Source organism: Vombatus ursinus, unplaced genomic scaffold (assembly GCF_900497805.2).
Source record: "Vombatus ursinus unplaced genomic scaffold, bare-nosed wombat genome assembly UNPS02014903.1, whole genome shotgun sequence".
Lineage (NCBI taxonomy): Eukaryota > Metazoa > Chordata > Mammalia > Diprotodontia > Vombatidae > Vombatus > Vombatus ursinus.
Genome location: NW_020954681.1, coordinates 3,357,971 through 3,430,059, shown reverse-complemented (window position 1 = coordinate 3,430,059; position 72,089 = coordinate 3,357,971).

The following is a 72,089-nucleotide window of genomic DNA, read 5'->3' as shown; positions in this document are numbered from 1 at the left end:
GTCAGAAAAAGGAGTATGTCTGAACCAGGGACTCTAAGTTGGAAAGGATTTCAAGAGTCATGTAGTCTAAATTATATTGGAACCCCAGTCTTCTTTATGACATTGCTACCTTGTGATCATCCATATCTGAATTTCGTACGTTTAGTGATCTTCAGGAAACCCATTCATTCTATTTGTGAATCACATTCAAGCATTAGGAGGTTTATTGTCTAATTTTCCCTGACATCAGGTGTAAGTGTGCCTCTCGGAAATGACTGCCCTTTGCCCTTTGCCCTTATTTCTACCCTCTGATGTTAAGTAGAACAAATCTGGTTTCTCTCCCACAACATAGACTTGTAAGTACTCAAAGATGGCTCTTACGTCCTCCTTAAGTCTTCTCATTCCCAAGGTAAATATTCCTACTTCCTTTATTTGCTCTTCATATGGCATGACTTGGGTCTTTCCCCTGACTCCAGTAATACCGAGCATTATTATGGATATGGGGTAGGGATGGCTTAGTATCTCCAAAGGACCTTGATGCTTGTACTTTCAATGTCCCAGTTCCTCACTGGGCCCTGCCTTCAGCTAGTCTTGAGTTTTGCCGCTGGTCTCCGTGCTCTAGTGTAGGCCAAAAGCGTCGAACATGTGGCTGTGGGCCTAGTGAGGCCTGAACAAGCTTAAAACGTAATTGGGAAATATTTAACAAAATAAAGATGAATACAAGAAAACAGGGATAATGTTAATGTACGGTTTTCTAAGTCAAAATGCACTCACAGAGATCCTTACCTATGGTTTAGTAACTCCCGTTTCTATTTGAGTTTGACGCCACTGGTGTAGGCAACATGGAAGTGACTTCAGAAGGTTTGGGATGTGACCTTACTACTCTATAGCCCCAGAAGTAGGCATAGGAAGCAAGGTGGAACTCACTATCTCCTCCTGGACTAATGGAGAGCTAGGGAATCTGGGATGCCACAAATGCATTCCCTATATTCTTGTCCTGTATGAAATGAGGGCCCTATCCTTCATGGCTCAGTATACCTTTTATCTCTTTCCTGAAGCATCCTCTGATACGTGCCATCAGAAATAATCCATATCTTCTCCTGGAGTGGTGCTTTGTGTTCAGCAGTTTGATCTTTTAGTTATTTGTTTCTGTATCCTATCAACCATCATCACCACTAACCCTCTCCCCCAGTTATTATTTTTTTTTTATTTTTTTGCGGGTCTCTTACAGGGTACTGCTTACTAAATGGAGCTGATCCAGTTCCCCAGTACATTAAAGATCCCTTTTATATAACGAACTCTTTCATTTCCATCATCCCTCAATTTCTTTATTTGTTTGTCTTTTGTTCTTTGCACCTAAGACTTTAGAAATGACCATCACAATTGCAATGCCAATTTCTGAAAAATTGCCCTTGTGTATCAGAGCGAATAATTCTCCATTTGGCTATTTTCACTCCATTTTTGAAAAGATATCTAGACTAAAACAGCTCACTGCTTTTAGAACAGATAGGTACAGCCTTCATGCCTGTAAGGCAGAGGATGAGATTCTAGAGAGCAACATCAGTAACAGAAATTCTTTCATTTGATCTCATCGTAAACTGGATTCTAGCCCGAAAGTAGAATTTGGGACCTATGTTATCTATGTGGACTGACTGTCACTGAATATTTGCTCATCTCTCATTTTTTTCATAAACTATATACATCTGGTCTGTTTAGATACATGAAGAATGTAGCCCAAGATGACTTGTCTTATGAAGTAGAAAGTTTTCCTAAAGTTACTTGGCAAATTTCAAATTCAAACTGCTGTGTGAACTTGCCCAGGTACCTGCATCTTTTTTTGAGCCCAGCATTTGGAGGTCAGGATGGCATGAACCTGCAAAGGAAAATCAGTTCCCATGGGGAGGGAAAATGGATATGTTATATCTTGTAACCCAGAAAACGGATGCGTTGTATTTCTGACAGTTTGGAAAAGTCAACTTCCTGGCACCATGTCAGGGGTTTGTGGTGATGAACAATAATTTTCCGAAACATTTGGGCAGGTCACTCTCATTGCAAGCAGATGTTTCCTGGAAAAACAAAACACAACAATTTTGGATCACATTTGCTCAGTCCCTCCTGTGTTTTTGCCAATACTTCTACCAGCTGGACTGTGGGGGATGTTTGCAAAAATGTTTGCATTTCCCTTCTGCCCCCCACAAACCTTTGTTTCCTCACTGTAACGCCTGGAACAAATGTTCCTGTTTGAGCAATGCTTGCCAATATCAACTGTGAAGACTTGTCCTTTCCTTGTGGTTGGTGGGCCTTATCTCATGCCTGTATATTAAAGTAAGTGTAATAAAGGAAAGTTGATGAAAATTTCTCTGGTGCATGAGACAGGTCAGGAAGTAATGACCCCAGGTAGAAAGAGTGACCAGCCACATCCAATAATATTTGAGATTTTCTCCTCATTTGCTCTTTGTGCCTTATACATCCTTTTATTTGCTATTACCTCAAAGCTACTCTAAAGACTGGTCTGTTCTGTATTCCTTCTACCATTTCTACTGGTCCTTAGATCACCTAGCCTTCTTTCCTATTAGCTTAACTGGAAATAGACATTGAGTTTCTTTTATCAATAACTTATGGGACACAAGTGAGGGTTTTCAGGTCCAGCTAACCAAGGAGTGTTGGCAGCCTTGAGAGCTCTGTAATGCTTAATTTGTCAAGTCTCTACTTTGCCTGAGTTGATACAAATTGGCAAAAATCAAGAAAATGCTGTGATACTAGGAATTTATTTAAAACTCATAACTTTTGAGATATATCTTGAGTTTGTTTCCTGATCCTATCCACTTACCTACACATTCTGCATTTATAGTACTGTCCAAAGGAATTTTATTTTCCGAATGATTGCCACGAAATGCAGCAGAATTCTGCATATCCAACCCCTATAATATATTATGTTCAACATATTGTGTTTACTAAGGTAAAGAAATACATATTTTAAAAATAAATGGTAACAGGGTTGACACAAAGGTTTTCAATAATCTTCGGTTAACCATGAAATTAGATTAATGGGAATTTTTCATTCTCTTAGCACTCTGATCTTGTCACCTTGTTTGCCTCAGTTTCCTCATCTGTAGAATGAGCTGGAGAAGGAAATGGCAAACCACTCCAGTATCTTTGCCAAGAAAACCCCGAAATGGGGTCACAAAGAGTCAGATATGACTGAAACAACTGAATAACAACAATTAGACTTTTACAGTATGACCTGCGGACCTGCCAGTTACTATCTTATACTTCTATTTTTTATCAAGTCAAGATTACTTCACAGTCAAATTTCCACAAATAAAAGCTAACACCAAGCTGCCCATACTGAGTTGAAGTTCACAGTCCTGAATGCACTACATCCAGGTGGGGAGAAAGAATGCAACTGAGATGATTTCTGAGATATCATCAAGCATTGTTGAAGAGAGATGGGGAATGGAAAAGATGTCCTAGAACTGATGATGAGAAAATATCCTGATTCCCAAAAGACAAAGAGAGCAAGGCCTAAGATTTCGGGTCAATGAGCTTAACTTTGATTTGTAGCTACAAATCTAGACTGTGTTATTAAAGGAATGATTTGTTAAGATCCAGAAAGGGAAGCAGTGATAACAAAGAGCCAGCATAGGTTCATGTTAAACTACCCTTATTTTCTTTTTTAACAGGGTTATTAGACTGGCAGGGTCTGCTATGGACATTTTCAGCAAAGCATTTGAAAGTTTCTCATGCTTATTGTCATAGACAAGATGGAGATGTGTGACTAGATGATAGTACAATTAGGTAAAGTCCATACAGGTTGATTGACTGACAAAGACCACTTGTTAGTAGGCCAATTCAACTGGGAGAGAGCTCTCTATTTTTTTAAAAAATTTTATTATTGTTATTTTTATACAATTGGGGTTAAGTGACTTGACCAGGGTCACATAGCTAGTACGTGTTTGGTCTGAGGCCGGATTTGAACTCAGGTCCTCCTGATTCTGGAGCTGGTGCTCTGTCCACTGTGCCACCTAGCTGCCCCTTGACAGAGAGAGAGAGCTCTCTAGCGGGGATTAATAGAATGTTTCTCCTGAGCCCCACACTGTTCAAGATTTTTCTCATTGCCTTGGATACAGACATATACAATAAACCTTAGATATGCAGATAAGTTAAAGCCTGATAGCTAACACAGTGGATGATAGAGTCAAGAGCCATCTCAACAGGCTACAACAATAGCTTAAATGTAAAACACAGAAAGAAATAGGGATTTTGTCATTTACCTGGGTTAAAAAAGTTCTGTCACACAAGTACACAATGGGAAATGTGTGACTAGACAGATTATGGGATAAATCTCTAGCACTTTTAATGGACTGGAAGCTCAAAATGAATCACCAGTGTGACGTGGCTGCCAAAGATGCCAATGTGGTCCTGGGGTGCTTTATAATCCCCTTCTTTCTAGGCATTTCCTAAGCATTCTAGGTCAGATCCTCACCACCTTTTACCCAGACAGTATAGAAGCCTCCAAAGTAGACTTACTGCTTCAAGTCTCTCCCTATTCCAATCCAACCTTCAAAAACTACCATGATGGTTTGTCTTAAAACGTAGTTTCTCCCAATGCCTCTCAGCCAATAAACTCCCATGGCTCCCTTTTACTTCCAGAATAGAGTGAATAGAGCACTGGGCCTGAAGTCAGAAAGACTCATCTTCCTGAGTTCAAATCCAATCTCAGACACTTACTAGCTGTGTGACCCTGGGCAAGTCACTTCACTCTGTTTGCCTCACTTTACTCATCTGTAAAATGAACTAGAGAAGGAAATGAGAAACCACTCCAGTATCTCTGCCAAGAAAACCCCAAATGGGGTCACATGAAAAGTTGGACACAACTGAAATGACTGAATAACAATGGCATGAAATTAAAAGTTGTTTGTTTAGATTTGAAAAGTTTTCACAATCTGGCCTCTTCCTACCTTTTTTTAAGTCTTCCCTATGATCCAGCCATATGGACCTACTTGTTTTGACTCACACGTTTCTCTGTGTCAGGCTGTCCCCCAAATCTGTTATGTTCTCTTTCCTCACTTCCACTGCTTGGAATTCTGGGTTTCCTTTTAGACTCAGCTCAAGGGCTAGGTCATGTCTGAAATCTTATCCTAATCCCCCCAGCTCTTACTGCATATCCTCTGAGATTACTTTGTATCTGCTTTGTAGGTTTTTTTTTTCTCTATCTCTATATGTAAATGTTGTCTTTCCTATTGAATTGTGAGTTCCTTTAGGGCAGGAGTAGTTGCAGTTTTGTCTCTGTATTCCCAGTGCCTGGCACATATCATATGAATGCTAACAGGCATTTGACTTCTCCCGACTGAGATCAGCCATTACAATTAATCAAGCCTTTTGGTGTTATTTTCACTTATGTTAATATAGTCATTGTGTATGTTGTTTTCCTGGTTCACATTACTCAAGTCAGTGTCTAATCATTCAAGTCTTCCAATTGTTCTCTAAATTCCTCTTATTTGATATTTCTTAGGGCACAATATTCCATTACATTCGTATACCAAAATTTCTATAGCCATCATTCCCCAATTGATGGACACCACCTCATTTTCAGGTTTTTACTTTTAGTTGTTTGTTTTTGCTTTCCAAAAGTGCTGTCCTAAATTTAGGGGTATATATGGAGTCTTTCTATCCTTGATTTCCTTGGGATAATGACTAGGCATGGGATCTCTGAATCAAAGGGCATATACAATTTAGTGATTTTTCTTATATAACCTCATATTGTTTTGTCAGAGCAGTTGGACCAATTCATAGCTCCTCATTAGGTTACCTGTTCGCCCATATCCCCTTAAGTTTTGGCTATTCCATCTTTTCTTATCTTTGCCACTTTGAAAGGTGTGAATTGAAACCTCAGAGCTGTTTTAATTGGTATTTCTTTTATATGGTGGTTCATAATTTGCAGTTCTCCTTTTGAAACTTATTCATACCTGTTGACAGCTCATCTGTTGGGAAATGACTCTTACTCATGTACATTTGTGTTCATTCCCCTATATACCTTGGATATTAAACTCTTACAGATATTTGGTGCCTCCTATACCTCCCAACCACTCTCACTTCCCCAAACTTGGCCATTTTCTTTCTTATTCTGGCTGTGTTGTTTTCTTTGTGGAGAGCTTTTGACCTTTGATATCCTTGAAACAGTCTTTTTTTCTGTAACTTTTTATAGTATGTCTTCCATCCCTTGGGTGCCCAGGTGTGCACCCACAAAGTACTATACTTTGATGCCTCATTGGGATGTGGAAGTGATCTTGTGCTTTGCAAGGTTACACTAGTAGAGCCTATATTCTGAACAGGTTCTCCCATGCTGGAAAGGCTTCACATATGGATACAGCAACAGGCTAAGTCTGATTTCTGAGGACAGCCTAGCAAAGGACAGAGAGGCTTATCCCCAAAATCTGTCCACTTGAATGAATCATTTGACCACATAAAATGAACTATACATAAACCAACCGACAAACCAGACCAACAAAAAATAACCCAAATAACAACAAAACCCAAATGTCCTTCAGTTCTTTGTGCCCTCTGACCCCATCTGAAGTTATAGTAGCATGTGGTTGAAGAAAGGGATGAAAGTGCTAAGAATCATATACTTTTAAGAGTGTTGATGAATTTTAACTTGACTATTGGTCCTCCAAATGTGAAATGCTTTCCCCGTAACCATAGCTAGGCTACTAGAGGAACTTGGTCATACCAATCATAAGATTCTTCCTAGGGATGAAACCAGAAAAAGAAATGTAGTTGTAGCTAAATGGAAGGGCGGCTCACAGGTTTGAGCGCTCAAACAAAGGAATTGGCGGGATTTTTTTTTATCGTATATTCAAAGGATAGTCATCTCGTTTTTTAGTACTTATGATGAGTCATTGCAAAAAGATTGCCATGAAGATGATTGCAGCTTGTGTACCAACATTGATTGCAAAGGATGAAAAGATATAGAGTGCTACAAAGAACTTGGTAAGGCACTCCAAGTTTAGATCAACATAGACTTTGATGCTGTGTAACTTCAATGGTTGACTATGGTGAGAAATGGATGGTAAAACATGAATCAGGAATGTGAAATGAGAGAGGCCAAAGATGGTAAACTACAATGAACCTCTCTGCCTTGGTGTTGTGAATGCATTCTTTGAAAAAAGAATTGGAAAGCACTAGATATGGCTAGCACCAACTAAAGTAAAAATTGGAATTGATTCTATTTTAATAAGCAGAAAACAAATAGAGATTCATATGAATCACTCCCAAATTAGTTGTAAATGTAGAGTCCCACCACCACCTTTTTAGAACAAAGATCAAAATTAGTACAAAGCCATAGGCATGCACAGCATACTCTGGCCATGCAACCAGGGAATTTTATTATTTGTAAAGGCAAAATGTTATAGGATATTCAATAAAAATGATGTAATTTTAGTCATCAAAGTAAAACTTAACTCTTTTAAGAAAAATAGCTAAACTTCAATTAAAACAAAATAAAAGGGGCAGCTAAGTGGTGCACCAGATACTGCACTGGCCCTGGAGTCAGGAGGGCCTGAGTTCAAATCTGGTCTGAGACCAGATGCTTAACACTTACTAGTTGTGTGACCCTGGGCAAGTCATTTAACTCCAATTACCTTGCCAAAAGAATTAAAAATAAACACAGTATTATTTTTTAAGACCGTGTATCAGCACCACCAGTCCACTTGTCTCTCTACAAAGCTACAACAAAGGATAAAAGAAGGAAAAAAAAATATACTGTGTAGTATAAACAACTCAAACAAAACTATTCAAATCTTATTGATAATGAAAGAGTTAATAGATGGACGTCAGGATATCAACAACAATTACAGTAATTTCATACGGAAGTTTAAGTGATATTAATAAGTTTCCATAACAAATAGACCAAAAGAGCCTCAGCCATCAGACATTTTACCTTGTTGCCAAGGAGGGAGAGATGGAAGACAGGGCCACGGCAGTTCAGAATACGAGCATTTTTTGTAAAATCCTATAGAAAAGAATGAAGGAAAGTGTTATGTAGTGCCACTTCATAACAGAAAGGAAAACAGTAGAGGATAAAGTAAGTTTAAAGACGGTTTATGAAGACAGCCAACTAAGCAAAATCTCTATGGAGGCTTTTGAGGATGGAAATAGATGGAGGACAAGAAACAGGAGAAAAATGAAAAATATCTGCAAATATTTTAATAATAACTTCTCTTCACCTTGAAGGACTGTACCACCATGACCTTTGAACTTTAATAGTCTCCTTTGTAGACCTCTTATCTATATATGCTATCTAATTAAGTAAAACAATTTCTTCTCCCAATTTTATCTGCAAGATGGATAATTAACGGATGACTAAAAATGAACTCATTTAGTTATCATGGATATTGTCTGATGAGATCACCAAGTGTCCTATGAATGTTCTTTCTTGTTCTCTTTGGGTATGCAGGGCCAAGTTCATCATAAACTCATCACCAGGTTGACTGCAGGGTGATAAATGTTTCAGCTTCAGCAACTGGTGAAGATGGACTATGAAGACAAAGAAAGTGGAAAAAATACCTGCACTTTTGAAATCATGGCCCTTGGAGAATTGCAATAAATTCATGTGAAAGTGTTCTCCTTTGACCTTCTACCTTTTAATTTATTTTTACATTTTGTTTGAACCAAAAAGATACTTCCTAGCCAGTACACAAAGAACTCCTTCTACAAAGTACACACCACCAAAAGTGTTTCCAGTAGAAAAAGAATAATAGAAAATGAGAACAGAAATAATACAAAAGAAGGATGCATTCTTCAATTCTGACTTTATCCTGCTAGCAATGACCATTGTGTTTGACCATTGATTTTCAATGTTGACTTTTTTTTTTACATTGAGGGTCAGCAAACTTTTTCTGTAAAGGACCAGATAGTAATTGCTTAGGTTTTGCAGGCCAAGAGACAAAATTGAGAAAATTATGTAGGTACTTATATAACAAAAGAGAAAACAAATTTCCTCTTTTTACTGACAAAACTAAAGATATAATAATAATATAAATAATTGGAAATTTTTGCAATACTTGCATACTACTGACAAAAATTAAATTCCTTTTTTTCTGGGGATAATATTTTGCTTAATTGAGGTTTAAAGTTAGGGTTCCATATCATGAAAATCTATTGCAAATGTCCACCTGTTAATGTTCATTTGTAATGAGATTTTATGTATTTCATCTTGGAAGATGTCTTTTCACACGTATAGATACAGCCAAATACTGATATCGATCTATGAGAGTATGATTTTAATTGACTCCAAAGGCTAATAGTCTTAAACAAATTTGTTTTCTCTGGATACATTTTTTAGGTTGCTGAACTCAAACATGATTTAATTAACTCACTATTGGTAAATGACTTCCCTTGCATGGCTGATAAATGAGTCATTTGGAAACTTACCTGGGTTGTGGACTCATTTTCATTTTTAAATTTTTTGTCAAAAAAATTCTACTCTAATGAGATATTTCATTTAAAATTTTCTATTCTTCTGGCTGATGCTTTCCTGTGACTTGGATATATTGTGATGAGTACATAATCTGGAAATGTTGGCTATTATAGTCATTTAAACCATCTATACTTTTACCACTTAATAAACACAATGCTGTGCCATCTAATTCAATAACAAAATAATCCATGCTTCACCGTGCCTTAAAAATGTGACAATTGAAGTCTACTTTTCTTTTCTTGTTGCGACATGATGGGTATACACTAGTAATAAAAAGAATGTTGTGGTACAACGATCCATGTGGTACTTGAAAGGCTGTTGAGTTATAACTGCTTCACTCTAATTTGTAGTACACTGAGTAGCAGTGCAGTGCTGAGAGCTTGGCCACATACAACTGTTGCCATCTACTCAGCTCTGCTGTTGTAATATGAAACTCACCATAGACGATATATAAACGAACGAGACTGACTGTGTTCCAATAAAACTTTATTTATGGACATAGAAATTTGAATTTCATGTAATTTTTATGTGTCACAAAATATTCTTCTTTTGATTTTTTTTCAACCATGTAAAAATGTAAAAACTATTCTCAGCTTGCAGACCATGCAGATACAGGCAGTAGCTTGTTGACTGCTGGTTTACCTTGTTGTACTCCTTTTGCATATTTTTTTGGCTCCATTTCCTTACCTTGCTTCTCTGAATTCTTCATATTTGTCATTTCTTATGGCATAGTAATATTGCATTGCGATCATATACTGCAATTTGTTCATTCATTCCCCAATGGTTGAACACACATTTAGCTTCCAGATTTGTGTTATTATAAATCATGCTGCTATGAATATTTTTGTATGTATGGTTCTTTTTTGCTGTCAATAATATCTTGGGATATAGCCCAGTGGTGGGATCTCTGGGTCAAAGCGCATGCCCATTTTATCACCTTTTCTTGCATTGCTCCAAATACTTTTCTATAGTGATAGAATTAAGTCACAGCTCTACTAGCAATGAAATTGGTATGACTCTCTTCCCATAGCCCCTCCAGTAATGAGTTTTCCCCTTTTTATCATCTTTGCTGACTTGATGAATGTGAGAAGTAAGAAACGATTATATTTCCATGTAAGGAAATCAAGAGGAAAGTAGCTTTGGGTGAGGAGCTTCGAGAACCAGCTAAAATCGGGTTAAACTGGTAGTGTGGTTGGGGAGGCTGTAGGTAGGACAAAGGTTAAGCTTTACTTAAGAGTGTGCGTGCTTAATAGGCTCCACGTCCAGGCGGGGTTACGATGCCATTTTCTGAACATGCCATGTATGAAGAAGGGGGAGAACATGCCAAGGGAAACACGTGGTGGGCATTTTGGGAAGTCTGTGACCTATAAAAGTCAGCTCGGAGGGACTTGCGACTGGGAATAGGGACATAAGATTTGCTCTCCCTTCTGTAATGTATGTGTATGCTCTTCTCCAGTTCCATACCCACTTCCTGCGGGAAGCATATTAAAGGTTTCAACTGCTGCACTCATCCTGAGTCTGTCTAATTTACTGTGTCTATTTGGGCACCAGAGGTTATTTCCAACAAGGAACTTAGGGTGATCCTTCAAAAATGTTTTAATTTGTAATTCTCTAATTTTTTTTCCTTCTTTCCTTCCTCCCTCATTTCCTTCCTTCTTTTCCCCTCCCTCCCTCTTCTCTCCCTCCTTCCTTCTTTCCTCTCTTCCTCTGTCTCTCTCATGAATCCTCACCATATATTCTATACTCCGACTATACCAACCTCTTTGCAGTTCTTCACACACACAGTGCTGTATCTTTCACTTCTGGGTCATTTCTCTGACTGTCTCCCATACCTGGAAAGTTCTTTTCCATCCTCTACCTCTAGAATTCTTGGTTTTCTTTAAGATGCAGCTTAAATCTCACCTTTTACACATGACCTTTGATAGTCCTTGTCTGTCCTCCCCCCAACAAAGCTGCTAGTGACTTCCTGTCCAAGATTAACTTCCATCTACCCTATGTGTATCGTGTATATACATATTTACATATATATACATATATATATATACACATATATATATACATATATACATATATATATATAGTGTCCCCCCCTTAAAATGTAAGTGAGCACTTGATAAATGTTTGTTGATTGAGTAATGTCAAGAAAGGTAAAATACGGTGCTCCCTTCTTTCTGCTATGACAAGGAAGAGTTCAGTCCTGATTTTTATTGTTCTTGTTGCTTTTCTGTTCTGTATGCTGGACCCTACTTGGACTCACATTACTTCCCTATTTCTCCCTGCTTTAGCTGACCTAGGGGCACTCAACCCCTTTCCTGCTTCAACCTGTAGGACTTGCCAGATTCATTCTTCTCATCTGGAAGCCTAGACATAGCCCATCCTGGCCAGACCTGTCTTGTGGTTTTCCCTTTGGCAGAATGACATATCTTCTCAATCCTTGGCCTCAATGACCACCTTGATTTGTCCCCTGCTATCTCTCTGTTCTCTGATTCTTTGATCTGGATTCATAGCCCTGCCTCTGCTTTGATTCCAACTGGGATATTCTGCTGTGAATCCTGGGTTTTCATTCATACGTCATCATTGCCCACAGACCTGGGGCAATGGTGAGGTAGGAGGTATTGACAACGATTTGCATCCCAGTGTTTATATTTTTGGTCCCAATCCAGGAGGCCTTTACCTCCCTGGTAGCTTTAGAGCTCCAAAGGCCTTGGAGCTAGAGGGAACCTTTGGAGCCATCCCCTCCTGCTCCCTCATTTTATAGATTGGAAAGCAGAGGCCCAGCAAATTGAAACGACTTTGGGCAGTGCCCAACAGAGCCTTGATTCAAATTCAGGTCTTTTGACTCCACAGCCAGAATTCTTTCTATTGTATCAGGCTGGCTAAGCTCAGGACTCTTCCAAAGACTTTAAGTTGCAGCCCATACTTTCCCAAGAACTTGATGAGGAGATTAATGAGCTATTGTTTGTAAAGCATGCCCAGCGCTTTGTTTGTAGAATACTTTTAAAGAAAGGTACCAATGTAAATTCATCCTGACATTTTAATCATTTCTCAGTAAATTATGTTTTTATTGATTTGCTGCTATATCTAATTAGCCCTGTTTTCCTGACATAGGTCCTGCTTCATACTGAAAAAGTACTTACGGGAAAAAGTACTAATGTGGCTTTTTTCCATAGTTAAACACTGCAACCTTGCAGCAGACAGCAATTAAGGCCCAATATGTAATTATCTGTGGGGTAGCAAAGAACAGGGGGCACAATGGTATTACCAGACAGCTCTGTGATACCCACTTTTAGCATTCCACATTCTGCTGGGCTGTGAGCTTGTGACCTGTGGTGCTATGAGGAAAACCCTGTGGCTGAGTCCCCTGTTGTCAGTTTAGGTGCTGTATGACCTTGGACAAGTCCTTTGAATCTCTTTCAGCCTCAGTTTTCTTGTTAAGTGTGACTATGGGGGGGCGATTATTTGGATGGAGGAGGATGGCATTACTGATATTCCCTTGAATTAATGGGGAGATCAAATGATATTGTATATAAAGCACTTGAATGTGTTAGCCAGTATTTCTATACAAAATGATGCTCTATATTTTACACATGTGACTTCGTAGACCTCTTCAAAGGCAGTTTTCTCTTTTGGCCAAACGCCATCGTATTAAAATTCATAATTATTCAATACTTGTGTATTTCAAGGATCTGTGATTTTGAAGACTCAGGCATTCCCTTCACCATTGCAGATTACAACCTTCCCCAATAGCCCATCATAAGTTTCTACAGCTAAGAGACATCCTGCTTCTGTCAGTTGCTACCTGTGCAGCCTTCTTCAAGACGTTTTGTCCTTTCTGGACCTCAGTTTCTTTATCTGTGAAATGGAAAGGGGGGAAGGGAGTTGGACTAGATGATCTTTGAGGCTTCTTTTCCCTCTAAATCTGTGACCCTGTGATCTCTCTTTCACTGACCTTTTTCAATAAGCTTCTCCTTGGATTACAGACACAGAATCTGATGCCAAGCAGGCCCTCCAAGTCCTTCCAACTCAGTAGGACCTGCCAACAATTGTGCTGCACTTGTATACCCTTCTAGAGTCTAGGGTTCCCTCTGGGCCGAGCTAAGCCATTGGAATAGGACTTTAGTGGAAGGGAAATTCATAATGCTTTCACCACCCTTCTGTCCAGTATGCTGACTAGTTCTCAGCCCACCAGCCATAGAATCCATAGGCATTTCAGATCTGAGAATTGTGAAGGACTTTAAAGAGCACTGAAATCCACTCTCTCATTTTGCAGAGAATTCAATTCAAAGAGTGTTTACTCAGTGCTCACTATGTCCCAGACACAGTCCTAGGCACAAGAAGAAAAAAATGCAAAAACAAAACAGCTCCTGCTTAATGAAACTTATATTCTGCAGTTGTGGCCCAAAGAGGGAATAGAATTTGACTAAGGTAAAGGAGAAAATGAATGTTAGAGCTGGAATGGGCGAAATTCCTTTGTGTCATCTGTTTTCACCCTGCCCCCTATCAACTTATATTTCTGTGTTCTTTCCTCCTACCCATCATAGCCTATTGTTTTCCTGCTGATTGATTACCCAGGATCTCCCCGTTTTAGTGAAATCCTCAGGCTGTGCTTTCCTTCTCCTCTTCTCAGAATATATCTGGCCTGGGTGTCCTTCACTTAGGTACTTGTTCTGGAGGCAAGTGGCCAATGAACAAACTGAAAGTCATCAGTACTTATGTGCACTGGGGTGTCTTTGTTATCCCATGTGAGGGATGAGTTTTAAAGGATCGTGGAACTTAGAGCCAGAAGTGATGTGAGAGGAGACCTGGAGTACTTTGGTTGAAGTGAAATTCACAATATTCTTATCAGTCTTGTATACAGCACACTGACTGATTCTCAGCCAAATAGTCATAGAATTCTGGGTCCAAGGACCCAGCTCTGAGGACTCCCCACTGCCTGTTTTCATTGTGACAGAAAGCCTTAAGCAAACCTAATGACATTAGCTGTGGAAAGCTCATTCTATTCCAGGCTGCTCTATAGACTCCCTCTGCCATGTCCTAGCTCTTCATTGTGAAGCACCGCTGCAGCCATGGAACTCACACATTGGAAGTATCCTCCATCCCTGCAGCCTCTCCCTCTGTTTATATGGCTTCTCCTAGATCCTTCCTTTAAGAAGAGAATTCAGGCCAACCATGTCTCATTCTTCTTCAGGCTGCACTCTGGGATTCCTTTACCAGATCCTCCCATTTGTCCCCTCTCTAGCTCCCTTTAGAATGTAAGCTCCTTGAGGGCAGAGACCATCTTTCTACTTGTGTGTGTATTCCTACTACTTAGCACAGTGCCTGAGTGACTGACTGACTGAAGGAAGGAAGGGATAAGGGGATGGAGGAGATGCATAGTGGTGGCCTATTTCAGTTCCTATCCATATTTTGGTGTCCTGGGATATCCAAGACCTTTCTTACCATATCTGCTGTAAAATGGTGTCAGTAGAAGAATTTTACCTTTATCGCCCCCCACCCCGGCCCCCCCCACCAACCTTGTTTTGGTAACTATTAATGGTTAGTTGCCTCCTCCCCACCCCCAAACCCCCATGGGAGGAAAATCTTCTTTCTTGTTGTTTATAAACCTTTCTTTACAGTTAGATAGAAGAGAAAACCTTCTTCAGGCCTTGGTACACAAGATCCATCCTCTTTGTAATGATTTGGCTGCTGGGTACTTCTTGATCGAAAGTTTAATCTACAGCTGGGGTGAAGTGTGGTTCATTGTATTTTCTGCTCAGCAGTTTTTAAAGGATACCTCCAGGTACTGCTGATTGACAAATGAGATGCTGTGTGTTTGAAGGAGAAAGCTGTATCACAGGCTGCCATTAATGTCAGAACAGTGATCTACTATTTTAATTAAGGATATAAAGAGATCCTTGATAACAAGGAAAAACTGATTGAAGGAAGGATTTGGAACATTTACAAGTATGTCCAAAGCTATCGGGATATTTTGGTCATGTTTTTAAAGATGCATCTCTCCGTTCTGTGATTTTGGCAATGAAAAGGTTGCAGGGTTATGAATTAACTTCCTTCTCTGACAGTGTTGTATTACTGAGAGATTTGTGAGGCTCAAAGCAATATTTTACTTGGGGCTTCAAACCATTATAAAGGACAGAGTCCTCCACCCCCACCCCCGTCTTTACTTATATGGTCAATAATGCCGTGGGAAAGGGCACACACTTTGGTTTTGTTTATGAAACGTAAGTCTCATTCGCCATCTAAAAGTTACAAAGTACTCCAAAAGTTCAAGAACAGAATGATGAGCTCAGTGCAATAGTTATGATATAGATAAACTTTTGGGGTGATTTCAGTAAAGCAAATCGTTGTCTTCTGAATTCAGTCTCGGGAGGACAGGTCTTCCGAAACTCAAGCCGTACTTCCTTCAAGTCCCCCCTTTTAGCTCATACTTCACCATGACCTTGGGCAGTCTCCTTCACCTCTCTGAGACATAATTTCTTCATGTAAATGACGAGTGAGAGCATTTTGGTGTATTGGATAGAAAGGTCTAGCCTTGGATCCAGGAAGACCTGGGAGGTCCAGAAGACCTTCTTATACAAGTTGTTCTATGTATCCAGGCCCTGAGATTATTCTCTGATGCATTAAATTGCAGAGGAATTACAAATTGGAATTGAAAGGAGCTTCTTGGAGTTCTGTATACTAATGAGATAAAAAGTCTAGTCCAAAATAAATAAACAAAAACCAAATAAATAAACAAATGAACAGTGACTAAAATTGGGTTACCAATATATGAACTGAAAACTTTTCTGAAGTTGGGCTAAGTTTTGAATGATAATATTCAAGAATCAAAAATTGTTATTAGATATCTCCTTCTTCTCATCTTTTTGGATGGGGTTCATATAGATTAGTCCTGAGACAAGCTATAGTCCTGTTTTCATTCTTTTGTATTTAATGTTCTGACTAGTGTACAGGTGCATAAAAGAGTGTTTTTTGTAGTTCAATAAAAATATTAGGATATAAGTTCATCCTCAGAACATCTCTAGGAGAAAATAGGACAACAGAAATGATAGGTATGGAATCCTGTTCCTATATGATTTTGATCTCCTGGCATATTTCTCTATATTTTACATTTTTTTGTGCAATGTAGCTTGGAGATTATGAAGATAGGGATCTTCCAAAAACATTATTCGGACATTTTCTATAGACTAATGTTATGTCCACTTTTGGACAACAGTTCAATCTCTGATAATGCCCCTTTTATGATACAACTTCGTAGTTGGTTTCTCCATGATTCTTTGAGGCCTGTATTTGTAGAATTAGAATTTGTTGTCTATGGATGTGAATGTTGTCTAGTGAATGAAAACAGCAAGCTTCTAACCTATGATTCTTATCCCTAGGACACACATTGATAAGTGTTCAGTAGGTGCTAATTTTTTCCGGCCTACTGTGATGTGTCGCACTGTCTCTCCTGTTTCCCTGTTCATTCCATAGTGATCACTATGTCCGGGCTCTTTAAATTAATTTCTGGTGCCAGTGTCCTGGTCCAGAATTGCCATCCTAAGCTCCTCTCTTTCCACAAACAAATCTGCATGACTCAGGCATTTGTTTGATGTTTCTTTGTCAACATATTGTTGGCTGAGGTTATGTGAATGAAATACTTTCAAGTTTTTTTGATTGCGTTCTCAGATCTTGGCTATTTCATATACTCTATCCAAATGGAAGCCATTTTTCTTTCATTTGACAAATCCAGTGACTTCTACTTCTCTTCAACCTTTACTCTTGCATGAGCAACAACCATAAGTGGTCTGCTTATTCCAAAGTATTTCTGTAAGTTTTGACCTATTCCTCATATATTTTAATATCCATCAAACAGTGCTTGGCAAATAGTCAACATTTAATTAATGTTTGTTGATGGACTACTAGCTCTTCTTCTTTCTTTTTGATGAGGAAATGTTAATCTTTCTATAGTTGACTTGGAGCATTTGACCCTATGTTTTGTTAATAGCATACAGGTTTTTGTTATGATGCTTTCCAAATCTGTGATGGTCCATTTTGCAGGTCCCCCAAAATGAGTGTTGAGACTTGAATTGCATTAGTTTTAAATCTATTCTTCCCTTTTATCCAATTAAATCTCTTAGTGCATTCAGTGACAGCTAGGTGGTGCTATGGATCGATTACTGGGCCAGAAATAAAGAAGACTGAGTTCAATTAAAGCCTCAGTCATTTAACAGCTGTTACCTGTAGGTGCTCTGCCCAAAGGAATGTAAATTTTGATCTCTGAAACCTTGCAAGATATCTTGGGGTTTACAGCCTAGATTTCTTTTTTAAGGACCATGCCTTAAACCCAAATCACTCTGGGTCTCACTCTGATTGATTGGCCAATGGCCAATCCCAGCCCAAGCTTCGTTTGGTCATTGTTTGGGCTCAGATGGCTCAGAGTGAGTGTAAATAGCATTTTTTTCTGTTTTGGCCAGAAACCCTGAGGGTCTTCCCCTCCCAGACTGATTTTTTTTGACTAGCTAAAAGAGTTCTTTTTTGGCTCATTTCTTCTTACCTAGGCTTGATCACTGAATGGGCATTGCCTCAGACAAACTGAGACCTGAGGAAGACCTTAGCTTAAAAAGTCCAAGGTCTCCCACTGCATCTGTGGTGATCTCTAGTTGTCCCTATCTATATCTTGCCTCTGGATGGGTCCAGAGGAGAGAATAAGGCTGATGACTTTGCACAGACCTCCCTCACTTAAATCCAGTTCACTTGTAAATCATGTCATCACCTTCCTGATGTCATGGTCCTCATCCGGAATGAAGGACAAACAACAGCCTGTGAGTAGTAGGAGCTGCCCCACTGGGGACCCAACTGACCAGTTCCAGTTGAGCAACACAGCTCCCTTCCTCCCTTCCTCCCTTCCTTTCTTCCTTCTTTCTCTCCTCTCCTTCTCTCCCTCTCTCCCTCTGTCATTCTTTTCTTCCCTCCTTTCCCTATTTCCTCTCCCTCTGTCTCATGGCAAGTTACTTAACCTCTGTCTGCTTCAGTTTCCTCATTTTGACATGGGGATAATAATAGCATGCAGGATTGTTGTGAGAATCAAATAAGATCATATTTTAAAAGCATGTAGCATGGTGCTAGGCACACAGTAGGTATTTAATAAATGCTGCTTTCCTTTCTTCATATTCAGCTATACCCTTCACTTTGATATCTTTATGCTTCAGGTCTTACCTGGAGGAGACCAAGGTATTAGTCAGTATTACCTTCATCCATTGGTGCATTGTGACCTCCATATTCAAACATGAAGTCTTCAGATCTTTATCTTTCCTTTGTACATTAACTTTTACACTTATGAAATCCAAATCATTTTCATATCATTTTGGTAAAAGATACCATGCATTGAGGGAGCTGTTGAATAATGTTTTTCAGTAGAGCCATATAGATTGATGTCATCCATGGGCATTAATTAATCATTAATGGGCATCACCCCGTGATGTCATTGGTTCTCTGAAAATGCAAATCCTTCGTATAAAGTATATGAACATGTAAGTGTCCTGTTTTTTCTTAAAAATTTGCTTTTTTCAATGAATAAACTAGAAACTAAGGGGGTGCTTATTATTTGGCTTACATCTAGAAGGGTCCTTGATGTTCTTACTTTTTGGCCATTGACATCTGACCTTTTCAGTTAAGCGGACTGGGATCAGACATATTCTGAGAGTAAACTGGTCAATTATGCCTGTAATTCACCCACTACCATGGAGCATTTGAGCCAATGAATGAATGTAACTTTTATCTGGCCCTGCCACTCTCTCATACTGCAGGGAATACAGAGTTTCTGCCTCCTCTGTTGATCCAAACTGTGTTTCTCATTTTATCTATAAACTTCCTGCGACCATATAGCTGATGACAAGTTTTCTGCAGCCTCCTTTGAGAATTCTGTCTTGTCAGATTTCTTTACTTCTCAAGCTTTTCTAGTAACATTCGTGATCATTGTTGTATTATTTTTTCATTTTATTTTTTTTTTTTTGGTGAGGCAATTAGGGTTAAGTGACTTGCCCAGGGTCACACAGCTAGTAAGTGTCAAGTGTCTGAGGCCGGATTTGAACTCAGGTCTTCCTGACTCCAAGACTGGAGTTTTATCCACTGTGCCACCTAGCTGCCCCTCATTGTTGTATTATTGACTTTATTTTGTGCAGTACTCTGATTCCCTGTATTGCCTTTGTTTTGTGACTTTTTCTTTTAGTTGCTGATTAAGGGAATCCAGAATGTCTGAGATGCTTTTTTGAGGGGGAATTCCTTTCCCTATGTTTTTTTTTTTTTGGTGACCTTTACTTGGGTAACATGGTGTTTAAGATTCCTACTGCATTTATAAGCTGGATATTGATGTAATCTTCCATCTAGATGGTGCATTCAGTAGAATACTGCGTCTGGAGTCAGGAAGATTTGAGTTCAAATCCAGCCCCAGACACTTACTAGCTGTGTGACCTTGGACAAATCACCTCACCTCTGCCTGCCTCAGTTTCCTCAGCTATAAATTAGAATAATAGCACACCTACCTTCCAGGGTTGTTTTGAGGATCAAATGAGATAATATTTGTAAAGTGCTTAGGATAGTGCCTGGCACATAGTAGTCACTGTATAAATGCTTCTTCTCTTCCCTTTTCCCTCTGCTACCTTTCTACATATCTTTAATAGCTATCTCAAGTTGCTTCAGCCATAGTGGTGTCTGATGTTTGCCTTAGTGGCATTTTTGGATAGCCCTACCTTTCTTCCTATAGGTCTTATGTAGGTCTTGTGATGTTTTTACACTTCTGTTAAATTCTGTGGGAAAATGTATTAATGACAATTATAGCAGATATCACTTTGTCTGAATTACTCAGTTATGGTATATAGAATTGGCATGCTACTTATATTTATATTATCAAAATAAAAAAGGGAGTTTTATGAATTCTAGTCTAAGTGTGCTTATCTACTTTTAAAAATCATTTAAGATGCTGGTTCTGTTTTGTGATGTTTCATCATTAGGCATAATTTCCAGTTTGTGGTAAGTGACAGTTTTCAGTGACCTCAAGATCTTCAACTTTTCCTCTTTTGATTTTAGTGACTCCTCATTTTCATTTCACATTTTATCCAGTCTAAGCTCTGTGATAAAGTTGTGTCTTAATATTTTCGCTGCACCGATCAGTGATAGGTTGATGTGTGACTTGGGGCTTTCACAATGCAGTAAGAAGCTCTTTCCTGCTTGTACATGGTGAGATCTCTTTCCATTTTTCTTATGGTACAGTATGAGTACATAATGGAATGCCATTTGTTGCCTCTCTTTGCATCCCTAGCACTTAGAACTCTGCCTGGCAAAGATTACATGCTTAATAAATGCTTCTTGACTGATTCCCTGCCTATAGATGTTTAAAGAAGTGATAAAAGTCTATAATGTTATATAGAAGTGATAATGTCAAGGCGTTAACAACTTGATAGTAATTACCTACAAGCAGTTTGATGGACAGCTACTGATTATTTTGCTTTCAATATGAATGGGGAACTGGAAGAATTTTCAAGTGGCTCATAATGATTGCATGATAGTTATGTTTCTGCCACTGCTAGGTAACCACCATCTCTCTTCCCTTGTAGAAGAGGAGCTAATGTAGTTTGAGGACCATATCTCAACACTCCAGTTTATCAGGGACAATGAAATGTTCCTAAAAACAAAAACAGACATAGAAATGGGGTTTCAATTTATATTTTAATAAAAAGTAATGGATTTGGAGAGGTAGAGGAAAAAAATCTGACCTGTGTCTGGAAGTTGGGTGGAATATCACCCCAGAGAGAAAAAGAAGAAAAACCACTGAATACTTAGAGTTTAAATAACCAGAAATGAAAACATTGTGGGCATTTTCTAAAGAGGAGAGAGATGGATGCTGGGAAGAAGCAGAGGCGGCTTGTTCTCCAAGGAATAATAAAGTAGAGGCACAGGTGCTGCCAGAGGAGAGATGATCCAGTAAAGGGCAGAAGAAAAAGAGAAAAATAGTGGTGACTGCCTGTGACGTTACTGAGGCAGCCTTTTGTGGACCTGCTAACAAAAATAGAAGGGACTTTTGTCTTTATTGGGCTTGTGTCTAAGACGTAACAACAGAGATTCTCCAAAGACTTGTCAATATGGATGACTCCTACTCCTGGTGATTCACATGGGTGTACATGATCTTGCCAGACATAACTATTGTCATTGTCAAATAGTGTGGAATCTTGGTCAAGGAACTGAAGACCGTAAGATTCAGTGTTTTTAGCATTGCTCCCTTAGAAGACAAGAGATGCATAAGATAAAAACAGATTTGGGGAGTGAACAACTGTCTAAAAAGATGGTGTTTACAAATGAGAGTTGGAGTTCTGGAAAATAGTTTAAAATATTTGAATGAAAGGCTAGGATAGAGTGCATCTGACAAAGCCTGGTGAGAATATATTTGTCTACTGCCTTGCAAATTTAAAGAAAAATACTTCAAACTAGAAAGGAAGAAGAGGGTGGAAATTGTATATCCACCAAGCTAGATGCTATTGAATAAGAATAGCAGAAGGTAAAACACCCAGGCATTCTCACAAAACAAAATCTGAGAAAGGAGCCAGTAGGAAGAGCCATGGCCTCGAATGTGTAGACAGAAGCACAGGAAGTGTAGGCATCAAGCTAGATGGACGAATGGTCCTCATGCAAGGATGCAAATCTGATCTCCCGGGCATCCTGGAGAGTTGGTGGTATGAGAAACATGATTGAAATATGACTGTGGATGGGGATACCTTTAAAAAACCCTGGGACAGATAAAAGAGGAGGCGGCAGAGTAGCATTTTATTTTTGCAAAGGTATACTCACATGATGAAATCTAGGAAACATAGTGGAGAACATTAGGATAAAGAACAATGGAAGGAGAAACAGAAATGATTTTGTTGTTGGTGTATACTGCAGACCATCTGGACCCAAAGAGGAAATAGAGGAGGAGGAGTTCAGGAAACAGATCACAAACTTGGTGCAGAGGCATGATAGAATAGTGATGGGGGATTTCGATTATCCATACATCTGCTGGAACTTGCTCTTTGCCAAAAGCAGAGTAGCTAATAATGTCTTGCCTTGCCCTTAATGTTAATTTCCTTCTTCAAAAGGTATAGGAACCAACAAAGGGGAACTCTATTCTGGACTTGGTTCTCTCTAACAGGCACTAACTGGATGCTGGAGGTGGAAATGATGGGAACATTGCAATAAAATAGTTACTGTCTCCTGGAGTTGGTGTTAGAGGAGAGGAAAAACAAGGATATCTTGACATGTACCATGGATTTGGGATGAGCATATTTTGAAAAGATGAATATGTAGAATCTCATAGATCAAATTTTGCGGGCATAGTTGGCCCTTATGGTGTGGGAAATGGTTAAGAATGAAATTCCAAAGATGAATGATTCCAATGACTAAGAGCAGGCATTGTCTGTTGTGGATAAATAAGAGATCTAACCAACAAAATAAGATTTTTAAAAGATACATATGCAAGATAGAAGCAAGAGCAGGTAGCAGAGCATGAAGATAAAAATATATCATGATACTTTAAAAAATAACATTAACACTAAAGCTCAGAATAAGTTGAAGCTCGTGAAGAAAACTAGGGTGAACAAAATTATTTTAATAGCTATATGAAGGAACATAAGAGGCTCAAGGAAGTGATAGAACGATTGCTCAGGATGGATAAGACAGCAATAACTGTTGACTGACAGAAGACAAAGATGCTTAGTCCTCATTTTGTTTATTTCTCTGCCAAGAAGAATGGTCTTTGGACTGGAAATTACTAGAAAAATGGCTAACATGGAGTTGATCCTCAAGAAAAATGAGGATATCATAAGAGAGCACAGACTTGACCTTAGTTATTTCAGGGCACCTAGACCAGATAACTGCATCATCTAGTACAAAAAGATGTGGCAGACGTGATTCCTGAGCCAATGGTTGTTGGTGGAGAACAGGAGAAATAGGGCCCTATTGGAAATGGGGTATGTACTATTTCAGTTTTTCAAAAAGGTAAAAGAATGAAAGCTGAAAAACATAGGCTAGTGAGCTGGACTTTAAAAAATTTACCCAGAATATTCTTGGAATATATTATTACATCCATGAATGTAATTATTACATACACGAGATGGGTCATGAACATTTACAAAAGGAAGTGATGATGACACAAAGCTACTATGGCTTCATCAAGAACAGGTTATGAGAGATTAACCTCATTTTCTTTTATGGCAGAAATGCTATAAACACCATTTAAATAGATTTTAGCAAAATGTTTGATTCTGCGAATTATAGTAATCTTGTGAAAGTAGGAGAGATATAAGGGCTAGGTAATAGTACAATTAGATGAATTCGTAACAAGTGGAATGCCTGGACTCAGAATGTAGCTATAAATAGTTTCATGTCAACACAGGAGGTCTCTAGTGCAGTGTCCTAGGGATCTATGTTGCCCTTATGCCACTTCACATTTTTATCAGTGACTTGGGTAAAATCATAGGTGGTATTGCAGGCTTGCAAATACCACAAAACTGGGAGAAAGAACCAGTAAGCTCAATTGCAGAGTCAGAGTCTTTATAGCCCTTGCCAGGCTAGAACATAGGGTCAAATATAAGAAGATAAAATTTAAGAAGGGTAAGTATTAAAGTCCTGTACTTGGGTTCAGAAATCAGCTTCATAAGCACGATACGGGGGAACTATAGTTAGAAAGTAGTTTGTGTTATGGGAAGCTTGGTGGTGAAGTGGATGTGGTGTCAGGCCTGAAGTCAGGAAGACCTGAGTTAAGAGCTGGCCTTAGACACTTACTAGCTGTGTGAGTCACTTCACCCTGTTTGCCTCAGTTCCTAATCTGTAAAATTAGCTGCAGAAGGAAATGGCAAACAGTGTCTTTACCAAGGAAATCTCAAATGGGGTCAAAACTGAAAACAACTGAACAACAACAAAGTTTGTATGAGAAATATCAAAAGATTTTTGGTGGACTGCAAATTCATTGTGAGTCAACACTACCGTATGGCATCTAAAAAATGAATATTGTCTTGGACTACTTGACATTAAGTGAAACATACTTTGAGAAATAAGCTAAAAGTCTCTTCATACTCTGCCTTGGCGAAACCACATCTAGAATATTTGTGCTCAGTTCTGGGCACTAGCATTTAGTGGTAGAGCATGGATGAGTGGAATAGCTTGGTAATCAGAATGAAGACCTCGAGTTCATTCCACATGAAGAACAGTTCAAAGGAAATGAGGCTGTTGAGCAGAGAGAAAAGGAGAATCGGGGTTACAGGACAGTTGTACTTGAAAGGCTGTCATGTCGAAGAGGGATTCTACTTGGTTCTAGAGGGCAGAATTAAAAGCACTTTTGGGAAATTGCAAAGAAGAAAATTTAGGCTTTGTAAAAGGAAAAAAAAATTCTAAGGATGAAAGCTATACAATGGGCTGTTTTCAAAGGTGCTGAGTTTCCTCTCCTTAGAAGTCTTCTGAAAAAGGCTAGATGCCCATTTGTCGTGTGTGTCATGGTGGAGATTCTTTTGAGGGTATGAGTTGGACTTTATGGCCATGGAGATCCCTTCTAATACTGAGACTCTGTGGTACAATCCAAATTAGAAAATCAGTATATGAAAGACGAATGACAAAAAGTGCCATGGGAATTTAGGGAAGAGAGGGATAGTATTTGGCTGAGGAAAGCAGTGAAGACTTCATGGCCAACGAGGTGCCTAAGCTGTCTTGAAAGATAGCAGTATTTCAATAGGCAAAAATTGGAGAGTACATCATAGGCATGGGAGTACACACATGCTAAGTGTGGAGTCAGAAAACTGCAGGGCATCTTTGGTGAACTTTGGATGAGTGGTCTCTTGTGACTGGAGTAAAGAGTGCTCTCCTGATGTCTGTGATCAACTCTTACATTTTAATGAGGATTTTTAGTTCTTGTCATTTAGTTAAGAAATTCACTTTGTGAAATAGACCATTCTGTAGTGGAATGTGGTATTTAGAAACTCTGACTTTACTGGGAAATCCCAAGTGGAAATGTGATCATTATTACAGCTATTCATCTCACATTGTCACTGTGCAAAAAATTCTTTTCATGTTGGGAACAGAAATGACAGAGCCTCCCCATAACTCCCTCAACTTACATCACAGGTGCGAAGTAGATGCAAGCTATAAGCAATAACACGAGTTATCCAAGAAAGCAAAGACATCTTGCAGATGATTTATATTTCCTATCCAGAGATGTCCCTGGGAGGACTGGTGGCAGTAGGCCGCTTGGAATGGGTATACATGCGAGTTAAGTGCTTTGCTGATCATCCTTTTTGACCTGGTGTTTTTGCCAGGAAGAAAATTACTGCTATCCAGACAGCACTAACTAAGCTGCCGAGGGAATTGTTGGGTAATTGTTGTACTCATTGCTTAATGTGGAAGCACAGAAATAATACTATTTGGGATCCAGATGCCACTCTGAACCATTGTGCACACACTGATAATCACTCCTATGGATGGGATGAGGTAAAAAAAAAAATAGCATTTGCTTCTTTCCTAATCTTCTCCTCGCTGTAATAGTTTGGTGTGATATCAGTTTGCCTAATTTCCTAGGGTTCAAGCTTGCTGCTTGTTTTGGCTCTTGAAATTCATAGAATGTTTCTATGGGACCCTGGAAAGCATCTAGCAGAACTTTCTCAATTGTGTGTATGAGGTAACTGAGGCCCAGGGAAGTGTTCTTTTGAATTAATGTCAGAACTAGGACTAGAACCCAAATCTTCAGATTCCAGTGCCAAGTGTAACTTTTCCTCCACTCACTATACCACACTGAATAAACTCTTGGTTTTGTTTTTGTTTTTGTTTGTTTTTTTGTTTTTTGTTTTGTTTTGGTAAATTATTGAAAGGGGAACTTTATTGACATTGCAACTGGTTGGATTTTTTTTTTTCTGAACCTAGCACAACGGAGAAAAATCCCTTTGGAGACTATTGGGGTTATTCTTATAACTCCTTAGGATAATCCTTTTATAGAGCAACTCCTTCAATCAGTGGTTGCCAGCAAAGGTCCAATTATATCAGTGTCTCATTTGCATTTTCGATATAAAGTACTTGAAGATGCCATTGATTTGCATACACATTTACATGCATCTGATTTCTATTAGAAATTTCAGTAAAGTTTGAGAAGTAATGATTGTCTCCAAACTTTTAATTTCTGCAACACACAGTGATTAAACCCTACAGTTAATGTTGCAGTTGGTGTGGTTTTTGTTGTTGGTAAGCTTAGATCTTGTGGCCTTAGTTCAAGACTCTTGATTATGGAATTTTGAGAGGCAACCCAGCAGGACTTCACTGTGATTAATGGTCATTCTTTGGTGGTCATAATGGTAGCATTAATAATGGTAGTAATGAGGTTTCCCAGAGCATGTTAGACTGTGATTGAAGAGTTTCTTTAAAGCCTAGACACATTGATGAGGAAAAGGCTTACCAAAGTGCTCAGCATGCTGGAGCTCAAGTACTTCAGGATTATTCCTTTTTTCCTTGTCTGCATTCAACTATAGGTCCTCACACTACATCCTTCACACTCCTTTCCCACAGATGCTGACTTGCTCATTGGTGATTATTGAACACTTGCTTTATATGGGTTCCGTGCCCACCTTGGGAGGGCTATATATGTGGCAAAATGAGGAGAAAATTTGCTATTGCTTCCTTCTTTCTCAAGATCAGGGACTGTGTTTGTTTAACTCTTTCTATCTTCCCATATATCCAAGTGTAATGGGTGCTACATGTATCCCATCACACCAGGACAATATTTTGCAGATTGTGGTCACTCAATGAGTATTCATTGAATGGCATTAGAATATCACCTATCCTACTCTTTTTACAAATGTATGACATAAGGTTGATAAGAGAAATATCACACATTGACAGGAAGTAGGTGGGAGGAATGTTGCACCTAGGCAGGTAGTGATTTGCAGGAAGTGGGAGGATATAATATACCCGGAAAGGAAGTGAATGGGTATAATGTGTTGGTAGGTATGATATTATACTAGGGCAGTATGGATGTACATGTGAGTAGGAAGTAGGTGGACAGAATAGTGTATATATGAGTAGTGTACAGAAAATCTGGGTATGGGAAGTAAATGGTTGGATGAAATTTTGTACTGTACCAAGAAGTGAGCAGGAGGAACATTCCATTCAGAAGATTACATTTGACCAGATAGAGGTCCAAGGAGAAAGATTATTACCATTGGGTGATATCAAGGGAGGTCTCATGGAGGAAGATGGCAGGGGCAATATTCCCAGAATAAAGAAAAGGATGAGTAATGAGTCAAAGGAAGGCAAACACAGGAAACTTCAGAGGCAGAGAGAGTTGGTGAGTTTGTGATATGGGAAGTTGCCTATGGAAGTACCCAAGTAGACCACAGAATATCACAATTGCAAGGAGCCTCATTGACCTTCCACTTAAACTCACGTTTGAGCACATACCCCTTTGCAACCTAATAGTCTAACACAATAACTATCCAGGCACAGCCAGGTTTAGGCCACAAGGGCTGGCAACCTTCATTTAACCCTGTCCTTTATTTGCTCTTGAGGCTTATCCTGTGTTTCAATTCACCTGCCTCCCTCCCTCCCCATTTTCCTGAGTAACACTTTGTTTTTGGCTTCAGTCTAAGGGGTCCTCTCTGGCAAGAAGTTGGGGCCAGAAGTGTATTCTCTTGTGTTCAAGAGAATTAGAACAGGTCATATAGCATAGGTGTATGTAATACATCCTTCAAAAACAGGCACAAATCACTGTTACCCTCCAAATACAGAGTTATATAGACTCAACAAAAAAATGATATTCTATAAAGTTTATCAGAAAACCAAACTCCTTGGAACAAATATGCATAGTAAAGTAAAATAAATTCCTAAAAGTCCAAAAATATATCTCTTATTTTGCATCTTGAATCTGTCACCTGTCTGTGAGGAGATGGGTAGCAAACTTCATCATTGGTCCTTGGAAGACGTATTGATTACAGTTAATGTCTTTTAAAGTTTTTTTTTTCCTTTATGTTGTGGTTGTTATAACATTTTCTTTTAGTTCTACTTGCTTCACTCTGCATCAGTTCATATAAGTCTTCCCAGATTTCTCTGAAACTGTCTTTTTTTGTCATTTCTTATAGTATAAGAGAATGCTAAGCAATAAAGAATCATAGAGTGACTACACCTGCTCTGCTCAGGTGCCCAGGAAAGGGAAAATTGACAGTTACTTTTCAAGTGCAAATGGTGCCAAAATAATCAGAGCAGCTGGACTAGACCAACTTTATTAGGGGACTGGAGGAGGTAGCACAATTCTGAGGACGTTGAAGCATTGACAAGTTATCTGAGAGAGGGCAAAATAGCAAATGATTGGGGAAAATCATGGGCAGTATAGTATTACAGCCAGTTCTGCTGTAATGTGATAACATATGTATTCCCCAAAGTACCACACTATGCAAAATTGTGCAATAAAAACCACAGGGTTTATGGGAAAATGGCTTTAGGGGCATCATGCTCAAAAAAATTCATCAACAACAAATAAAAAGAGATAGGAACTCAATAGAAATGGCAGCATAGTTTTATACATATCACATGGTTAAGGAATATATAAATTCTACAATAAATAGTAATGATGTCAGGGCCTTATAGCTGCTGCTTGGCCTACATGCTGGGCTGGCTTAGTCTCTTGGTCAAGATGGGCAGGCTGAAATTCTGGTCCTGGCAGGGTGTGTGGCACCAGAGGCTATGGTAAAAGGTGGGTAATGTGTGTATGCCAGCCCTTGGCTCACAGCTCCTATTGTAGTGGAAGATATTCAATAAATATGGCATTTTACCTTAAAAATGACCTGAAGTTTGTTTGAGGAAGTGGTCCTTGGAGGGGATACAGCTTGAGGTAATGTGAAGTGGCCCAGTTTTCTGCATTCTCCTTTCTCTAGGAAGAAATTGTACACAAGCAAACTGAAGTTTGCCTTGTGCTCTAAAGGTTCGCTAATTCATCAATGATATTGGAACAAATTCATGTTTTCAAAACAAGAGTTATGCAAGTACTGACTGAACTACTAAACAAAGCTACCAGCCTATGTGCCTTCTTTCTCAACTCTATAAAATTGTTCACGAGACCATCAATGGTATAATTGTTGAAATATTAGGTAGGAACGGGCAAGTTTTCACTAATGATATTTTGCAGCACGCCATATCTTCATAGTCACAGAATTGACTAGAAGTTACTGAGAATATAAAACCTCATCGTACTTTTTTAATTATAAAAATATGACTAGATAGAACAAAATGTCGCTTAAAGGTTTTCTTCCAATAAACCATCTCACATGTATTTTCTGAGGTCAGAAAGGGTTTTTTTTTTCTGTCTTTGTATCTGTTATCTTTCACATGTTGAAACCCCAAATGGAGTCAGACATGATAGAGTTAGAAAAGACCTTAGGGTGGTCAAGGTAGAAGACAAGGAGTTGAATATCTGTCTACATGCTAGCTCATGGCATTTAAATTGAGTTTCCTCTGAAGTTCTAAAAATTAGAACAAAGTCAACTGAAATTCTCTTCCAACGCCATTTATGATATGATGGTACCTCTGCATTCTTGAAGTCTGTGCCACCAGATTGTTGGGCCTGGAAGGTCCTACCAAGCTGGAAAGGCTCTATGTCAAGGCCCTCTAACAGCCTGTGTGTCTGTTGTCTCAAGACCAGCTCAGCCAAGTATAAGGAGGCTGAATGTGCCTCAGGTGGACTGTAGGATGAGGTTCTTTTTTTTGGGGGGGGGGACAGTAGTGATTGAAGGTGAAATCTTACCTTCTGGAGGGGGTGTCAGGGGATGGATATGGGGAGCTATCTTTAAATTGAACCAACTATGGAGATGAACATTTCCTTGCATAGGAAGGGCTTTATAGTGTCACAGCTAGAAGATAACATGATCATGTTTGAAAAACAGCAAAATAACAATGCATTCTAAGTTAATGCAGCATCTACAAGATAATGGCTATCAGTCTGGGTAACCTGGAAAAGTAGAATCAATATGACTTCCAGAAAGGGTCCAAAATAAAGACATTTCATTTTTTCTAGTGTCTCCTAAAAAGATCTTGAAGTGTTAGGTGAATATGAATGGGGCAGAGTAATGAACACAAAGGCCCTGGGAAAATTTCCTAAGATAAATGGAAGTGTGCTGCCTGGCACACATCCAGGGGTTATTTGTGTCAGTTAGCAATGAATGTTCTAAAAAGAAAAAAAAAATGACAGATTAAAGTCAAGGTAAAAAAAAAACGTTACAAAATCAAAGATGGAGGAAAAATGATTACAGTAGAAATTAAGGTGGATAATGAACTTTAAAATACACAAAAGCAAGGTCAGAGAGGAGACAGAAGGGACTCTATGAGCTGAAGCATAGTGATAGAAAGTTTAGATGGGTATCACAGACCAATACATTAATTCTTTGTGCAGAAATATATAATTCACAGAGGAGGAGAGTTGACAGATGCCAAAGAAAGATAAATTTCCTAGGGGGAGAAGAAATAGACAAGAAAATGTACATTGTACCTGAACCCACAACCGGGAAAAGAAAATATTCAGGATTACAGAAAATAGTTGTTCTGAGATATGTGCTTAAGACAGAATCAAGTTATTTCATTAATGATCCCAAATGGAAGGAGTGTCAAAAGACCATCAGCTCTACTATCACTAAGTACAACGTGAGTTATATGTGCTAGATTTTGCAAAACTGATCAATAGAGAAGATTTTGTCACTTTGAACCAGATTAGCTGAGTTATTGAGCACCTACTATGTGCAAAGCACTGGGATAGGTTTTTGCTGGTTACCTTAAGGTTGAAGACAAAAATTTCTTTTTCCCAGATGGGGAACTCTTTGAAACTAGGCAATATGTTCTTAAACCACACCCCTTCCAGTGCCTTCCACGCTGCTGTGTATATAGCTGGAGCTGAATAAACACATGGATTGGATTGATTCCTAATTTTAAAGTAGAAAGCAAAGGCTTTTTAATTTGTTCAATGCCTCAGTGCTCCAAAAGAGGATGGACACTTAAAAATCTTTTTTTTTAAATTATTAACTCAAAAAGTATCTAGAAGCACAAACATTTCCATATACAATGAAGAATTGAAAACAAAAGGATTGCAAATGAGCCATGAATCTTTATCATGCATAGTGTGTTTAAGTATGTATTACATTTCCAGTACTGTAGGCATATATCACCTTCATATTTTTCTTCTATTTTCTTCAATGGTTTTAAAATATTTCCTTGACGTTGGCAGAGGCAGCCAGATGGTTCATGGAGGGCGTACTGGACTTATTTGGGGAAGCTAGGTGGTATAGTGAATAGCACACTGGGCCTGAATTCCAGGCCCACCTCACATACTTGCTGGTGGTGTGACCCTAGGCAAGTCAATTAATCTCTCTGAGCCTCAGTTTCCTCATCTGTAAAATTAGGTAACAATAAGAACACCTGCTTCACAGGGTAGTTTTGAGATAACATATCAAAATGCTAGCTAGTATGAATTCTTGCATTCTTTTTTAAAACAATGTTTTACTCACTGCATTTGCTTTCATTCACTCCTGTCACAAAGGAAAGGCCTCCCTAATAACCAATTACAGGTGATAATAATAACTAACAGGCATTGTGCTGGGTACTTTCCAATATTTATCTCATTTGATCCTCATAACAATCCTGGGCAGTAGGTGCCACCATTTTATAGATGGGTAGATTGAGACAGACAGAGCTTACTTGACTTGCCCTGGGTCACGCAGCTAGTAAGTATCTGAGTCCATATTCAAACTAAAGTCTTCTTAAGTTCAAGTCCAGTTCTCTGTCTGCAGTGCCACCTCGCTGTCCCGAAAAAGTAAAGTCAAGTAAAATAAGCCTAAACATTAGCTGTGTCTGAAAATGTCTGTCTCATTTTGTTCCTCTAGTTTTTGATCTCCTGTCAAGAAGTGGGAAGCCAGCGTCTTCCTTGGTCTTACAAAGTCCTGATTAGCCATTGAACTAATCATAATCCTTAAATCTTGCAAAGTTGTTTTCCTCTATAATGCTAAAGTAATTCCTGGACTTGTTTTTCTGCTTCTTCTCACTTGACAATCCCTTTCGTCATCTCTTCCTGCACAGTAATATTTTATTGCATTCTTATACCATAATTTTTCCAGCAATTCTCCAAATGATGGGCACACACTTTGTTTCCATTTCTTTGCTATATGAGAAGAGTGTTCTTATGGATATTTGACACATATGAGTCCTTTTTTTCTTTGATTTCTTTGAAGAACAGATCTAGTAATGATATCACTGGGTCAAAGGGTATGCATCGTTTAGTGATTTTTCAGATACAGTTCCAAATTACTTTCCTGTGTGGTTGAATTAATTCACAGCTCTACTCATAATGCATTAGTATATCTATCTTCCCATAGACCTCCCAACTATTGTCATTTCCTCTTTTTAACAATATGGCTAATCTAATGGGTGTGACATGGAACCTCAGCCTTGTTTTAATTTTTATTTCTTAGTGATTTTGAGAATTTCTTCATGTGACTTGATAGCTTGGCCTTTTTTTCTCTTAAAAATTGACTTTTCATGTCCTTTGATATGATATTTACTGAATCTATTGGGGAATAGCATTGGCTCTTATAGTTCTAAATTTACATCAATTCCCTATAATATCTTCAATGTCAGACTTTTATCAGAGAAATTTGCTGGAAGGATTTTTTCCTGGTCAGTTGGCTTCTTTCTGATCCTAACTATACTGACTTTGCCCATGTGATAACTTTTCAACTTTATGTAGTCAAAATTGTTCATTTTCTCTTGTGTGATCCTTTGTATCTTTTGTTTGGTCAAGAATTCTTCCCCTCTCCTTAGTTAGAAATCGAATTCCTTCCTTCTTCCTCTCATTTGCTTATGATGAGACCATTTCTATCTCAGTCATTTGTCAATTTGGAATTTATTTGGGTATTTGGGGTGAAATGTTAGTCTGCACCTCATTTCTGGACCCCTTCTTCAAACTTTGCCAGCAGTTTTTCTCAAATACTTAGTCTGTCTCCAGTAAAGGGAATCCCTGGATTTATCACATACCATGCTGGCCATATGATTGCTCCTGGCTCTCATGTATGCAATCTGTTCTACTGATCAATTTTCCTTATCTTTTAATAGGGGTGAGGAATCTGCAGCCTCCAGGCCACATGTGGCCTTCTAGGTCCTTGGCTGTGGACCTTTGACTGAGTCTAAGTTTTACAGAACAAACACTTTTATTAAGGGGATTTGTTCTGTGAAGTTTGGATTCAGTCAAAGGGCTGCACGTGAGGACCTAGAGGGCCATATGTGGCCTCGAGGCCACAGGTTCCCCACCCCTGTACCAATACCAAATAATTTTGATTATTGCTTTATAATATAATTTGTGAAGTAGTGCTGTTAATCCTCTTTTCTTCCTATGTTGTTAAAATATTTTATTTCCCCTGAGATTCTCTACCTTTCATTCCTCCAGATAAATTTTATTATTCTTTCTAGTATATTTTAAAGTAACCATCTGATACTTTGAATGATATGTACTGAATCTATAAATTCATTTAAGCAATAATGCTATTTTTATTTTATTGGCTTGGCTCAATGTTCAACAATGACTAACTGTCCACGTATTTAGATTGGTTTTTATTAATATAAAATGCTTTGAGACTGTATTCATATACTTGCTGCATGTTTCTTAGTAGGTGGACTCCTGATTATTTTATGTATTCTTTAGTTACTTTGGAAATAGTTTCCTTTTCTGTTTCTTTTTGCTGGAATTTGTTGGTAATATAGAGAAGGATGACATGTGTGGATTTATTTTATATATGGATACTTTGCTGAAATGATGAATTTTTTTCAGGTAATATTAATGTAGCCTTATGCCATCTAAATAAACCATTATATTATCTGCAAAAGCAATAATTTCTTTTTTTTCTTATCCTGTACTTATTCCCTCAATTTCTTTTTCTTATTTGCTGTAGCTAGCATTTGTGAGACAATATCAAACACTGGTGGTGATAATGTGTATCTTTTTTTTTGCCCTTGTTCTTATCGAGAGGGTTAGTATTAGTAAGTTTATCTCTGGTGCATGTGATGCTGGCTCTTGATTTGAGGTAGATGCTACTTATTACATCAAAGAGAGATCCATTTATTCCTCTGCTTTTTAGTGTGTTTTATTTTGAGCAGAAGTGGGTGCTGTATTTTGTCAGAGGCCTCTTCTATATCTAATGATGTCATAATGAAATTTTAATTTTTTCATTAATATTGCTTATGATGGCAAGGCTGAGCTAACTGAGATGTCAGAGGGGAGTAGAGGATGGGCAGCTGCACAGGCAGAGGAGGGGTATACTCGTTCAGACTCCAGGCAACAAAGCATCCTGGGAAGCAGGCCTCAGGAAGCGCCGGATTGTAAGTAGTCAAGCTCAGAGCACATTGGGACAGCTAGTGCTAAGAGTGTGGAAGACACTCACGTTAAATTGTGGGTGACTTTGCTGATTCTCAGTACGGTCAATGAGTTTCTTACCTTTATACCCACAGAACCCTCAAGAAACTCTCTGACCTTAATAAGGGATTCTATTCATCACCATTGGTACAAGGTACCGTTTGTTGCCTAATGATGAGAAAGCCTTTGACTTTAGCCAGGCTCAGCATGGTGCAATAGATGGAGAGGCAGGCTCAAGACCAGGAACACCTGAGCTCCAATCTTGCCGCTGACACATACTGGCTCTGTGACTTGGGTGACTCGTTTACTTCTAAGTGCTCTAGGAAACTCTAAGGTAATAAATTTCTGGAGAACATGTTGACTTGCATTGAGAGAGAGGATTTCCTCATCTGGGAATTGCTTATACCAGTGAAATCATCGGAACATACCATATCCCTTATTATTAATGTTATCAATCATATTTATAGCTTATTGAACCAACCTCATGTAAATCTAATCTGGTCATAGTACATACTCTTTTTGCCATGTTAATGTAGCTCTTTGCTAATATTTTATTCAATAATCTTACTCAGTATTTATTAGAAATCTTCATCTGTAACTTTACTTCTCTACTTTATCTTTACATAATTTAGGTGACAAGAACATGTTTGCCCAATCAGAGGCGTTTCCTTCCATAATTTTCAAATAATTTGTGTAATATCAACATTAATTGTCATTTGATTGATAGAATTCACTTGTAAATGCATCTGGTCTTTTTTTTTGTTTTTGAGTTAATTTAGGGATTTTAAAATATATTTCTTTGAGACTGAGATATTTAAATTTTTTATTTCTTTTTCTGTTAATCTCGTTTGAATTTTTGCAAATATTCATCCATTTTAAAAAGTTATCAGTTTTTTGGCATATAACTGGGCAATATTGTTTCTTTTTTTAAAAGAAATCTCATTTATTTATTTTTAACATTCATTTAAAATTTTTTTGAGTTCCAAGTTCTCTCCCTCCTTCCAGGCCCTCTCCCACCCACTGAGAAGGCAAGAAATTTAATGTCAATTATCCGTGTGAATTCATGTGAAACGTATTTCCATATTAGCAGTATTGCAAAAAAAAGCAAGAGAAATTAAGAAAGTTTAAAGAAGTCTGCTTGAATCTGCCCTCAGAGTTCATTGCTTTTCACTTTGGAGATGGATATAGCATTTTTCATCATCGGTCCATTGGGATTGTATTGGATCGTTGTATTATTTCTAATAACCCTAAGATTCTGTGGGCTTCAGGGCTCAGTTTCCAGCATTTACACTTGAGACTCTGCCACCCCACTGAGAGTGTCCTCATTCATCGTGTCCATTGGCTCCAGGCCCATATTCCAGAGTTTGGCTGGCTGACTCTTCTTCCAGTGCCCTTACCCTGTTTACCAGAATTTTCCCTGGTTTCTCATGTTACCTCTTTCCTAGTATGCCATTACCTCTTTTTCTCTTTGGTTTTCTTAATCATTACTTTCTCTCTTTTAGATAATTGCTGGAACAGATATGGGGTCCTCCTCTATACCTTTCCATATCTCCATCTTACCTGGACTCCTATACCCTCTTCTCTATGTAGATCCTAACTGCTCTTTTTAGTAAATGATCTTCAAGAATCGTCGTGGCCCCAAACATTCCTGCCTTGGTGACCACCTTTCTGGTGTTGAGCCTTCTCATTCTTTGCTCTGCTGGTTCTCAAACAACAGACAGAGGCCATATCTGGGCCTATACTCAAAGCCTTTCCAGCTTGGTAGCACCTGCCAGCTTTTGAGCTCTCCTGGCATAGCCTTTGAGCATCCAGGTTCCCCTCCATTCTATGACGAGGCAGCAGAGGAAGATGCCAGTATGAGTTTCATTGGTTGTCACTGCCTGACAATCAAGAACAAAGAGATGGTTTGTTCTCCAGTGGGTTGTAAAACATAGCCAACTTAGCAGATATTCAGATCAGATTGTGGTCTAACAGGGGAAGGATTTGTTCTACTCTTTTCTAGAAAGTAATATTCAGATTAGCTCAAGTTTGGAGTGGAAATTTGTCTATAAATTCTACAATTATGGAGGCACTCTAGTTGGATTCTCTATGTCCTATTATTTAAGGGGATGATAGTAACATATAAATGTACCTCTTATTGTGTAATAGTCCTGCATAGGAAAATGCATTTCTGGAACTTAGATAAAACAAATTGAAATATAGTAAAATGACTTTCTATTGTTCTGCTCTCAATAGCTGAAATCCACAGTGCTTCAAAAGAAAATCAATGAGGAGCTCACTGGGGGGAAACAAAAGGGCTTGTTTCTAACATATATCATTCCTAGCTTTTTAAGGGAAAGATATGAGCAGAAAATACCTACAGGCTAGAGCTGTGGCCAGAAGACCTTTCAAATAAAGAGTTGTTGCTGAAGTACTTTGTGCATCCCTGTGCTGCCTGTGTGGGTGGCCCTTGAAGTACACGTCCTGAGAAAATTATCATGAAGGCCCGTTCCAAGGAAATATTTGTCAGCTTACTCTAGTTTAACCTCATCATTGCCACTGACGCGAAGAATAGAGCATTTTTGTTTTTTGTTGGTATTATTGGCCATACTTCCCCTCCCCCCACACCTCTTCCAGGCAGCCTTCTAGACTGATATAGTCTCTTTCTCAACCTGCTAACACAGTCTCTGGCCTTTTCTTACTAGCAGAGGAAGATGTAATGGAGAAATCCTCTGTAGAAGGCAGTCAATTTGGCAGTATGGATTTCTCTCCATACTGGGGAACAAGAGAAATTGGTTAAGGGAAACCCTCTGGACCATGTTTCCCACAATGCTTAGCCACTGCTTGACCCAGCAGCATAGTTATTTCACCAGGAGAGGACACAGATCACTACAGAATGTGCAAATAAGGCACGGGATTTTAAGAAAGAGGATGGAAGACACTTGGGGACACTGTATATGAGATTGCATGTGGGGTAGAAGATAGTAGGGTACAAAAGAAGAGCTGTGTTGGGGGCAGCAGAGAGGTAAGATGACTCTGTATGTGGCCTCAGTGCTCCTGAGATCTGTTGTTTCATGTGGACCCTGATGAGTATAGAACTGAGACAAGAACTTGTAGCCATACTAAAGCCTTTCCCCAGCCTGGAAAAAATATTCTGAGAGGCAGACAGCATTGTGTTTCAAGTGCCCACCCTCAGGACTGTAAGTTCTACAGCAGCAGTGCCCCTTTGTTGTTCTGGGGAGCCAGAGCCATTGAATGAGAATTAGCTTCTAAGGCCACTAGAGTTTTGGAGATTGCATTCTTTGTATGTGGTGGCAGAGGATGTTTGGCTACTTTTTTCCCTCCCTTATTATGTCCGTTAGTTTATGCCTTAATTAAATTCTTTTGTTGTTGGATTTCTGGGTCTCTGATATGATCTGGCCACCGAATCATTCATTGAATGGGGAATCAGACCCTGAGCTGAATAGTTATTACTCCCAAATTGCCATGCAGAATCCGGGTCTATCTGAGGGGAATCGTTTTGTACCTGAATTTATGTCTAGAATGTAGAGCTACTTCTCAATAAGATTATGTTAATAGATAATATGAGAAATTAGTGTACCTTCTGAAGTAGATGGGGCAAAGCACAGGTTGGTGGATTCTAACTGGGATATCCCATCCCCTAGATTGATGCATTAGTACTCGTCCTTACTATGTGATAAAGATAAGTGGGCCTCACAATAAACACTTGCAGGCTGAATTCCACACAAATCTCTGTCTGGCCTCAGGTAAAATGTGTGATGTAGTTAAAGGTGTTTGAATTTCCAAGATCTAAAAAATAGCTTGGAGATGTACCAAGGAAGAAAAAAAGGGAGCATGTGTTTCTTTCCTCTCATCCTCCCTGCCCCTACTTTCCCTCACCATGCCTCCAACACAGTCATCTCTAACCTCACAAGCTAAGTCACAGTGAGGGCCTAACAAATTAATTTGGTGCTCTTTCCAGTAGTATCTTCGCATGACTTTTCTTTTTGGAATCCCTTTTAATGTTTAGCCTGATGGAATTTCATTTTTTGGCTCAAAGTCTAAATGGATGAGCATTTCTATGTAGATTTTGAGGTCTTCCAGATGTCCCTCTTTGTGAATTGTATCTAAGCCTGGCAGAGACATTACAGGGACCCCTCACAGACATTCTGAGCTACTCTGAAGAGATCAGTGTAGCATTCCACATGGGTAAGCATCAAGTGGTTGAGGAATCCCGATTTTCCAGACTAAGCCTGCCCTACAGAATTGGATGGGTCACTTATCGAGCTGGGCTATCGGTGCAGACATGTTGGGCAGACATGGCCGATCGACAGAATTAACTGGAGTGAAGCAACCAAGCAGGGCAGCATTTGGAAAATGACAGCGCACTTCCCTGATCATAAGTTGTTCTCTGCCATAAAAGCCCATGTTTTTAATACCAATTTTCTGCCGGTAATGTTCTGTGGCTGCAAGTCGTGGTACACCATGATCTCAGTAGAGTAAAAATTTCTCGTGACCCTCTGGGACAACGGAGATACATGGTGGGTATAAATAGAGAATAGCGTATTATCAGTAATGCCTTGTGTACAAAATGTGGCATAAATATATCATCAGGGAAAAGCATTGTCCTAATAGCAGAGTCAGTGATGTTGTAAGAAGGGAGGATGGCAGTTGAATGGTTGACCTGGACACTGATGTCCTTACATTGCAAAAATAACCAACCAGAGGAAGGTCTCTACTATATTGAATAGCCCTGATACCAAAGATTTGTAGCTGGGTATGGAGAAAAGTTACCAAAGATGATGAGTATTAGCTGACCTTTAAATCTCATTTTAAGGTTTCAAAGTGCTTAACACACAGGATCTTCTTTGAACCTCGCAACAGGCTCATCAGGTGGGTATATTAGGTATCATTTCACTTTTTCATAGGAGGAAACTGAGGCTCAGAGGGTGAAGTGACTTGTCCATAGTTACAGAGTCAGCATCGGAAGGAGGATTTGAACCTGGGTCTTACTGATTCCTGGTCCACCCTTTTATCCAGTATTTCACACATTATGAGTCACTTAGGATATCTGTTGGGAAAGGGAGTATCCCCACCTATAAGCTTAGAGAGTCTCTGAAGTATTCAGATAAGTGGTCTGGATGGGAGAGAGAGTTAGTGGCACCAGGCCTCTTCCCAAAGCATCTCTACCCATACACTGCAGGCAGCCCCCTACTCTGCCTGTGGGTAAGCCAGGTCTGAACAAATCAAGGGAGATGAATGCTCAATTCTTGTTTTGGTAAATTGTTTGGAGAAGTATAATGAGCTTAGGGAGAAGGAAGGGCGGGGGGCTTCCAATGCCTCCAGTATGTAGCATCTGAGAGTGGATAGAGTACTGGGTTCGGTGTAGGGTAGACCTAGGTCCAAATGCCACCTCAGATAATTAGAGCTGTGTGACTTTGGATGGATTGCTTTTCCTTTTAGCCTCAGTTTCCTCGTATGTAATATGGAGGTAACGAGAGCATGTTTCTTCTAGAGTTATCCTGTAGCTCAAATGAAATGTTGCTCATGAAACTTTTTGCAAACTTTAAAGCACTATGTAAATGTCATCTACGTTATTATTATGATCTTGGTCGAATTTATCATTTTCTATATTAGCTATCAACAGTGGAAGTAACTGAATGCTAGTCCCAAAGCTGCACAAATGAAAAATGATGTTGGTGGACTAATTGTAATTGAGCTTCTCCTTCAACTACCTTGTGTGGTATACACAAACACTGATCTGTTTTCGCCTATAATTGGTGTGGTGGGTGCTTCTTTCTAGCCCTGTAATGATGTTGGGGAATAGTGCGGTGCTGACTGAAACCCCATGATCTAAATAATAGCCCTGAAATGTACTGAACCAGCAAGGAAGTTAGCAGCGTTGTGGTATAGGAGATGATTGAGAAAGGACATCTTAATGGTACTCTCTCTTGAAACCACCTACTGCTTTCTGTATGTTTGATAGATCAACTATAATGCCATGCATGAGAAAGAATTCTAACTTAACTTTACCTACTACTTTTTTTTAAGGCTTGTTTCTTCAAACAGTTTTCTATTCCCTGTCCCAGCGGTGAGGGCAGCCAGGTGCATAGCTGACACAAAGCCTTGCTTCAGCCACTGGTATCAAGCCCCTCCCGATCCTTTGGGAAAACAGTTAAAGTCGATTTCCCTGTTCCAATGAGATTCATCTGTGACTCCAGCCATTCACCCCTGTCTAGATGCACAGGGTAAAGGAGAAACTATGGATGAGAATGACCTACTTTATGAATAATTGGAACCTAATTGCTGTATATTATTGATTATGGTGCCAGATATTGCTAATTCACAACAAACTGATCACTAGGAAGAGGGTAGAAAAGGGCTCACATTCTTGTGAGAAAAAGGTGGTTACATGATCTTTTTAATAAACAGTCTAGACCATGGCTTAATGAGTTATCTGGAATTGGGAGTGGGTGAACAGAAAGCAAACTGCCCTCTGCTGATCCTCTCCCACTGAGTTAGGGAGAGCAAGAAGGGGGCTTCAATATGGGTGTGCCATGTGACAGGGATGGTATTGGGGGATGGCACAATCCAGGGAAAGGCAGGCCTTATCATTATATAATTGATAGCAAGGTCATATTTTAAGGGTTACAGTTCTTAACAACAGCCCTGGATAGTAGGTAATACAAATGTCATCATTCCCATTTGACATATTAGAAAACTGAAACTCCAAAGATAAGTGATCAACTTCCCCCAAATCTCAAAGTTAGTGGGAATTGGGACTGGGGCTCATACTTCTTACTCTAAAACCTTCAGTCTTTCTACTATGTAATGGCACTGGAATCAGAAGAACTTGATCTTAGCCTCATTTCTGTTCCTAGTAAGGAGAACTGACTTACACAAATCTACTGGCCTCAGAGAGTTAGTTTCCCTCCCTGTAAAGTGGAGATGTTGATATCTGTTCTGTCAACCTCGCAGGGTTGTTATGAAGATGACGTGATTATATATATAATAACGTTTCTAAAATGTAAAATAAGATATACATGTGAACAGTTATTATTGACACCAAATTATTTATTTTGGGTACATTAGGCATTCATTAGAGCCTTTTCAGACTTTCTAAAATGGTGAATATGATCGGTCGTGTGTTCTAATTAATTTTAAAATGATGAATTCTGTTTGCATTCCAAAACCTAATGATGATACTTGAAAATCTCTTTTTTACTCTCTGTGGTGGTTAAACTATATTTCAAACTTCCTGAAATCATTGAAAACAAATACACCTGCCGTTGGCTTTAATGGTTTCAAATTTATTTGGACTACTTAATGTAATTCATTGATAAGAGCCACAGTTTCATTAAGTGATGTATTTGTTGAAGACCAATTTTTAATATTCTTTTAAATTATTCTAAGTGAAGAAGCACAGTTGTTCTGGTTTGGAGCACCTAGGTGGTGTAGTATATAGAATGCTGAACTTGTGGTCAGGAAAACCTGGATTCAAATCCAGCCTCACATACTTACTAGTTGTGGGTCCTTGGAAAAGTCACTTAACCTTTTTTCAGCCTCACTTTCCTTACGCAAGAATTGAAATTCCTCAATGCTAAAAAGTGGACCCCTAGAAAACTATAGGGCAGTGAATTTCCCAGAATGACTAAATCTCCTTGTTAGGAGCTCAAAGACTCCACGGTCCAGAACAGGAAGCCCTTCTATAACATTCTTAGTAATTACTCACACAACTTTTGCTTAGAGATTGCTGATATTCAAATACTACCTTATGAGGCAGTCCATTCTCCTGTTGGATAGCTCAAATTGTTAGGAAAGTTTTCCTTCATTCAGCCTAAATCTGCCTTTCTGCCCCCTCCACCCATGGGTTCTAATGGTGGCCCCTGGAGCCAAGCATCCTGCTGCAGTGTTTTACAGATGAGAAAGCTGAAGCCCAGAGAGGAAAATCAACATGCACATGATGGCACAGAAGAAGGAAGTCTAGGATTTTAACCTAGGCCTTCCAGCTCCAAATCCCAAGTTTTTTCTAGTACTCTTTAGTACTTTAGGACAAATAAAAACTATCACTTTATACAGTTATAATAATAATAATACTTATTATTGTTGTTATTATATTATTATTATTATGCCCTGAGGCAAACCTATAATGCTGGTGAATGGGGCTTTGTTGCAGGGTACTGGAATTTAGAAAGAACTATTAGCACATGCAATACTTCAACACCATCTAAAAGACTGAGCTTAGTGCATGGATGTTCTGGAGCCAGCTGTACAGGTTTGAGAGACTCAGTTGTTAAATTTTCAATGTGTACATATACATGGAGGAAATCAGCCATTGTTACAAACCAGGGCTTGCTTTATGTGGTCTGTTGATTGTCTCAGCTTTAAAAAATAAAGGAGAAATGTTAATGATGCATATTATATTGAAAGGTGTTCTGGCCATACATTTTTTTCCTGGAGAGCCTGTCATTAAATATTTACCAGCACATCTCTGACTGACATGGTGCCTAGTTATCAAGAGTAATTAGTTAAAAGAGGAAGTAGCCAAACTCCTGCTCCCCTCTGGCCCCCCACATACTTACACACCCACATACCCACACACCCACACACACACGATGAATTTGTTTTTAAAAATTGATCTGTGGCTATTTCATGTCCTTTTCCTTGGGTATAAAATGGCTGATTATAGCTCAGTGAAGAGATGAGGCTGAAAATGAAAGTTCAGGAGAGAAATGAAAGACAAAATTCCTGCCTTTGAGGATCTTATTAATTTGCATGTCTTCAATTTCCTGGAATGCTCCAAATGAGTAGATGGGGCCATGGATTTGTATCAAACATTCATCTTCACTACAGGCACTTAAAAATTTAATTTGCATGATATTCCCATGTCAATAAAAAATCAGATGCATCTTTCCCTAAGCCACGGAATGGCGAAAGACCGTTTTCGGACCTGTACTGCAGCTCGCGGCATAATAAAAGATGAGCTCTTAAATTTGCCCAACAAAACACTTGGAAGAAGATAATTTACAAGATGGATAATTTCATAACGAAGACATCAGTTTAAGGGGCCTCGTCTTGTGGATTAATGTTTTCGGGGAGCAGGTATCAAAATGGAGTATACCATACATAAGTAATCAACGTAGAACACCAGTCATCTCCAGCTTTAAAGTGAGTAGTTTCCCCTTAAATTACTACTGGAAAAGTCAATAATATAAGCTATTCACCTCCAGAAATATATTTACTGAAGCTGCCATTTAGTATAATTAAAGTGATTTATTGGCATGCTAGCATAGTTGGCGGAGGCATTTCTTGAAATTGAGGACAAACTAGAATCATAATTTACCAATGTATACAATGTATTTCCTATGCATGGATTTTTAAAGTATATCTGCGTTTGAAATAGTCGAAAAAGTACTCTGTTTCTCCTAGGTATTGAAAATGTATGTGCTTGTTTGGAATGACATGTGTTAGCAGGATCTCTTCTTTCGGGATGTGTATTTTAAAACCGAGGCCAATTTTAAACAGTCTCAAAATAGATGTAGGCCTCAGATCCTTGCAATCGCTACCACAAGCAATAGGAGAGCTATAAATGCCATGTCAAATCACTGGCTATTTCCATGTTAGTCAGCTAGAACGTGATATAATTGTTAATAGTAATCATAACCCACATTTATAGTGTACTTCACAGTGCCAGGGTGCTGGGTTTCCTTTATCCAATTTTATCCTTAGAGCAGCCCTGTGAGGTGAGTAGTTCACATGTTTCTCCCACTTTACAGCTGAGAACTCTATGGCCCGGAGAGACAAAGTCCAGAGTCACACAGCTGGCAAGTGTCAAAGAAGGGACAAAACCCCAGGTTTTTGACTCCAAATTCAGTGCTCTTTCATTCAGTCAATAAGCATTTATTAAGTGCCTCCTGGGGCAGGTAGGTGGTGCAGTGGTATAGAGTGCTGGTCCTGGGGTCAAGAAGACCTGAGTTGAAATGCAGTCTCAGATACTTACTTCCTAGCTGTGTGACCCTGGGCAAGTCACTTAAGTATGTTTATCTCAGTTTTCTCATCTGTAAAACAAGCTGGAGAAGGAAATGGCAAACCACTCTAGTACCTCTGGCAAGAAAACCCCAAATGGTAGGGCAGCTAGGTGGCGCAGTAGATAGAGCACCAGCCCTGGATTCAGGAGGACCTGAGTTCAAATCTGGCCTCAGACACATAACACTTACTAGCTATGTGACCCTGGGCAAGTCACTTAACCCCATTGCCTAACCAAATGAAAAACAAACAAACAAACAAACAAAAAAAGGAAACCCCAAATGGAGTCATGAAAAGTCAGACACGACTGAAATGACTGAACAGCAACAGCTAGTGGCTCCTTACTATGTGCTAGGCACTATGCTAAGCACTGTGAAACCTGAGTTCAAATCTGACCTAAGACACTTATTAGCTGTGTCACCTTGGACAAACTACTTAACCTGTATTTGCCTCACCTTCCCCCATAGTCATTTAATGAAGCAGCATAGCAAAAAAAAAAAAATAGATGTAGTATATTAACCCCCACCACCAAAAAAAAAGGCCAGACAGAGTATAATCTCTATCTCTATATAAAACATCAGTAGAAGGAATAAACCCTCTTGGGAAAGTGAAGGTGAGGTTTAGTAATTAATACAAATTAAAACAAAGACAATCCCTGCCCTCAAGGAGCTTACCCTAGGTAGAGGCATGATGGACAGTTCCAGAAAAGTCCTAAAGCAGTATAGCTGGTGGGAAATGTGGAGGAAAACTGTGCTTCCCTCCCTCTTTAAATGGCGACCCTGAAGCCCATGGCCTTGCCCAACTCTCCTGTATCACAGTGCCTCTCTTGTCAAACTGAGGAGGATGACAACTCACATTTATGTAGCAATTTAAAGTTAACTCTCTTGAGTCTCAAAACAGCTCTGTGATGTAGGTGATCTTGTCATTTGCATTTTGTAGACAAGAAAGCTGAGACTTAGTAAGATAAAATCATTTGCAGAGGTCATGTAGCTAGTAGGAGCCCGAGGCAAGATTTGGACCCAGTTCTTCTCAACAAGTGATTAAAGAGTAGAGAAAAATGAAGTGATTATTCAGAGGTGTGAGTAGCCAGTGCAGGATTGAGAGCCTGGGAACATACTGACTTGGAGGAAGGATTGGAGGCCCAGGAGAGGATGCGCATTCTTGGAGGCCAGAGGAAAGTTACTGTTTCCCTAGCTTCCCTACCTTAGGGCCTCCGATCACCTTGTCTCTCCTCTTTGAACTTCTCCCTTTTTATGTCATGCCTATCTGTCTTTGAACTCCTGCTTTGTATTCGCCACTCTGTGTCTCACTAGCTACCCAACCATGTCTTTCTCACCAGTTAGAGTGAACGCTGAAATGTGTGACCCCTTCTTGTAGAAGCTGATCTTTTAAATGGCCCAACCCCAACTCCCAAGCAGAATTTATTGTGAAACCCTTATCTTCCCTGCTCCCACACCTTGGGGCTTGCTTCATTATGCTGACAGATCATTCTTTTTCTCCTGCCTAGGCCCAGCTCCCACTCTAGAGTGTGGGGTCTCCATCCTCCTCCTTCCCCTCCCATAGCCTGATTCTTCCACCACCCCAGAGATAAAGGGAGAAATTGAAACCTCTCATAAACTTCGCCAGAGTCTTGACCAGTAATTAACTGAGTTCCCCTGTCCCATTCTCTCTTCTTCCCATCTGAGAGATATTCTTCTATATTATCCAACAGCCTATAGTGTTGATTTATTAACGAGGGGATGAAGTTGTTTTTCTCTGAAATATTAATCCAGTTTCCCCACCTAATCTCTTCCTGATTTTTCCCATTACCCTTCAGGTTCTTTAACCCAATGATGTCTGCTTTGCCTTCTCATCTGTCACTCAAGCAATATATGAGTTGTTGTTGTTGTTTTTAGAGAAAATCAAACAAAACCCAGCAATATCCCCTGCCCACATTTATGTCTTTAGTTGGCCTTAGACGTGAAGCGTTTCATTTCTTGTTCTTTCATTAGTATCTTTTGTTTGTTCCCTTTTCCTGGTATGCATTGCCCTAACACCTCTGCCTCTTAGAATTCCTCATTTCCTTTAAGATTCGATTAATTAAAGCACCACTTTCTAGATAAAGTATTTTCTACAAGTGCCCAACACCCAAATGTTATGTGGAATCTCTTTTTGTATATACATTCAAACCTATGTTGTATATAAATAACCAGTATATACACATTATATATATATTTGTGTGTGTGTGTATGTGTGTGTGTGTGTGTGTATATATATATATATGTATGTATGTATGTATGTATATATGTGATTTTCCCCTAATAACTTCTCAAAGGTAGAGACTGTTGCATAGTGCCTTCCATATGGGAGGTGCTTGTTAAATGATTTCTAATGGATAGATTTATTTGTTAGCTTACATATTGCATATCCTGCTCTTGTCTGGGTTCTTTTAGAGAAATGGTTGAAAATTATTCCCTTTCAGTGAACATTCAATTATTTTCTTTGCTGTTTAGGGTTAGATTTATAGAGTGTTATTTTCAGTTCCTGAGTCAGTCCCTCTCAGCCTTAGTTTTCTCATCTGTAAAATGGGATAATAGTACCGCTTACCTCACAGTATTATTATGAGGATAAAAACAAGATAACATGTATAAAGCATTTTGCAAACCATAAAGCACTTAATAGAAGTAGTTACTACTGCTACTACTACCACCACCACCACCACCACCACCACCACCACCACTACCACTACTACTACCACTACCACTACCACTACCACTACTACTGCTCCTCTTCCTCCTCCTCCTCCTACCTGCAAGCACTGAGTAATCCTGCACTATTTTGTTTAGTTCTTTTTGGTATTTGAAAGATTATTTTCCTTGCTTCTCTCCCCCTCCCAAAAGTTTCTTTGCTATTGTAATTCTGAAACTTGACTAGAATGTTTCTTGGTGATTTAAACCCGGAATTTCTTTGTGTTCGTTCTGTCTGCTTTCAATATTTCAGATCAATTTGATGTATAATTTCTTAGAGTTGATATTTGATATTTGTATTTTCATATTCATTATTTGATCTGGAAAGCCTGCAATGTTTATCTCTTTGCATCCTATCTTCAAGTTTGTTATTCTTATTTTATAGAACTCAAGTATTATTTTGATCTTTATAAAAACAAATTATTCTATTATTCCTTCTGTCTCTACATTGTTGCAAGCCAATTATTTTATTTTCTTTTTCAGAGCATCTATAGTTATGGTTAATATCTTTCTCTAAATTTAATTTGTAAACAAGAATTAGAACTGATTTCTTCCTTTAAAGTTATATTTTCTAGATAGAAGGACAGACTGACATATGGATAAAGCAGTTATTAAGTACTTACTGTGTGCTAGGCATACAAATGCAATAAAATAAAATATTAATCTCAAAGAGGTTATGTCTAATAAAGTGAAGGCCTTGAGAGTTGATCTGGAAGTTTGTTTTTTTCCCATAAGAATAATTTTATGGTAATTAAAAAAACTTATCTTGACATTGCTGAAATGTATGCCTTTGAAGATTTTTATTAGTATTACTTAGAATGATGAATGGGGACATGCCCCAAGGAAAGTGAAATTCATAGTCACACAATTGTTTGTGTAACCAGTTCACATAGGAAGACCCAAGTGGGTAGTGCTCAGCCATCAGTGCACATGTCGTGAACAGGCACTATACATTGTCAGTGTTGTAGGTGTGAAGCTGAGCAGGAAGAGGAGAGCAGGCTGGATTCTGCAGTCCTTTTAGTGACTGTCCTCAGGTTTCTGTGGAAAACATAGGCATGTAACTTTTAACACCAGTCATCTTCTGGGGTTGCCCTGTGGAGGTGGATCATGGGATACCAATGTATTCAGAAGCAGAGGAGGGCAGGAGGAGCAAAGAAGTTCCTTCAAGATATATAGATCTGACTCTGACTGCATTAGAAGTAGCCCCTGGCCGTAACTGGTTGGGATTCCAACCTCTTCTCTCTGAAAACCATATAATCCTTACAGGAAAATCACTTAGTATAATGGAGGGACGCTGTGGTAGAGTGAAAATAATTCTGATCTTGGCATAAGGAAGCTTGGGTTCATGTCCTGGTTCATCTCTTTACATTGGGCACATCCCTTAAATTCTTCAAGTTCCATTTTCAGGGAATCATAGAATCTCAGATTTGGAAGACCTTTGCAAGGCCATCTATTCCATATTGTATGTAAAGAAGAGTCCCTGTAACATACTTAGCATGTGATCATCCTATCTTTGCTTAAAGACTTCTAGTGTGGGTGAACCCACGCCTCCCCAGGCAGCAGCCCCTTTCTTGTCAGAGCTGTTCTCCTTGTTAAGAAATTTATCTTGACATATAATAAAATCCACCTATTTGCAACTTTCTACTCATTGCCCCTCATTCTGTCTTCTGCAGATAAGCGGAACAAATCTCATTCTTTTGCCTGTGGCAGCCCTTCAAATGCTTGAAGACAGCTATCATGTTTGCCCTGAGCCTTCTCTTCCCCAGGCTACCCATTGCCCATCCCTTCACTTAACAGTCATATGGCATTATCTTGAGCCTCACTGCCTTCTTGGACTGCTAATGAGAAAGCTCATTAATGCCCTTCCTAAAACATGACCTCCAAACCTGATGGCAGCACTTTAGACTGTATCTGACCAGGCCTGAGTTCAGCCTGACTATTGCTTCCCAGTCTTGGATGTATCCTAAGATCAAACTTACTTTTGGGGCTACCACATCACACTGAGGAATTGCCTTGAGGTTTTCTCATCTGTGAATTGAGAATAATCCTACTTGTACAACCTGCCTCAGGGTTGTCAGGGGAAAAGTATTCTGTAAACTTTATACAAACTTAACACTGTACAAGTGTGATCTAGTATTTTTGAAAGATGTAAAGCGCTAGCTACATACTTATTACTTAGTCATAGACTACTTGAGAATAGGGACAACATATAAGAGATCAGTCTCAAAAGTTTAGATGTAGCTTTTACCATTGATATTTCCTTCCTCAGGGAGTTACAAACCTTATCCTTTTAAAAAGAAGAAATCTTATGATCTGAGTCCCTCTTGCATGTCTGTTCATACATTTCTTTGGATTTCTGTCAGGCTTTCAAGCCTGTAAGAAGTCAAGTCCCACCAAATTTATCCTTTATTTGGCAATTTGCATGTCCATCATTGTCTCTCCTGAGAGACAAAAAAATATATAGTGTCAGCTCTTCTGAGTGACTAATGTGGGTGTGAACTGTACAGCTCTCCTATTACCCCCTCCCCAACATAGCAGCTTTGCATTATGGGCATTCTATAATGCTCACCTGGATTGGTGATCTCATCGATGTGGGTATTAATTATTTCAAATGATACAAATTGCCCATCCATGCCTGCCAGCCTATGTCCCTTTCCAGTCTTATGCTTGACTCTCCTCCATGTACCCTATGGTCATCAAGTAGGCATTGGCCTCCTTAGTCAGTCTTCACCCATGACACTCCATCCCCTGACTCTATGCCTTGTCATTGGCTATTCTCCAGATCTGGGATGCTTTTCCTTCTCACCTCCTCCTTCTGGCTTCCTTCAAAACTCAACTCATATCCCACCTTCTGTGAGAGACCTTTCCTAATGTCCCTAATGTTAGTGTTTTCCATCTAAGATTACTTTTGATATATGTATGTGTGTATTGTATGAACCTGGTTATTTTCATATTATCCCCTCTATTACAGCTCATTGAGGGCAGGGATTGTGTTTTTGTAATGATTTGTGTCCTAGCACTTAGCACTGGCCTTGGTACTTAGTAATTACTCAATAAATGCTCCTTGACTGACCCACTGTGAATCTCCTCCATGTCCATGTTGTAAGTTCACCACTGGGGGCCCAGCCGATGTCTCTTAGGCCTTCTTAGCTTTCTTTTCACATCCCAAAGGTAGCATTAGAACACATGGATTTTCCACTGATTAGCCCCCACTCTCATCATATGACAAATCCACTTTCAAATGTATTTGATACATTTCAAAGAATCCTGTGAGCCTGTGTTAAGGAAATTAGTTTCAGACAATCAGCAGTTGGTACATGACTATGAACCACTTTGGTCTGGTGCCATCCCTAGTTAAAATCAGATAAGCTCAATGTTCCTTCTTTGACAGAAGTCAAGCCAAACAATACATAGAGGATTTTTTTTCCACCTTGAGACTCAAGTAATTTGCTCCCCACTGCAATTTGAGGAAACTTAGAGATTCATGGACGTGGCACCGGAATCCGAGACAGCAGCTTCCTTATAACGATGCCTTGTGCAAACAGGTGAGATTCATCGCGTCAACTGCCTGCTTGCTGGCCCATCTGGCAAGTTGCATTTGCATGCATTTAGAGTCTGCTCTGAAAGTATGGTTTGCCGGCTTTGCTTCTGTGATGTTATTTTTGAAAAGCATATGGCCCTAAAATTATTTAAAAGAAATAAAACAAAACTACTTTCTCTGCCGTCCTGAACAGACTCTTAAAGGGAGCCCCTTATGTTGGAGAGACAACAGATTGTAACCACACTTGGGAAATTTGGAAGTGAAATTGTTTATATACACTTTCAAAGTTAGGCAGGGAGCCTTTGAAAATGTGGGCATTTATAGCTATAGCAGCTAGTTCTTTTCCATGGTGAACTTACTGTCACTTTATTGTTTAGGTTGGCAAGCTTGGCATTCATGAGGTTGATTATTTCCTCTTCAGTGCTTTGTCTTCAGTTAGATGACATTACTACTGGGTGACTGGTAGTGCCTTAGTTCTGGCCTTGTGGCAGGAACAGCCAGGCTAGACAAGGTGGGATGGGAGGGGAAGGGGTGAGCAATCTAGGTCTAGGAAAGCTAAGTGACTTAAGGTCATAGACACCATATATGTCAGAGGTGGCATTCAATATAATGTTTCCTCTGCCTATCATTCTTCTTCTTTGCACTTATCGTTTTCCTTCTAGAAGCTATAACCAATGGGTAGAAATATATTTCAACTCAACATAAGGAAAATCTTTCCAATAATTAGAGCTTTTCAAAAATGGAATGGTTTCCTGTGTAAGGTAATAAGTTCATACAGGATTATAATTCTTTTTATTGTTGTTGTTGTTCAGTTAGTTCAGTCATATCTGACTCTTCGTGACCCCATTTGGGGTTTTGTTGGCAAAGATACTGGAGTGGTTTGTCATTTCCTTCTCCAGCTCATTTTACAGATCAGGAAACTGAGGCAAACAGGGTGAAGTGATTTGCCCAGGGTCACACAGCTAGTAAGTGTCTGAGGCCAGATTTGAACTAACTACGATGAGTCTTTCTGACGCCAGACCTGGCCCTCTATCTATCCACCATAGCGCCACATAGTAGCCCATTATGATCTAGGGCTGGAAAATACTTTAGAGGTCATCTAGTACAATCCTTTCATTTGAAAAAAAAAAGAGGAAACTGAGTTCCAGAAAGTTAAGGGAATTGCCTGATTTCACACAGTTATTAAGTGGCAGAGTTGAGTTTCAAACTCGGGTCCTGTGTCCCCAAGTTGAGTACTTTTCCCACTAAACCACCGTCCTTATCACTGGGATTGTTTAAGAGGAAGTTGGTGGCCCTTTTGGGTTGCTGTACCAATAGGGAAGTTCAATGAAAATGAAGATCCTCCCACCCCATCCCCACCTTTGCAGAAGTAGGAAATCCTTAAGTGTTGCACAATGCATGTTTTTTCAGATTTTTTTTCAGTCTCTTGACTAGTTATGCTGATTTTTTTCCTTTTTGTGTCTTTAAAAATTGCTGTTTACCATCTCGTGTGGCTGTCTGGGAGGGGTGTGGAGAGAGGAACTGGAGGAGACTACGGTAATATGAAAAATCCAAAAAATATCAATACAATTTTATTTACAAAGCAAACAAACAAGAATGATCTCTGAGAGCACTCCTGACACTGGCCTTTATCGGTTTGAATTTACTCTGTTAAAATCACAGTTGTCTGGGAAGAGATCCCATCTTGTATTACAGTGCCTTAGTGGATACTTTCTGAGAATTTCTACCTTTGTCAGGAGTTTGGCTTCAAGGTCAAGAGCAGCCAATTGTCTGGCCTTGAGAGGAGCTCTTCTGTAGGACAGTCTATGAATCTGCTTTGAACAACTTGATCATCTGATATGAAAAGGAATGAGACCCAGCCCAAGGAAACACCCAAGATTTCCAAGAAATGTATTTGACTTCCCATTCCTTCTGGTCCATAGAGACATCAAGCAGTCCCTTTGGGGGTACAATGGGATGATCACTGCCACATTCTTTGAAGCTGGTTTAGGAGTTAATGTAGGAATGTAATGAAGTTATCATAGGACACATACAATGAAGGCATGGAAACCAGCCAGCCTAAGAGAAAGCATTCATGGACTGAACCCAAACAGCACAGGATTAGGAGAGGACAGGTGACTTGAAGGGCAAATTCTCATTGAAATTCATCAAATATTAATTCACATTACCCATTGGGAACAGAGTACTTCACTTGGCATTGTGTAGAAAAGACAGTCTCTGCCCTCATGGAACTTCTTCTGTCTAGCAGTGTTAGTGTGGAGGGGGTGTCAGGGATTGGATTTCAAAACATAACCATAATGCATTGTGTTACTCTCTATTGATAAGCTGAATCAGCAAACACTTATTATGTAACCAGGCACTGGAGATATGCATACAAGCAAAAAGAAAGACAGTTCTTACCATCAAGGAGTTTATGTTCTAACGGGGGAAGACAGTACAGAAAAGGCAGGAGAGAGAAAGTGGTGTCTGAGAAGGGACCTGGCAGCATTAAGTTTAGCATTTTTAATGAGGGATAACTGGTCTGGGCCCTTCTTCCAAATGGAGGTTCTGGGAAGAGCTCACCAGTGGGGGAAAGCGACAGCTGGATTGGAGTAAAGAGTCAGCAACAAGCATTTATTAATCACTTACTGTGTGCCATGCACTGTGTAAGTGCTATAGATACAAAAAAGATAAAACGTGGGCTTAACCTCAAAGAGTTTATGTTCTGATGGAAGAGGTGGTGTAAAGACAGCTATGTACACACAAGATATGTATGGTTTCTATAGGAGTTTCTTCCTTTAGAGGGAAAGGTGGGGTTATCAGGTGGGGAGAAAGGTATCTTTTAGAAAGTAGAATTTGAGCTGAATCTTAAAGGAAGCCAGGGAAACTAGAGGACAGAAGTCAGGAGGGAAAGTGTTCTAGACACCGGGAGCAGGCACTGAAAAGGTGCTACAACACAAAGTGGAGGCACAGGGGGAAAGGAAGAAAGCAGGGATGCTGGAACGTAGAGAGTGCTGTGGGAGGTTGGGAGAGGACAAGTCATTATTTGCTATCGAAATCAGGGAAGGCTTCATGGAGGAGGTGATATTTATATTGTATTTCAAAGGCTGAGTAGGAATTTAGTGACCAAAGCAGGGAGAGGGCTTTCTAGCAAAATCACATAGGTAAGAGAGCCCAGGATGTGTTTGGAGAAAAATAGCAGTAAGAACCACTCTTTATAATTGGTCAAGTGTCTTATAATTATTATGTCTTGTTTGAGTCTCACAGAAGTGCTAAGTACTAAAGGTATTATTATTCCCATTTTACAGATGAGGAAGCTGAGGCTCAGAGAGGTTAAGAGACTTCTGCTCCATCACAAAACTAATGAATATCTGGAGCAGAACTTGAACTCCGATTTGAGAATTTTAGTATCTTTCAGGAACTTAAAGGAATCTCAGAGGCCACTTACTCTAAACCAGTCATTTTATGGATGAGGAAACTGAGGCTTAGGGACTTCACGTGACTTGTCCAAGGTCACACAGGTGGCAAACTTCGCAGAAACCTGCTCTCTGAGTCTTCTTCTTGGATAGAGACAACTGTTAAGGGCCTTCAAGGCAAGCACTGTGTAGAGATGTTGGAGAGAATTCTAACAGCCAAGACTGGAGGGGCAGTATTGGAAAAAGAGAAGCCTACAGGCCCAGAAGGTTCTAAATAGAAAAGTTTATGAATATGTGGGGGGGGGGAAGGAAATGCATTTTGACTGTTTAATTACATTAAATATATCCTGGTTATTACAAGTCTGATCTCTTTTGTTTGTGTTACTGCTAATGACATACCAGATAACATTCATTTTGTCTCTATAAATTAGATCATGAAATAAAATCCTTTTTATTTTAAAGCTGCCCTAAGGGAGTATAAGGGGAGGGGTGAAACCATTAAATGCTGGAAGGCCAGGAGATGTTATTAGTAAGATTTTTTTTCCCCTTTCTTTATGGGCAAAGCAAAGTGGAAAATAATTCAGACCCATTCTAGGGTCAGACTCCATCCCACTTTCATTCTTAGCTCTGACCTTCCCAGGTAATTATAAATGCCTCAGCTTTGCTGACCTGGATTCTGTGTGTTTGCCTCTAAAGGGCTTCTATTGGCAGGAGGAAAGATGGAGGCTGTTGTTAAGGTCTAGAACGCTGGTGTCCAGAGTAGAAGGTTGTGATCTGATGCCAAGGAGTATGTAATCAACCAATCAGAGGGTGAAAAGATGGGTTGTGTGTCACTGCCTGGGACTAGCCAGTCTCCAATACAACTATACCTACTCTTATCCCCCAAAACTCTCCTGCTTCATGTTGGGCAGTCTCACAAACCCCTTCTTTCTGAATCTGGTGTAGACTTCAGGAAAGTATAATTAAACACTGGCATAGGTATTTATAATAGTAGGTGCTCAGGTGCCATTGTGAAAATTCCCCTTCCCCCCTTTCCTACATCCATCTTTGACATACTGATCTATTTCCTCTAGTTCACCTTATGACAGCAGCAGGTACCCTTGGGAGAGTAGAGGATGATCTATATACTCAGAGCATTAAATCATGAGAAATAGCCCTACCTTCCTCTTAGTATTTTAGGTGAATGAATGAATGAGTGAATGACTCATTAAGTGCTTACTAAGTGATAGACACTGTACTTAAGGATACCAATACTAGCAACCAAGCAAGCCAGTCCCTACCTTCAAAGAGCTTATGTTCTAATGGGGGAAAGATAAGAAGATAATACAATAAGGGAAAAGTTGGAAAAGGGGAGGGAAGAGTACTTGCATAATGACATGTATTGGAAAGGGTCAGGAGAGGGGTACTGGACTGGTTTGGGGCATGATAATATGAAAAGGTGACAGGTCACCCATCAGAACTCAAGGCCCTAATAGTAGATTCCAAGTTTCAGTGGGAGGAAGAGGAGAAAGAGGAGACTGAGCAGAGTGAGTGACCCAGGGAGAGCAGGCATGAATAGGTTGTGACAGATCCTTGGGAAAGTCACTTCTTCTCTTGGGGCCTCAGTTTCTCCACCTATAAAATGAGAGAATTGGTTCCTTCTAGCTTTAACAGTATAGTTGGATGTTTAACCATTTTGGATTGCTTTTTCTTGCAGTACCTTGGAGATGCTAATTTCAAGGAGGAAGAAGTAATGTCATTGGTTTAATATAAAGATACTGTTAAAGTAAATGTGCTGTCTAAGAGTAGAACAGAATGTGAGGGTCTGTAGATCAGGTTCTGGTAATATACTTAGAGACAGATTAGGAGCTCTATGGCTTTACAATTACTTCCTAGAAGCCATGGGAACCATTAAGCATAGTCCAAATGATACTCAACTACTATTATTAATGTGGATTTAGCTATAATGTTTGACATTCCTTTCTAGGAGAAGGGTTAAGATGCAATAAAATATCCTGCCTATAAAATTATCTGGGGAATAAATTAGCTCTAATATAATCAACATGTGTACAAACTTACCATAGGGTTATGATGCCAGTACACAGAGAGAAAAATAAAATACTAGAGAAGCACTAATGGAAACTCAACCAAGCTGTCTGTTTAGAACACACCCTGGCAAAAAAGAAATCACTGGGATCCCAATCTGCTGTTGGTGCTCAGCACTCTGTCCGGGCATAGATGGATCGAGGTACCTGAGGGTTAGTGCTCAGAACATGGGAAAGGTCCCCTCCCCAGCCCTCTCTCCATGAATCTGGTTGATGCCAGTTCTCGGTGGGTATTTCAGAGTGTCAGGAGGAAGACAAATTCTTCGTACTGATAAGCAGAGGTATGCATAGAGCCCAGTGTTCATGCACTAAGAGCTGATAAAATAGTTCTGCATGCCAGTCAGAGCATGGGTGGAAAAAGGAACAGTCCATTAGTAGCTTTGAGAAGATTCTGGAAAGATAGTGGTGATGTGAGAGGCATGGGAGGGGAGGGGAAAAATGTCATAATAGTCATGGCCCATGATAGCCTCATACTCAGAGATCTTGCCCCTATGGTCTATGGTTATTATATAGGTTATACCAAGTAGGTGCAAATGGCAATGAGAGTTGTGAAAGCAAATCTACTCTGGATCCTGCCATCTAAGATGACTTTCATTCTCTGATCCAGGAACAGGTTGTCACCACACTGGGTAGTAGTAGGGGGTCATTGCTAGTTGTCCTGACATACGTTTTGTCACTGGACTCAGATGACTCTAGAGGAGTGTGAAGCTGATGACTTTGCACAGCCCTGCCTCACTTAAATCCAGTTCAGTTGGCCAAGGTGGTAGAGAAAAGGCAGCAACTCAACTGAGCTGTGCCCCAAACCCCTCCAAATACCTTTAAATAATGCCATAAAAAAATTCCTGGAGTAACAGAACCAACAAAAGGATGGGGTAAAATAATTTTCCAGCCAAATACAACTTAGAAGATCAGCAGGAAAGGTCTGTCACACCGGGGTGAAAGTGGAGCATAATCCAGGGCAGTCTATGCCAGCACAGACCAGGCCCTAGCAAAACAGGAGCAGGCCTTGGGAACCACTGAATCAGCAGTGGTAGGAACTGCTTCCAGAGTTCTCAGCCCACAGATGGTAAGGAGATCAAATAACTGATAAGAAGGAGATTACAGGGATTTCTTCACTAGCCCTGAAGCAGGACTCTGTTGCTTTGCCCATACTCAGATGTAGGTCACATTCTTGGGTGGTAGTACCAGGGTGAGGAGGAGGACTAGCATGTCAGAACTTGTAGCCACAGTGAAGCGGGGACCTCATCACAGTTCCAGGGCAGAAAAGAGTGGTTGTGGTTGCTCACAGGCCAGAGCACAGGCCAGGAGAGTAGTAAACAAACTTCTCCTTAGATCATACCACTTTGGAAAAACTGGAAACTTATAGGTCCCTAGAAGTAGCTCTGAAAATCCCTGAAGCTTGGGACAGTGCACCCTCCACCCTGAAAGGAGAACCTTACCCTAACGTAGAGGTAAAAGTGAAGAAATAGGCGAGGAAAATGAGCAAACAACAGAAAAAAATTCTGACCACAGAAAGTTACTATGGTGACAAGGAAGATGAAAACACACTCAGAAGAAGATAATAAAGTCAAGGCTCCTTTATCCAAAGCCTCCAAGGTAAATATGAATTGGTCTCAGGCCATGGAAGAGCTCAAAAAGGGTTTTGAAAAACATGTAAGAGAGGTAGAGGAAAAATTATGAAGAGAAATGAGAGTGATGCCAGAAAATCATGAAAAATAGGTAAACAGCTTAGTAAAGGAGACACAAAAATACTGAAGAAAATAATACCTTGAAAAACAGACTAGGCCAAATAGTAAAAGAGGTCCAAAAAGCCAATAAGGAGAAGAATGCCTTAAAAAGCAGAATTGGTCAAATGGAAAAAGAGGTGCAAAAATTCACTGAAGAAAGAACTCCTTAAAAAGTAGAATGGGGGGGGCAGAGCCAAGATGGCGGAGTGATAGCAGTGACTTGCTTGAGCTCTCCCCCCAAACCCCTCCAAATATCTGTTAAAAAATGTCTCTGAACAAATTCTAAAGCAGCAGAACTCACAAAAACAAAGAGTGAAACAAATTTCCAGCTCAAGACAACCTGGATGATTGATCAGAAAGGTTTATTGCATTGGGCGAGGAGAGGGGCGCAGTTTGGCATGGGTGCGTAGGCCACAGCGAACCTGGAGCAAGGCCTCAGAAGGCTGAATTGTGGGCAGTTGTGGCAGTTTCCAGACTTCTCAACCCATGAACGCCAAAGACAACTTAGAAGGTCAGTGGGAAAAGTCTGTGACTGCAGTGAGAGAAGAAGCTGGGTCTCAGCCGCAAGTCCTGAGCGCGGGCCGTGGCTGCCTCCTGAGCTTCTGGCCCACAGAGTGAGGGGGAAATCGAGTGGCTGATCAGAGGGGGATTGCAGGGATCTCTTTGCCAGGGCTGAGGCAGGAATCTCTTGCTTTGCCCATGCTTGAATCTGGGTCACAGTTCTGAGGGGTAGTCCTGGGACGAGGAGGAGTACTGGCATGGTGGAGCTTGTGGTGGTGGAGAGGAAACACCTCGCCCCTTATCATAACACCTTGGAAGAACTGAAAATTTTCAGATCCCTAGAAGTATCTCTGAAAACAGCTGTACAAACCCCTGAAGCTTGGGACAGTACACTTCCTACCTTAACAAAGAATTTAAAACTCAAGTAATTGGCCGGGATCATGAGTAAGCAGCGCAAAAAGAGTCAGACTATATTATCTTACTGTGGTGACAAAGAAGATCAAAACATACAACCAGAAGAAGATAACAAAGTCAAAGCTCCTACATTCAAAGCCTCTAAGAAAAATATGAATCAGTCCCAGGCCTTGGAAGACCCCAAAAGGGATTTTGAGAAGCAAGTAATAGAAGTAGAAGAAAAACTGGGAAGAGAAATAAGAGAGATGCAAGAAAATCATGAAAAACAAGTCAATAGCTTGTTAAAGGAGACCCCAAAAAATACTGAAGAAAATAACACCTTGAAAATAGACTAACCCAAATGGCAAAAGAGGTCCAAAAGCCAATGAGAAGAAGAATGCCCTAAAAAGCAAAATTGGCCAAATGGAAAAGGAAGTCCAAAAGATTACTGAAGAAAATACTTCCTTAAAAACTAGAATAGAGCAATTGGAAGCTAGTGACTTAATGAGAAATCAAGACACTATAAAACAAATCCAAAAGAATGAAAAATTAGAAAATAATGTGAAATATCTCATTGGAAAAACAACTGACCTGGAAAATAGATCCAGGAGAGAGAATTTAAAAATTATTGGACTATCTGAAAGCCATGATCAAAAAAAGGGCCTAGACATCATCTTTCAAGAAATGATCAAGGAAAACTGCCCTGATATTTTAGAACCAGAGGGCAAAATAGAAATGGAAAGAATCCACCAATCTCCTCCTAAAAGAAATCCCCAAAGGAAAACTCCTAGGAATATTATAGCCAAATTCCAGAGTTCCCAGGTCAAGGAGAAAATATTACAAGCAGCCAGAAAGAAACAATTCAAGTATTGTGGAAACACAATCAGGATAACACAAGATTTAGCAGCTTCTACATTAAGGGACCGAAGGGCATGGAATCTAATATTCCAGAGTGCAAAGGTCATAGGATTACAACCAAGAATCACCTACCCAGCAAAACTGAGTATAATCCTGCAGGGGAAAAAATGGTCATTCAGTGAAATAGAGGACTTTCAAGTATTCTTGATGAAAAGACCAGAGCTGAATAGAAAATTTGACTTTCCAATATAAGACTCAAATGGAACATGAAGAGGTAAACAAGAAAGAGAAATCATAAGAGACTTATGAAGGTCGAACTGTTTACATTCCTGCTTGGAAAGATGATATTTGTAACTCATGAGACCTTTGTCAGTATTAGGGTAGCTGGAGGGAAAAAATTACATGTATGTGTATATATATATATATAGATAGATAGATAGATAGATAGATAGAGGGCACAGGGTGAGTTGAAGATGAAAGGGTCATATCTGAAGAATAAAATTAAGGGGTGAGAGAGGATTATACTCGGAGAAGGAGAAAGGGAGAGGTAGAATGGGGGTAAACCATCTCACAAAAAAACAGAAAAGAAAAGGCTCTCACAGTGGACGGGAAATGGGGAAGGTGAGAGGGAATGAGTGAATCTTATTCTCATAGGATTTGACTTAAGGAGGGAATAACATACACACTCAATTGGGTATAGAAATCTGTCTTACCCTACAGGAAAATAGAGGGGGGAAGGGGACAAGAGAGCAGGGGAATGATAGAGAGAGGGCAGATTGGGAAAGGGGGTAATCTGAAGAAAACACTTCTGAGGAGAGACAGGGTGAAAAGAAAGAATAGAATAAATGGGGAGTGTGGGATAGGATTAAGGGAAATAGAGTTAGTTTTTCACAGCATATCTACTATGGAAGTGTTTTGCATGACTGCACATGTATAACCTATATTGAGTTGCTTGCCTTTTCAATGAGGGTGGGTGGGGAGAGAGGAAGGGAGAAAATTTGGAACTCAAAGTTTTAAAAACACATGTTTAAAAAAATGTTTTCACATGCAACTGGGAAATAAGAAATACAGGAAATGCGGTACAAAAATCTATCTTGCCCTACAGGAAAACAGACGGGGAAGGGGTTAAGAGAAAAGGGGAGAGATAGAAGGGAAGGCAGACTTGGGGGAAGGGGTATTCAGCATGCATACCATCTTGGGGTGGGGGGATGGGCGAGATGGGGTGAAAATTTGGAACTTAAAATCTTGTGGAAGTAAATGTTGAAAACTAAAAATAAATAAATTTATTAATAAAAAAGTGGAATTGGACAAATGGAAAAGGAGGCACAAAGGCTCACTGAAGGGAATAAGTCCTTAAAATTAGAATTGAGCAAATGGAGGCTAAGGACTTTATGAGAAATGAAGAAACAATAAAACAAATCCAACAGAAGGAAAAAAGAAAGAAGGCAATGTGAAATATGTCATTGGAAAAAATAACTGACCTGGAAAATAGATCCTGGAGAGGTAATTCAAAAACTATTAGACTACCTGAAAGCCATGATCAAAAAAAGAGCCTAGACATCATCTTTCAAGAAATCATCAAGGAAAATTGCCCTGATATTCTCAGATGGTAAAATAGTAATTGAAAGAATCCACCAATCACCTCCTGAAAGAGATCCCAAAATGAAAACTCCCAGGAATATTATAGACAAATTTCAGAGCTCCCAGGTCAAGGAGAAAATATTGAAAGCCTCCAGAAAGAAAAATTCAAGTATTGTAGAGCTACAGTCAGGATAACACAAGATTTAGCAGCTTCTACATTAAAGGATTGGAGGGCTTGGAATATGATATTCCAGAGGGCAGAAGAGCAAGGATTACAATCAAGAATCACCTACCCAGTAAAAATGAGTATAATCCTTCAGGTGGGAAAATAGACATTCATTTAAATGGAGGACTTTCAGACATTCTTGATGAAAAGACCAGAATTGAATAGAAAATTTGACTTTCAAATACAAGACTCAAGAGAAGCATAAAAAGGTAAACAGGAAAGGGAAATCACAAGAGGCTTAATAAAGTTAAACTATTTACATTCCTGCGTGGGAAGATGATACTTGTAACCCATGAGAACTTTCTCATTAAGGCAGTTAGAAGGAGTATATGTAGACAGAGGGCACAGGTATGAGTTGAATATGAAGGGATGATATCTAAAAATTAATATTAAAGAGTGAGAGAGGAATGTACTAGGAGAAAGGGAAAGGGAGAGGTAGAATGGGGTAAATTATCTCATATAAAAGAGGGAAGAAAAAGTTTTTACAGTGGAGGAGAGGAGGGGAAGATAAAAGGGAGTGAGTGAACTTTACTCTCATCAGAATTGGTTCAAAGAGTGAATAACATGCACACTCAATTGGGTATAGAAATCTATCTTAACCCTATCAGAAAGTAGGAGGGGAAGGAGATAAGAGAAGGGGGGGGGTGATAGAAGGGAGGGCAGATTGGGGGAGGTCATAGTCAGAAGCAAAACACTTTTGAGAAGGGACAGGGTAAAAGGAGAGAGACAATAGAATAAATGAGGGGAAATAGGACAGAGGAAAATAGAGTTAGCAATAGTAACTATGAAAAAGAATTTGAAGCAAGTTTCTCTGATAAAGGCGTCATTTCTCAAACATATAGAGAACAGAATCAAATGTATAAAAAAGTAAGCCATTCCCCAATATATAAATGATCAAAAGATATGAACAGTTTTCAGATGAAGTAATTAAAGCTATCTATAGCCATATGAAAAAGTATTCTAACTCACTATTGATTGGAGAAATGCAAATTAAAACAATTTTGAGGTACTATCTCATACCTAGTAGAATGACTAATAGGACAGAAAAAGAAAGTGACAAACATTGGAGGAGATATGGGAAAAATTGGGACATTAATGCACCGTTGGTGGAGATGTGAACTGATTCAACCATTCTGTAAAGCAATTTAGAACTATGCCCAAAGGGCTATAAAACCATGCATACCCTTTGACCTAGTAATACAACTACTAGGTCTGTATGCCAGAAGAGATAAAAAGAAGGAAAAGGACCTATATGTACAAAAATAATTATATTTTTTTCTGGTGGCAAAGAATTGGAAATTGGGGGGATGCCCATCAATTGGGGAATGGTTGAACAAATTGTGGTATGTGATTTTGATGGAATATTATTGTGCTATAAGAAATGATTAGCAGAATCCTTTCAGAAAAACCAGGAAAGACTTACATGAGCTGATGCAAATTAAAATGTATTGTGTACAATGTAACAGCAATATTTAAGATGATCAGCTGTTAATGACAGCTATTCTCAGCAATGCAATGATCCAAGACAACTCTGAAGGATTTATGATGAAAAATGCTATCCATCCCCAGAGAAAGACATGATAGTGTCTAAATACAGATTGAAACATACTTTTTGAATTTCTTTATTTTTTGAGGTTTATTTTTGGTCTATGTTTTCTTTCACAACATGACTAATATGGAAATGCTTTGCATGACTACACATGTATAACCTATATCAAATTGCTTGCCTTCTCATTGTGGGGGGAGCAATGGGAGGGAGGAAGGGAGAGAATTGGGAGCTTAAAGTTTTAAAAACTAATGTTAAAATTGTTTTTACATGTAACTGGGGGAAAATAAAATGCTAAATATTTTTTTTAAATCCAGTTAAAAAAAAATCTAGTTCACTTGCAAGTCAAGACATCACCCTTCTGACATCCTTGGTCCCCTTGGAGAACGAAGGATGAGCAACAATCTGGGTAGTAGTAGCACTAGCCTTCATGATACATATAAATGGCACTCCCTGAGATGGGATGATTTTTGTGCAGCAGGTCAGTCTTTTAGGGAAACACTATATTATCTGTGCCCCGAAGGGTAGATGTGGTCTCTTCTACTTAAAGTGCCATAATCCTTTCTTAGGCACCTTGCTCCTTTGCCTTGTAGGATACCCAGCAGTGTTTACTGATTGAGTAGCTCTTCCAACCACCTTTGTCCTCTTCACCCCAGTTTATTCTTCTAATTTCTCTGATTCTGAATGCCCTTGGGCAGGCTCACACTATGCCCATAGAATCACAGACTTCAAGAGTTGGAAGGGAGCTAATAGGCCATCTAGTTCAATTCATAGCTGAAGAAAATTCCCCCTCCGGAAACCTTGATGAGGGGCCAGGGAAGTTCAAGGAGAAGGAATCCATCACCACCCAGTGCAACCATTTCTACTTTAAGACAGTTTTCATTGTTAGAAAGTGTTTCCTGGTGTCAAGCTTAAATTTGTCTCTGCAGTTTTCACCCTTTGCTCTTGGTTCTGTTCTCTGAGGCCAAACAGAACAAATTTTCTACCTGACAGCCTTTCCAATACTTGAGCTCAGCTATCATGAGCCTTTCCACACATTTCCCCTTAGTCTTCTCTTCTCTAAGCTAAACACCCCCAATTCTTTCTACCAATCTTTCTGTGGCATGAGTTGGGCCTTCCAAGATAGTTGGACCCTAGAGGGACCAGTTATCCTGGTTGTCCAATAGTTAGCACAATGCCTGACACATAGTAGATGCTTAATAAATGTTTATTGACTGACTAACTGCTCTGTGGGCAGTTAGTTGGCATAGTAGATAGAGCACTAGGCTTGAATTCAGGAAGAGTTATATTCATGAAATCTAGCCTCAGACACTTACTAGCTGTGTTAAGGGTTGTTCAGGGAGGACTAGCACCTCTAGTGTGAAGGTGTGTCATGCCCTTTTCAGGGTTGCTCATCCACCTTTTGTGTCCACCTTCACTCATCTCTCACCTGTGGCTCCAAGAAGCTCTAGCATGAGCAGCAGTCACACCCTGGTCAAACAGTTACGGCAGATGGGCTAAACCAGGTTGAGGGTAACTGACAGGCCTCAGATCTGTTGATGAGTTAGGGGGATGTCCCTTCCAAGCTTGTGAAGAGTTTCCATGGTGGAGAGGATGAAAACGATTTGTTCCAATGGTCATGAAGGTGACTGAAACAGGTGCTATGGAGTATTAGAGCTTGGTCAGACATCGAAGGTGCCAAGGTTATCCACTGAATCCTGGGCCATTGCCAGTTGTCTTGACTTTTGTTTTGCCACTAGACTTCAATGACTCTGGAAGAGGGAGCGAGGCTGATGACTTTGCATCTCTTCCTCACTTAAATCCAATTCATGAGCAAGTCAAGACATTACCCTATGACATCATTGGTCCCCTCTCAGAAACAACGGATGAACAACAACAACAGTTGTGTGACCCTGAGCAAGTCACTTAACCCTGTCTACCTCAGTTTCTTTATCTGTAAAATCAACTGGAGAAGAAAATGGCAAACTATTCCAGTGTGTTTGCCAAGAAAACTCCAAAATGGGGTTATAGAGAGTCAGATATGACTGAAAATGACTGAACAACAATAACAAAACTCCTCCGTATATGCTGAAGTCTGTCAGTCCTTCTAAGCTAGAAGCAAATTGTGAGCAGAACTGAAATAGTTCTTCACTCATAGCCAGCATGTTTCCAAATAGAAAGCTTCTTGAGGTCAGGGATGGTATAACCAGTTACTGTCTTGGAGTGTTTAAAGAACACATACGTTTAATGATGCAAACCTCAGTGAATCTCATTGTCCACTAAGTGTAAATGGATTATCTCAATTGTTCTCTTGGGGAGAATTCAATTTCTGTCAGTCAGCTCTAGAACTGCCTTGCAATTCCCAATGTTAATGTTGCTTCACTGATAACACTAATAGTAAGACTGAGAATGCCCCCATCTTTACAAAACTTCTGAGCTGCAAATGCATGCATATCAACAGCTCCTTGGTGAATTACAGTCTTCGAGAGTTGTCTGAGACACTGAGGAGTTAAGTGAATTGCCCAGAGTTTTGCTCAGCCATTGTGTGTCAGAGGCCTAGGGCTTTCTGACTCTTAGGCTCACCTCCTGGCTCCTACATCATAAGATTTCTCTTAAAAAAAAGTGAATTCACTTCATTATGCTCTGACCCTGAAACATCAAGGCAGTCTTACTTATGTCCAACCAGATTTTTTTCTTGCTTTAATTGAGAGACATTTCATTTCGGCAGCTCTTTAGTAGAAAGAGTCATCAAATTATTCTCGTGTACCTTGGGCCAAATGGGTGCCAGGCTTGAACCTTTTCTCAGCATCTCTTTTTTTTCCCCATCCCTTTCACCCGTTATCATTCTTTCCTCCCAACTTTTGGCTTTTTCACCCACACTCCCCCTAGTTCCCCTGAAACAAATATAGCTGTGCCTTTCAATTGGAAGGAAATAATTTTAGATTTCGGAACCCAAACTGGTCTTTTTCATTGAATGCTTTCAAAAGCCATGCTCTAATCTCCACAGGACACAAGTGAATTGTATTGAAAGTACAGAATCTTTCTGAAGTCCATGGATTCCCTCTCTCTATTTTTTTTTCCCTGAGCAGATGGTTCTATCCTGCAAAAAAAAGTAGATTAATAATATCTGATGAACAAGCTCCGTTTTATGGCTTTGACAAGAGAGCCAATTTGTTTTAGTCATTAATATTATAGGAAAAATGTAAAAAAAAATTGTTACCTAGAGTTGCTTTCTAGGGATTTAATAAAAATGTTGGATTTTTTTTCCTTTTAAAATAGAATACAGTATATTATGTAAACTCTGGAGTTATTGGCTTTCAATTTTGAACACAAAATTCACTCTTAAGTTGCTGACTGTTATGATTTTTTTCCTCTAAGTAAGACAAGCAAAGTTTTAGTATCATGCGTTTTGAGAAAGCTGAACGTGAATTTCTGTTCAGAGAGGTCGTAGCACTAAATTCTTAATGCCCAACAATGTATGCGTTTATTTATTTTAGCTTTGGAACACTGCTGGGTAGGTCATTTTTTTTTTTTTAGGCAATTGGGGTTAAGTGACTTGCCCAGGGTCACACAGCTAGTAAGTGTCAAGTGTTTGGTCTGAGGCCGGATTTGAACTCAGGTCCTCCTGTCTTCAGGGCCGATGCTCTATCTACTGCGCCACCTAGTTGCCCCTCTAGGTAGGTCATTTTTCAATCTAATTCAACCCAACAAGCATTTATCCTAGCAAGTACCTCCTACGTGCCAGGTCCATGGAAACATATAGTGTAATGTAGTTGACCACAGAGTCAGAAATACTGGGATTCAAGTCCCACCTTTGACATATAGGATCATAAGATCAAAGATTTAGGGCTGGAAGGGACTTTCCAGGTCAACGAGACCAACTCCCTCATTTAACAGTTGAGGAAACTGAGGCCTTACATAATGATTGTGTGACCTTAGGTAAGGCACACTTGTCAGTCTGCATTGGTAATTATAATTTCCTTGCGGGAAGTTCCCTACCCTAATGAGGAGAGCAAGTTGGCTCATGTTTGGGAAATAGAAAAGCTCTTTTAATGACCCAAACTTTTCTCAGAAACAAAAGCCCATTTTTTTTTAGTGCCAATATTCTAACATGTAGAACAATAATGTGGCTGTAAGATATGGAATAATACATCAATCTCCAAATAACAGAAATTGAATATCATGCAGAGAGCCATGGAAAGGCGCGTGGTAGGAGTAAATCAGCTGAAACATACAAACAAGGAACTTTGAAGGACAGGAGTAAATATATGACACAAGGGAAATTTGTGTTTGATAAAGGAGATAGGCTGGTCATGTAGTAAATGATGACATGTGAACAGCCCAGGTCTTCCTTGGCCTTGTCACGTTATCAGAAGAAAGAGATGATGTTCACTAATATATTGGGTGGGTCCCTTGCATGGAGAATATTGGCATATAAGGCATATTGGCAGATAAGGATGGGTGACCAACTGTTATCACTGTGTCTCTATTCTAGAATTTTGCCCGGAATTGAAGTCAAAATCATTATTTTATAGTTTTATATAGCCTCCGCTCTCTTCTTTCTTTTGAAAAACAAAACAGAAGCAACAGAGGCCAACACATGGCAGTTCTAAAGATGGTGGTGTCTCTTCCATTGTCCACAATCCTTCAAAGATAGCGACTTAGCAGTCACATCCATCGGTTCTTTCATTGTTTTGGGATACTTTTCTAGGTCTGCTTATTTGAATTCATCAGAGACAATAATGTGCTTTATTATTATCTCCATGGTTATCTTGGCTTTCAGCTCTTCCTATTAGCTATATTTATTCTATCCTTTATAGTCCCAAGATCCTATTCCTTGGCAGAGAAGGCAAAAAGAAAGGAGTTGAAGAGCATTGCCTTCCCTCCATCTCATTTATCATTATTCCATCCACCCTGAGCGATGGTCCCATCTCTTCTCTGATCATCCTTCTTCTCTAGTATAGCCCAAACCTATTTTTATTGTCCATAGCTTTCCTTACCAGCTCCATCTCATTCTAAGCATTGACAGGCCTCACACTGTTTTCAAATGACTTTGACCTCCTTTCCTCTCCTGGCCCCACCTCTGACTCTCCCAATTTTGCAGTGATCCTCCCACACCTTGCTGATACCTCCCCACCTCCCCTTTCATCTTCCTCTATGTGTTATCTTCCTCCGTTAGAATGTAAGCTCTTTGAGGGCAGGAACTATTTTTTTTTCTTTTTTGCTTGTATTTACATTCCTCCTGCTTAGTTCAGTGTCTGGCACATAGCAAGCACTTAATAAATACTTGTTGATTTGACCTGACCTGCCATTACTTTCCCTTGATACTGACACATGACTTTCAGAGTTTTATTTTGATTTTTGATTTTCCTATGCATCTATTCACATATGTTCACATCAAAGGTGTCAGACATGTTGGCTGCAACACTACCCAGTGCATCCTGAACCAGATTAAAATGTCATTGGAAAATTTTAAACAAAGTAAGTAAAAATACAATAAAACATAGGTAACATGATGTTTTGAAGCTGTCGTATTCAGCCCCCAGTTATCGTTAAGTATGGATTAGTGGCCTCTGTTTCTATTTAAATTTGACATCATTGCTTTACATGATTCCCTCTTTCCTTCTCATCCAGATTTGTTTCTTCCAGTGTCTTCAGAATTTCATTCTCAAGGACTCTCTTCCCTCCTGGGCTGCCTTTCCCTGTAGAATTATTATTCCTGACATGTGACCTATTCTTTCTCTGAAAGCTTTGAAACCTGCTCTGTCAGAGCATCCTGAGTGTGTGGTCATTCCCTCTCAGCAACCAGGTCCTTCCTGTTGGTAAAAATAAGGACCATAATAGAAGTCCCACTCCTTGATGATGTCCTAACTGGATAGTAAATAGTAAAAACCGCTAGCTGAATATGAAGCTGGTGACTGGGTTTATCGTAACCAAAAATGACCAGCTTAATGTAAAGCCAAAAAGCTTTATTGGCTATTGGATCATCTGATAAAATGCTGTCCAACCCCAGCTGGTTGGCCCCCTTCTTTGCACACTGTCCTTCTCATTTTAGTGCACATATAGCCTATTAACTGGCTTGCTTTGAAGGGGACATAACTTATTTGAATAGAGAGTTTCTGAAGTGTGTGTTAAATAGATCAGTCATAGGAACTAGAGTTATACCACATACAGGATATTTTTTTAAAAAGTTAATCAAGGGTTTCCCCAATGCCTGAAGGTCTTCAGTATTTTTAATCCATCCTCTCTTTCACCCATCTAAGCTTGGAGGTTTATTGATATTCACTCTTGTAAAGCTGCCAGCATTTTCTGAATTTCATGTACGAGGTGCATTGCTGCACGGTTGGGGGAAACCACTTTGGCTACAAATCTCTTTACTTTGCATTCTATCATTATCTCATGTGGAGTGCACCTGTGACTTTTTGGCAATGCATCTGATTGTAGCCAGGAAAAAAAGTCTGGAGACTGCTGTTGCCACGTATGTTTCCCCATTCTCATTATCTGTTGGCAATCTTTGTTTCCCTTTTTATCCCCTCTTTGGAGAGGCCTATCACCAGGCTGCCTGGAATGGGGTGGATATTTTGGCCATAGCTACTTACAGAGATCTTCTGCTAATTTGGTTACCGAGGAGCAAGATCTGGATCGATTGAGGCAACAGTCCCATAGATAAGTCCTCAAAGACTGAGGAGTTATCCTCTCTTGGTTGACTTTCCCCATTTAATTTTCCATAGCAAGAGATGTACTCTTTTTGTCTATTTTTGAAGGGGAGGACATCGTACAACTTCAAAAACTCTTATCCAGCCCAATTTATTTGTATTCTGTTCTAGCCCCACCTCAGCATGCATTTGTAGCAAGATGTACCTGTTAAGCCCGGCACAGTGTCTTTTCTATATTAGACACTTAATAGATGTTTCTTGGATTTAATGTATCAATGAACTAACTTCATGGATTGCCCTTTATGCTATTTATCACTGTCTGGGAATATGTGGTTTTTCACCTGGTTCCTTTTTTCCAATGTGGATATTTCAACTAATTTCTTTCATATTCCTCTAGTTTCTATTGTGGAAACTGGTTAATGTTCTCAGATTCAGTACAACTAGTTCGGTGTTGTTTTGGTAGTTACTGGGTTCAAAGGGTTCCCATGGTCTGTCCCAGCGGAACATGCTTGTGTTTGGTTTGCTGATGTGGAGTCTGTTGAAGGATTTTTGCAAAGAGAGAAATAATATGCCCTATATGGCGCTAAGCAGGCAGAGCTATTTTGCATAGTTCTAATGGCACTTGGGATATCCTGACTGCCCTCCCCCCCCCCCCCAAAAAACAACAATCACTACTGGCAGTTTGCTTTTTCCAAATCAGAACTGCTGTTAGAGCTCAGGAACCCATCCTGGTTCCTGATGGTGAGGTTGTGGCTTAAATAAGGCCTTCAGGAAAATAATTCCTTGCATAAGAAACTTGACTCAGAGCCAGACCAATAAGTGGTATTTACATTCCACGGTGTTTTCTTCTGGCTGGGCTCAAGTACCAAGAATATTCCCTGGACTGAGCAAGATGTAATGGCTCCCAAGATGAACGTCTTTCTATAACAGATGTCATCTAGGAATGGGAAGATTTGGAGAAACCTGTCAGGTTATAGGAATTCCTTCTCTGGTTCAGTCCTTACACAAGACATTTTCTGTGACAAAGAAAAACATCTTGGCCAATACGTTTCCCTGTTTAACACCTTGACTGATGCCAATGCTCTATGGATCATTGAATAAAGTTATCTTTGTAGGCCCATCTGTCTTGGGTGTGTGTATTATTTGACATCTTCAATGTTGTGCCCACAAAGCTATCTTTGGAGACGTGTATGCCTTGTTAGAAAGGGAGACAGAGTTTCTCAGGTTCTTAATTCCTATTCTAACAGTTGAGAGTCAGTATAATATTTCTGAACTATGTGAAAGATTCTTTGACAAGCGCCTTCAACACCTGTTTTTTCTCGAGTCAACTTCTGGAAATCAGTAAACACAGTGGGACATTATATTCAATACATCTCTCAGTTTGATGTGGGAATGTAAAGAGGTAGTCCACTATAGCAAATGACTTGTAAAAGTCTCCTGTTACCATAAAAAATTGTGTTTCAATGTGTGTATTTAACATTCCTTGTAAAGATATTATGAAGATGAGAAAGCAAGGATGGGTATTGGCCAGTAGGTGCTGATTCTTATTTACTTTTCATTTATTTTGGGGATTTTTTTGGTTAAAGAAATACCACATGTGAATCCCCTTCCCCCTAGTTCCCTTATTATCTTCCCCTCTTTGAGAGAGCTTAAAAATCAGACACAATTAAAGACACAGCAACTATGTATGCAGGATTTTCTAGTGGAGTGCAACATTTAAGAAAGGAAGATACACTTTTTAATGTGGCCTTGCAAAATAAATATACCTTGTCAGGCTGTGTCCCAGTCTTAGGTTTGGAAAATTGTGTTACTGTTCTATCAAGCAGTACTAAACCATGAGGAAGGTCAACACCATGGATGTTGGAGCTCCAAGATTGATGGCAGGAGATAAGGTGGGAAAGACTGTGATCCATGTGCTGAAGTCATTATAGAAGATAAGAGAATGTCCTGGAGGACAGGAGACACGAGCAAAGGGGACAGATCAAGAGTGATAT